At 42.1% G+C, this 67,213-nt stretch overlaps 1 protein-coding gene across 1 annotated transcript; it reads right to left on the reverse strand.

The window, feature by feature from the left end:
- Window positions 1-919: 919 nt before the first annotated feature.
- Window positions 920-49,634, reverse strand: IRS1 (insulin receptor substrate 1). The gene is made up of 2 exons (XM_084212189.1): window positions 45,095-49,634; window positions 920-2,024 (listed from the first exon to the last, which is right to left on the reverse strand). The coding sequence occupies exon 1, from the start codon at window positions 48,649-48,651 to the stop codon at window positions 45,118-45,120; it is 3,534 nt and encodes a 1,177-aa protein (XP_084068315.1). The 5' UTR covers window positions 48,652-49,634; the 3' UTR covers window positions 920-2,024; window positions 45,095-45,117.
- Window positions 49,635-67,213: the final 17,579 nt, after the last annotated feature.

The following is a 67,213-nucleotide window of genomic DNA, read 5'->3' on the forward strand; positions in this document are numbered from 1 at the left end:
GCCAGCATCACCACTGCTGCTGTTCTTCCCAGTGAATCTGGAATGATTTAAGCATTCCTTAGCTGCAAGTCCTTTCTTAAGTGAATATTCTGACTTGACAGGGTCAAAGTGGTTTTATATGTGCAGTAATACCAGCAGAGCAAAGGGACTGGTAAGCCTCCAGCAAAAGGAGAGGTGAAGAGCAGCTGTGCAATGGCCCCTTCATCTATACTGCAGTCAGAAGTGGACGCTGCACTAATCACAGCCTAATCCCAGACATCATAAACATCTCAAGGGGAAGAAACTCCTTCTTTGAGGGCTGACAGCCTTCCTGCAGGTAGAGCTGTTGCTGTGCCTGCCTGCTTTTTCCTGATAAGAAGAATTCTTTTGAATGTGCACTAGCCCATGGAGCTGCTTCATGGAAGCATGAGGGACCAATGGGGACCTGACATGGCTTCAAATTCAATTATCACTTCAACAACATTTTACTTGAAAATCCATGATCTCAGTATTTTTCCAGTCCCCAAAAGAGTTAAGACTCTGCAAGTGCTATGCACAGAAAAATTTTCATCTGCATAGAATCAGTGTAAAGCAGAGGAGAGTCACAGAAGAATTCTTCCTTGTCATGCCTCTTGCACTGATTTCCAGACAATCATCTGATTTGTGCTTTTTAAATTTTATGCTGAAGTCTTGCTATGGCTTCCAAGTGATTTTACATTCTGTGAACCCTTCCCCTGATTTCAGTGGAAGGAGAGCTGCATCTCCAGAAAACTGAAACAAGGGCTTTAGTGAAATAATGCAAGGAAAGATACTCCCTACTCCACCAAATTACACTTCACTTTGTTCTTAAGCTACAGTGGTCCACAGCCATTCTCAGTGGCAAACCATGGCAACATCACAAAAACCTGGTGGGACAATTTCAGATATTTGAGACAGCTTACCAAGAAAATAAAAAAGACCCAAAACCCACTACAGCAGATAAAACAGTATCTAGTTTATTACATATAGAAAGAGATTTCCAGAATTTACAAACACCCATATTTTCATTCCAGGGAAAGAGTCAATTTAAAAAGTTCACCCTTTTTTGTCTCCATTTTGCTTTGTGGCTTCCTGTTGGTTGGGGGTTTTTTGTTTGCTTGTTTTTCTTCTTTACAATATATACAATGGAAGACTTTGATTTCTTTTTTCTGATTTTTTGTCAGTTACTGTGCAATTGATGAATTCAAGTTGACACTTGTAAATAACCATGTACAGTAATGTTTGTCTTCATTGCAGTTAATACAGACTATTATTTTACAAGGAGTACAAAATTATTTTTCTTTTGGAAAGAATTCAGCTCAACATCAGGGTTATCTTACAACTGATAGTATCAGTAAATATGACTGTACAATCAAGGCCCAGGGACCAATGACTCGTATTATATTATTTTCTGAATTACAATCTTAAAACAAGAATAGTACCCTACTCTATTCTTAGAAGCCTTGTTTTAAGCAGGTTCCCCACTCTGTTTACAACAGAATATAGTATACCTCAGTTCCACATCAAAAAAGATGTGCTGTAGGAAAAGTTACATTTTAATTAAAAAAGTACATGTATAAATCAAAACCTATGTTAAATATTTAATACTCTTCAACCAACATTATGTCTTGTATGTAATAATTTACAATGATGATTTGTCATACAGGTTTTCAGCAGCAAATGAAGTTGTGTAAATGTGCTAGTAAAATACCCATTCTCACCATGATGTAGTGGTGGGCACATCAGTTCATGTGGCCAGCTAAGTCCTTATGGTAGAGGATGAAGTAAGAGAGACTTGTTGTCCAGGTGTCACAGTGCTTCTGCTTGGCACAACACAGGATGTGCAGCTCAGTCAACAACTCCTGAGGTTTGTGTAAAGTAAACAAACTGAACTGGATGCATCGTACCCATTTACAGAGGAAGAGGAGGAGGAGGTGAGGTCCTAGTTGTGATAGCATGAAACATTTATAGTCTTGATACCCATGAGTTTAAAAGAAGGATTTGTTGAGGTTGTGTAGGTCATCATTCTGGAATTGAAAGAGAAAGAAAATTAGCATCATGAGCACTTTAAAACTTTTCTGCAATTATTTCCCTGCCCCTCCTTTTTTTTTTCTTCTCTTTAAAAGAGTTATCATTCAAAGTGAAAGAGTTAGCACCTTGAAAAATTATGGCATACACAGTTGAATTGTACTCAAGCATGTGAATCCCAAAAGCATTTAAAACAGATGTTGGCAATAAAATTCAAAGCAGTCAGAAACACATTTAAAACTTGCAAGAGATTCACCTAAGCAGAAACAATTTAAGTGTCCATACTGATTAACTCTGACAAGCTCCTGTAACAAGAGAAAGGAAAGCTCCAAACACCGGCCTGCTGTTGGCATTTTTACCAGCTACAAGAAAGATTCACTGCATGTCAGGCTCTACAAGAGGCTTTCCTGGCCACCTGCAAACACCAGGCTAGCCTGGGAAGGACGACCAAGGAATGGAGCATTCAGGGTGCAGCATTACCACTCCCATTTGATATACAAGTTCTAAAAAAAAAATTGTATATAGAAAATCCTGGTAAAGCCAAAAATTATCTGCATTCTGCTTCCCTCTGAGAGAGGGCTAGGTGAATAACAAGGTCCTGCAGCCCTGATAATGCACAGCACAGGTTTAGAGGGGAATGAATACCAGAAGCTGCCTCTGACCCTGCCCCCCCAGTTCTCCTTGTCTGCTGCAGCCCCTGACCCAGTGCACAGTGCACCAGTCTGGGTCAGCAAGTCCTCTGGACTCTGCCTTTCTGCTGGTTCTCCCCAGGCAGGCTGTCAGTCCCAGCCCTGATGAGGAGCAAGGCAGTGCCCAGCAGGATGCACTCGGGGCTGGATGGCCTTGTGTCCTGCTGGCAGCTGCTCCAGCCCCTGTGGGGAGCACGGTCCCTGCTGGGGGACACAGAGCTGAGGTCACGTGCTGAGGCACCAGGGCATGTGGTGCCTCAGCATGTGACCAGCTCCTGAGGCCCCGTGGCACTGGCTGGCCACACACACAGCCCTGGTGTCCCCCACTGCCCAGCAGCCCTGGGCCTCCCACACCACAGTCCCAGTTCCTCTCTGCACACCACTGACATGCAAGCCAGACCCACTGGGAACCGAACCACGCAGCACTGAAATGAATACAACTTGTCTTTTAACTGGGGTCAGAGCACTACCAGCATTTACATTTCAATAGTTTTGCTAAAATCTGCTGAAGCAAGACTCATATTTTACATAAAAGTGTGTCTATTTCTTTGTTCAATATTAACTGTGTTCTTGAAAAGACAGGTAAACACTGCATTTTCCTCAGTACAAATAAAGGCTTCCCATAGACACGTTGAACTGAAAAAACTGAAAAAACCTCCTGTCCTATATTCTTTAATTGCACAAGAAACAAAATTTACTTTGTGTGGTCCTTCAAGTGAAAGGAAAGCCTATCCCTGCAAATGATGTGCGGTATGCTGTGAAAACTCCCTGGAGAATTATCTCACAGATCTCTTATTTACTTTCAACTTTCCTCTGCACTCACATTGCGATCTACTGGAATGTTCCTACCCAAATATCTATACACAGCTTCACATAGCTGTCAGCTTTCAAGTACATTTGACCTAAAATTAGCCAGTAATGCCATACTTTATTAATAAAGACAAGCAACAAAAGAGAAATTACTTGTTTAAATGGAGGGGCAAAGTGTGCGTGATGTGTGTGCTGCATATCCAAGGTGGGTGTTCCACGTCCAGCTCCCATCCAGCAGGGCCAGAGGAACTGCTGGGTGCCCCCAGCAAGGACCAAAGGTCCAACCTGCCCTGTACAAACAGGGCAAATGGAAAGACAGCAAGAAACAGCTTTTCTACATGGCCAAACTTGATTCTGCTAAGAGATTTTAAGAGCATAAATAATACATGATTTGCAGCATCAGGTCCAAGTTCTATGCCTCTTCACCAGTATTCATCTAAACGAGGTCATCTAAACTCAAATACATCATGTATTGAACAAAACTGCCTGTCCCATCCAATTCCTCACCAATTCCATCAATACAGCCAAGAAGTCATCTCAACCACTACTGGAGGGCATTTATTCCTGGATTCTGAAGTCAGAAGAGCAGAGGAAGAAAGAAAGTAACAAGTCTATTGGAAAAACAAAACACTTCCTAGAGGAATTCACTAAGAAAAGAAAACGGAAGAAGCCCACAGTTACAAACACTTGTATATTATAGTCATGCACATGTGTAAAAGGAGTGAAAAATCACAGAAGCCTGAAATATCCAAGAGTTGGAGACAGGATGAAGAGCCAGAATCATGTAGGACATGACCTGGTACAGGCTGAATTTCATACAATTCTTAGCTGCAGGCATGACAGGACACAGGAGCATGGAGCAGTTTCAAGCTTGTACTTACACTTCCAGATCCTCAGCAGCACAACATGCAAATCTGTCTGTCACCCTTTCCTAAAGATGTATTGGTAGCTTTTGTTTTCTTTTAATTTTGGGATGAAGAAGAAAAAAATCAGCTAGGATCTTTGCTAAGGACCATCTGAAACGACTGCAATTAGTGGCTTTCATACCTAACTCCTCTGAGTTGGTATGAGAATGACAACCAACACGAGAATGACAACCCACACTACTTGCTACAGTCCAGTGGTGCTTGTTCTGCCTGAATGCACAAAGATGTGTAGGAAACAGACAATCTGAGAGCAAAGCTGCTCCTCTGAAGTAACTGGAAATACACATCCTATAAACCTTGGATCCATTACTTGTGCTTCATGCACAGCCAAAAGCACTATCCACAGTTTTAGCACACAAATGTTCTTTGCTGGACTTCAAAAGAGTATTCCCTGAAATTTTGACAAAACAATCTGAATCTCCTCTCTCCTCAGTGAGCTATTGCAGTGTGCTTTAAGGTGAAAGAACCTTATTTGGAAATGAAGTAATCTGCTGGATACCTCCAGCCATCAGCATTTCCTTAACAACACACAAAACAGTGCAGAAGACAAGTGTTTTAATAGAGAGTGTGAGGACAGCAGCGAGCTGAGGTAAGGATCATTAAAACTACTGACATCACTGCTGGCAGCCAGAGAAAAGGGAAAACCTGTGTTTAATCTATTTCCTATTCACCACAAGTTTCAGCTGGAGTCCCCAATAATACAGTTTGTGGTTGACTTTATGGAAAAAGTTAGTGATGCAAAAAAAATGTACTGAAACAAAAAAGCATCTTTAAAAGTTCCTACAAGGTACCTCTGACAAGTAGTCTCTGCTCAACATCTGTTACAACACACATGCAGATAACACTGAGGTACGTTCCAGCTGGCAAAGCTTCCTTCTCAAATCTCTTAGTCCAGGATGGATACAGCACAGCTAGCCGCAGTTCCTATTACAGCTGAAATCCCATTCTTAAATCCAGTAACTAAAAATAAGGTGATATTTCATTTTATTTCCATTATTGGGAAACTGGAGAAGAAGAGCACTTAAATTTTGAACTAAGAGCAGAGTGTCTAGACAGTTTAATATATCTTTCCTGAAATTAAACAAAATTTTCATACATAACATAGATGTGTTGCTAAACTACACTTAAAGTGTAATCCTTACTCCTTCCTTACTCTCAATTTTCTTTGAAAGTAACCAAGGAGGAAAAAATAAAACTAACAAAAGTGAAAACTCAAGCAATGTTCCAGCAAAAGGCTTTCCAGTAGCCAACTTAAACTTCCATTTGCTATTAAGAGCCAATAATGTGTCTTGTCCCTAAAACGCCAATAGAAATGCCCTTCCAAAGAGTCATTTAATTTCTAAACAGTCCAATAACATGAAGCTGCTGTTGAAGTTCCACCATCATGTCAGCAAATAAATGCAACTACTTGGTCACTGATTAACACAGCAGGGCAAAACACAGCTCCCAAACATCAGACCTGCTCAGCACACTGTGACACCTTCCCCGCGTCAGCTGCCATCTGTTTAGGAAACAACTCCACAGGTGACAGAGCCAGGTCAATGAAAAGATAGTTCTTGACAGAAGAAAATGTAGATTTTTTTTCTCAATCTACCAAATGAGGATATTTTGCAGCTCTGCCATTAACCTTGTTAATCCAAACACATTTTCCAGAACTGTACCTATCACATCAACACCTCATTTGAAACCACGAGCAAGGACTAGTTGAAGACTTCCTGTCATAGTTCGAGTTATAAACAAAAGGTTTTAGAAGTTCATTAGTAGTTTAATTTAGGATCACATATATCACCTTATTCTGTGTGTCACGGCTTCCCACATAATGAACAGATCTAGTTCATAAAAAATAAAAAGCATGGAACAAACATACAAACACAAGCTCGGAACAAAAGGAGGGCCACTGTGAACATCCTCGGGAGGACTCTCACATAGGATTCCACCAGCCGAGCTCTCCGTGCAGCCTGCCGCACTCTTTGCCTGGTGTCTTTAAACATCCGATACAAAGTAAACACCTTAAAAAGTCTTGAAGAACTCTTATACAGCTCGTCTTGGTGACATCTCCCTGAGTCATCACTAATGATAAGCAAACGGTGCGCACCTACCCACGAACCGAATGCAGCCCCGTTGCCGCGCTCCCCACACGGATGAGCACAAGCAGCGCATATTTACATTTTTCCCGGCATTACTAAAGTGCACACATGCACGGGAAGCATCTCCTTCGGATAAATTAAAAACATCGACCAAAATTTAAGCTAGCTCAAGTAACTCCTTTTCAAAGAGATGCAAATAAGCTGCAGCGCTTCCCCACTCCCAGCGACGCGAAAGAGCCAAGGAATGCAGGCAGGAACAATGGCTCCTCCAGTGCGTTAATTGCAGCCCCGGTCGAACAAAAGCAATTCCAAACAGAACCAAACAAAGTAATTACAACATTGCTATTTAACTTGTCAGGCTGTAATCTTCATTTAATAGATTAGCTTTTCTTCCTTGTACCCCAAAATGCCTATTTCAGCTTTCCCGTGAACGTCTTAAATGGAGAATTACTGAAGATTGGGGATCACCAATTCCTTTCCTACAAGGCAGAATAACTGAATCTGGTGTTGCCACCCGGTTTTGTCTTTTATAGAGGTCATTCATGGCTGAAACAAGGAGCCCAAAGACCACTTACAGATGATACCAGCTTTCTGCTATTGGTTCAGACACAGTTCATGCACAGCCCTGGAAAAAAAACACTACAGAAAATTTTCCTCTTTTTCCCAGAAAGAGAAGGTGGGAAAAAACAACAACTATGAGACTTTAAAAATAAGATGATGAGCAGAACTACGTTTTTATATTTCCGAACCCATTTCCTGAGATGTAAGTACAGTGGGAAAGCGCAAACTAAACCACACACATTCTTTGGATGAGCTTCTGCCCAGCAAAGAATTCCTATGTTTGATTTTAACTTTACAGCATGTCAACCTGATTTAAACTCATTCAAGAGAAAACTCAACCCATCACTGAGGTCAGCAAGAAAGGCTGCTGCCACAGACACAAAGCCAAGGGCTGCCTGCCCCTAGCACCTGCCACGGGAGAGAGGGAAGCTGCTGGAGGTCAGGTTTGCCTGGTTCCACCAAAAAGAGGACACCAGCCAGCTCTCTGCATAAAACACACTGGAAAAAGGAAATCACAAAGTTTCTATGCAGAAAAAATACGGAAGGGATATCCCGCTCTATTAGACAAAATCAGTAGCAGTTTGGGGTTTGAACAAGACTAATGGCCCAAATACTGAATTTCTGATTAAATATTTCATCTTTTCATTTTTGGAAAAAGAAGTTATCAAATTTTTGGGGTTTTGGGAGACTAAAAGAAACAAAATACAATTAAGTTTAGAAAGAAAGAGCTTAAATTTGATAGCATGTTTTGTAAAGAAATTCTACAACTTTTCTTGCGGCGGCACAGCTAAGCAAGCCATAAAACAAAATAAGTGTCCAGCAGCTGCAAGTAACAAAAATCCAAGATGCAGCCTGTAGGTTTGTGGTTGGTTGGTTTCTATGAAATGAAAAATATGAGCAGAGTCTTTCTCATTAAAAGGTGTAATGCTATAAATGGGATTCTCATGTTTGTGTCTTCCAACTTTGTAAGGACTGAAGGTCTCAATCTTTCCCTTCCTTTAATAATAGTCTATTTGAGTAATCAGCTAAAGGTTGAGTCTGGCTTACAACAGAGAGAAAATCCTTTTGTTTCAGGACTGAAAATAACGATGTTACTACAAAGCCAGGGATCTCATGAGATCAATACTCCAAGTTCATCCCAAATCTTCTCATAAGGCTCCTCTAATACACTTGGCAGCACTGTTTGTGTTTGATATCCTTCAGATAAACCCACTGCTGGCCCAAGGTCTTCTCTCGTCCCCAGACTGCAATAATGAGAGCAATATCAAACCCTAAATGTGCACCACCTCATTAATAGCTTTAGTCCTCACAGGGCAACACTGCTTGTGTCTTTAAGATTCAAACAGAATTGCAAATTCTACAACTGGGATCATTCATTATTTTGGAATTTGTACTGTTCAGCTCTCGAATCTGCAGAGTCTAACCCTGAAGAATTTGTGGCATTCACACCTCTCATGATGACCAATAATCCACACCCAGTTCAAGTAAGCACTGGTGAACTACACTTTGTATGGCTGTATCCTTCAAGAGAAAACACTGCTCAGTTTCTACCTTTAGTAAACATACAACCAAATATCGACACTATTAATAAGGGAAACCCAGAAACAACATCATTATGCAATTTGTTCTTCAAAGGAGCTTTCTTAGGAGTTTTATTTTTCAAATTAAATTACTTTAATGGTAGCTTAGAATTCAAACAAACTCACCAATGCTGATAATAATTACAACTGCTCTGACTATAGGGAAGCAGATGACCTGGGTGCCTTTAGATGCACTCACACCCCTTCAGCTTGTCAGCAATTTAAATATACACAATTAATTTTGATCAAAATTGAGTGCACTGAAGCTGTGCTCATATTATATCAAGTAAATTACATCAGCAGTGGAGCTTAGCAACACATAACACCCAGTGTAGCTACCAAATAATCAGAATATATTTCAGCTGCTGAATATCCTTATCTTTCTGTGAATCTGTATTTCACATGCTCTTCTGGCACTCTGGGCTGGTTCCCCATTCCAGAAGCCAAACCTTACCACTTTCTCTTGTGCTTTTCTGACCCAACTTTATAATGCTCATTTACTGACAGATTTACTTCTCTCTGACATGTTAAAAAACCTAAATAAATAGTCTAAACTGCCTTGAAACTGTTTCCATGATACATGCTAAATTGTGAGAGTTACAGCTTAAGCAAGGAAGGAATCACACCATTCAACTTTTCTAGAGCCATTTTCCTCCCAATGGACAAATAAGGGGGAAACACAGAACAAACAGAAGAAAAATGGCCTTTAGGAAGGGATACAGAAGCCCCGTGGGGGGATAACCTGGCCAGCTGACCTTCACTTTGAAATTTTGCCAGTGCAAATTAAGCAGCTAGTCTGCAGCACGTCTGGGCAGCAGCGTGGGAAGGAAGTTCTGCAGTGATTTTGGATGAAACACTTCCTCAATTCAAAACAACAGCGCATTAAGTATCAAAAAAGGTTAATAAGGACATACTGGAAAACACATTGTGAAAAGCATGCCAAGAAAACAAAGCAGGGAAGGGATAAGAACAAATGAAATATCATAAAGTTGACAGAATTGTACCAAGAAGTTTGGAAAGCCAAGGTAGAAGGAAAGAATCCATTATTTTGAAACCGTCTGCTACTCTGTAGTATAAAAACTACCATACAGCAGAAACAGCTGGAAACAAATCAGAGGTAATGCTTTAATAAAGGGAAAGGAGAAGGCCTTTGGTAAAAAGCAAAAAGCAGCAGCCAAGCTTGTTACATCTTGAAGCTGGACTAGAAAACAATGGTTTAACCACAGATTTAGTTTTTCACTGAGGTACCACTGAGGTATCAGTCTGACATGAAATTAATTACATTAACTGCTTTGACACATTGTTTTCTGCTTTGTAGACCAAGACAAGAAATCCTAGAAAACTACTGACATACAAGATAATTTCTTTCTGTATGAATGCATTTTCATGTACATCCACAGACATTCACAATTTATTTCTAGTAATTTGCACTCATTTGACCTGACCTTTTTACCTTCCCTCTCTGCCGTAAATTGCAAAACTTCTCTAAGACTCACATGGCATCTTCCTCTTCCCAGCACTTCAAACCTGGTGTTCAGACTCCTTTGACACTTAAGCTGATAACTGAAATTCAAAGCATCAGCCATACTCAAAAGCTGCCAACAGTAAAGTGCTGTGGTTGGGGCATACAACCTACAGCCAGTTGGACAAGCACACAGCCACATGCAAGAAAGACCTGAAATCTAATTCTGCCCTTGGTTTGATTTGCTCTGTAGTTTTATTCAACTTACTTAGTCTCAAGGAAAAGATAAAGCCCCATCTATTTTCTACAAGAAATTTTATAGTGAGGAGGAGGACGTTGTGAAATCTCAAACATGCACAGTCACTATAATATCTAGGGCATAATTTTTCTGCCCTAACCTTCCTGCATCTCAGTGCCTTGCCCGTGAGCTGAGAACTGCTACCTGCCAGCAGAGTTCAGACTGTGCCAGGGGCACACAGCAGGGTGGTAATGTCTTGACAGTGCCCACATGAAGACAGACGCAGGGCAGCATCTGGACAAGGTGCTATAAATAAAACATTGGGCAGCCACACACTGCTGAGAATAAAAAGTACTGAAAAAATGCCTCATTCCTGGATCACTCCTACAAACTGAAGGATACATTCCATGTGGGAAATGTACGTTTTGTGCCGCATGGTCTGAAACTACAACAACCCATATGCACAAGGGTGGGAGGCAAAATTATCAATGCTTACAAAAATAAATAACATTTGAGTGTGACTACATACAGCAAGCATTATTCCCCATTAAAACAGATTTATAAAATTAAGTAAACTCTACATGCAATAGAATTTTTAGCTGGAGAAAAAAACCAAACAAGACAACGAAATTCCAACATCAGAATATAAGCCTTCACTGGTAAAGCAAGAGCTCTACCCTTCTCCTCCTACTGAATTAGCAATCAAAGTACCCCCAGACTGCTATGGGATTAACCTCAATAACCACGCTGAGCACTTTAATAAGCTCTGAGATAGTCCATGCTAAACTCTTCATTGCACTATTTCAACACTGAAAAACTTGTTTGTATATAGATTAGGTTTTTAAAACAACTGTCATCTAATTTATTTCCAGAAACCATAGTAACAAGAAACTAGTAAATATAGGGCACAAAGGAAATACAATCTCATTCAAAACAATGAAGCTATCTCAAGTTTGAAGAGCAGAGGAGGCAGCACCTGGCAGGCACTTGGGGAGGGGGGAGCCCTATTTGGATACAGCTGTGAATTAAATCCAAATTATAAAGACCAATTAGACAAATCAAGTATTTTACTGCTGCTTCTTTTGAGTTTCATTCAGCAAATCTTAAAAGCCTGAATGACTGCCAATATTATATTCTAAAGTTACTAACAGCCTAAATGGACTAACCTTCCCTTGTTCAGTTGCCATGATTTCAAAAGGGAAACTAATCAACAGTCACATTAGCTATTTAATTGCAACACCAATCTAGCATTGTGAAACTCTATAATTACATAAGCAAAAGTCAAACTAGGTGAAAGTTTTTCTCATCTCAGAATTCTCCGTCAGATATTTTAAACTTTTAAAAAACACATGGCACATGAAATTCTTTCCATATAATGAAAGTTGTTCACAAGAGTATCACTAAGAATCTCACTAGATGATAATAGACACTTATTGTCACACATAAATCTTCCATGAGTTGTCAACTCCAGCATTAAGGATAACCCTTTAGAAGCTATTAGTACAAGTCAATTGAAAATTAAAAGCATATAGCAGCACAGATTAAAGGCTTAGCATACACACTACAGGGTGTGCACACAATATCACATATTATTAAGATGTCTTGGTTAATCAGTGACTGGAAACATCCTCCAGACATTAACCTTGACAAAATATATGAAAATCCAGCCTTATCATGCTGTATCACTGCACTTCATAATCTCACAAAATGGAAAGTTCTCTGTTCTCATAACCTACCACACAAACTTGTACCACTGGCCACCCAGTCATCTCAACCAAGAGAAGAATCTGTACCTAACTTGGCCTGCTGATAGTCTCAGTGATTACAAAAGTACCTGATGATACATTTGAAGCTCTCCCCAAAAGGAAGTGGAGAGCAGGGTGGTCAGCACCCATGTTCAAGCCCTGCATCCATTCCCTCATCAGCCCCGCACTGCTGGTCAGATACTCCAGAGAAGCTGCAGAGGGGAAGGGGCCAGTTAATATATGGGAGAAATCTATAGGAAACACAGCTTCATTAGCTCCACTGCTCACAGATCAGCTGTTTGTATAAGCAGTTTTGCTTGGAGCAGTGTTTTGTCAGTATTATTACTGTTATGTTATGCAAAGAATGTATTAAATTCTTAAATATTACATGAGATTTAATGGATTGTGCATCGCATGTGGGAGGTCAAACAAGGAGGGTAATGTTCCATTCAGCCTTATAGATGTAAGTTAAAAAACAGAAGCTTGCATTATTCTTCAAGGAGCAAGTGCAGATCAAAGATATGCTTGAGATAGAAGAAGGCAGCCTGAAACATAGAGGGAAAATACAAAATAAAATTTTAAATATAATTTAAAAATAATCAGTGGTTGTGACAAGCAGCAGTGGCATTTTCAAGAAGTTTTACCGCTCAGTCCCTTTTAAAACAATTTCTGCTTTCAGAAGCTATCTCTAAATTCTTCCTGTGCTCTCCCCTTATCCAACAGAATATTGCACTGTTTTTTTAGGTTTTGTATCCATTTGGAAACTCCCTGTACCTCCAGTATTCTGAATGGCCAAGCTATAGTAAAGAGGACATATGAAGGGTGGAAGAGTATCCCAATTTCTACTTTCAATCTGTATCTTCATGCCAGACCCAAAAATATTCTAATTTAAATCCGGTTTTCTTAAATGAAGGTTTTAATTAAGATAAAGCTAGTATTTTTGCTATAAAACTTCAATTTTCATGGTCTTTTGGGGTAAAAAAAGTACACAGCACAGCAACTAAAGAGTCAATGTTAATTTGTACATCTGTTTTCCAGCAACAGCAGATTTTTCATATTATTAAAGCTTTTCTGAAGATATGTTTCACCATTTCAAATCACTTAAGGAACAAAAGAAAACTCTGCAAATGTGTTATCATACAAAAATATATATTTTTCAGTTTAGAATTTATCAGAAGGTGTATTGCCTATCACATTGCTCTGTAACACGCATTTTCTACTTATCGCATATACAACAGTTAAGAGTGTAATACCACTGCCTATAAGTGTGTGTATATACAAAAAGGACCTAAAATAGGCTATAGTAGCATGAAAAAAGTAGTTCAATTGCATTACTGGACAAAAAAGCTCTCCAAAACCAGGACAGTTCCCTGCCTCAAAAACAAACACCCTCCCCCCAAACCTCCATATTGTCAGACAAAATTTATGATTCCCAGTTCAAATTCTGAGGATTGTTAGAAATAAGAGTCATCATAGAAGGAGAAGGCGAAAACTAGCTACAGTTATTTTCTACAGATAAATACATCCTATATTAGTAATTACTGTTTTTCTATTATATGTACTCCAGTGTCAATAATTAAATATTCATCTCTCTCCACTTACCAGCTATGCATAAGGTTTAATGCAACATTTAATTTGAACTAAGAATCATGAAAACTGGAAGTCAGGAGTTTCTATAGCATCTGTAGGCATTTTGTTCTACAGAGACAATATGATGAAATACAAACACAGGAACTTTTTCTTTCAAAGTCCTGGTATTTCAGCAAGAAAAAACTGCCTCTCAGACTTTCATTTTTGTCTGTGATTCTCTCCCAGCTTGCAGTCCTGGTTGCTAAGAGAAAAGTGCCATCAGGGTCTGTGAAGCTCACACAGTGGGAGCCACAGCTTTTTCAAATAATACCTGAAGGTGTAGCAGGTTCTACTGTAAATGCAACTTGGCATTTCTCAGTTACTCAGAGTATTGACATAACAAAGTGTGGCTTTCAGGCAAATACACCCCCTGAAATGGAGCAATTGCTTCCTTCCAAACTTCAAGGTCACTTCAAAATCTGCAAAACACCAGCACTGTCTGAAGCTGTGCTTGGAAGAGATGAAAAAGGAATGGTGTTCTCATATCACTGAAGATGGTTAAATTCTTTCACCTAAAGTTTTCCAGTGAATTTCAACCGGAGGGAGACCGGTAACAAGCATGGGAAATTTCTGCCTTAAGCACTGAAAAGTTGTCAAAAATAGGAACAAATTAGATGTTTTGCTATTTTACCATGCAAAATATAGACAATACAGACATTCATATGACTTTTTAAGTGAAAAATCTTCTTGTAATATACATTTTCAAAAGAATAAGAAAGGTAGCTAAAATACCCTGAACTTCCTTATAGGGCAAATGAAACAATTATTTTAAATTTAACTCATCTTCAGATTCTTGCATAATTGTAATCACAAATTTTTAATAAAAAGACCCATGAATCTCTCATCTTTTTCTACTTTTTTATTTGCCAGGTTTCTTCTTCTGGGCTTAGGCATGTATCTACACATGCTTCCATACTCTTTATTTTCTCTTCTGTGCTCAGATGACTCCTTTACTGCTGCTTGAAGTGTACTGTAAGCTTAGCCATTCAAGAGAGGACTAAATAACCAAATTTTTCTACATTGTTCTTTCAGTCAGAGCAATCTTACATCAACAAACAGTAATAATACTGATGTGTAACATTTCAAAGCTGTGGAGTCTAAATGTTGAACTGGCCACTACAGTTACGTGATGTATTTGAGATTCAGAAAATAATAACCCAATTCATTCAACAAAGCCATGCTTCATTGAAAATTAATGGAAATGTAAGAAAGGAAAACAGGGGTTTGGAAATATCCCACAGCTGCAATTTAGATGTAGGGATTAAACCAAGGAAGTACACAGACGTCTACTGACATTTTGCTTTAAAACACTTAAAGAAAAAGACTTTCTCTTCCACTTAAGGGTTTACAAATCAGATTCAGTTACAGGAAAACAATGCTATAATCTTCATTTACAACAAATCCTAAATTTAGTAAGCAGAAGTCATTAGTAGTACCAAACAGATTTGAGCATAAAGAGAGGCAGTATTTGAGCTATGGGAAAGGCAGTGCAGAAAGCAGAAGCTTTTCATTCCCACCCTTAGATACCAGCTGCTTCTTTGGACTTCCAGGACTGTCTCAGTGCAAGCATTACCATAAGCCACGATTGCTTTTCTTTCTTTTATTTAGGAAACCAATATGCAACTATAAACTATGTTTATAAAATTATAAACTATATTCTGTAATATGTAAACAAGTTCCCATTACTTAGAAGCCACAGATGAGCATAATATTAGATTGTAATAGAAAACAGATGCATTTTCCTTTTCCAATTGTTTACATTGCCAAAGCATCCAGTCTTTAAGATATTCTCCATACAAATCAAAACATGTTGTGCCTTAATGAAGGACAAAACAACAGTAGCTTTAAAACACTACATTCCCTGTAATATTTTGCAAACTGAAGCCCAAGTGACAGGGTACTCCAAAGGGTGCAGCAACTACAGAGCTTCTGCTGCCAGGTAGCTGGGACAAAAAATGGACATTTTACTTTACTGCACACAACCCCTTACACCAGCCTTGATATTGCAATCATTCAGATGTGTTTTCATGTGACCTATCCCACTTTTTTGCCTCCATTTGTCACAAACGGGTTTTATCTCCCCCTCCCTTGACACACACAGGTACATACAGACTGCTACACACAAGTATATGCATATATGCACACAGCACATTCAGGCACCCTTAGTTTGTTGATACAGGCAGCCATAAAGCAAAATTTATTTCAGCATTTCCTTCAAATGTCTACAATATCTGCTATGGTCCAGCTCCAGGTAAAAATTATGTGCAGATTTATCAATTGCTAGAAAACTATGAGCTCAAAACATGACCCAGAAGCTTGCAAAGGTCACATCATTCTTTGTCCTGAAGCTGCCTGCAGGTTCAGCTTTTGAGAGGTAAAACAGGGACAGTGGACTCACTCAACACTTAAGGGACAGCCTTTGGGTGAGCAACAGCGTTTCAGTGCTTTGAGCTGGAAGTATTTTAAAGCACTACTTTTTGCCTTCACCTGCAACAAAGCAGTTCAAGTACCTTTGTAACCTGCATTATAGCTGTAACCAAAAGAAGCTAGGCTAGGCAAGGAGCTAAGAGGGGAAACAGCTTACAGAGAGGCTCAGGTGTCTTGAGAGAATACACCCTGACTTTTATTTTCGGTGATTTGAACATTTATCAGAAAAAAGCTTATAAGAGGCTCTGATATATACAGTACAGAAATCAAACTACCTTAACAAGCAATATTTAGCCTTCCTATCGTTTTAAACCACTCTCTGCACTTGGTGGTGGTTGTTTCTGTGAAAATCAAATAGAATATTAGCACCCATATATGCCCACATAAAATAAAACACAAATTAATCTAGTGTCTACACACCTAAATACCCCCCAAAGCTTTAAGCCCCTCCATCTTACAGGCTATAAAACCAACATGAAAACAGCAGTCACTTATAAATCAGTATATCACTGGTTCACCAAGAGGGAACTCTTTACTTGCTTGGACGTAGAAAATAATTTATCTGTTCTTCAGATTAAGTTACAGCAGAGAGGCCTCCCCCAGCCCCTCTTCACCTGTGGATTTGGCCCCTTTTCAGCTCAGGAAACTAACTGTGTGTTGCCTCACAACGTGCAGCTCCTTCTGCAGCTGATACTTCATTTTGAATCCTATCAGCTGGATGGCAGGAAGGCAAAAGCATAGGAATAGACTGTTTAATTTTGAGTTATATTATCATTTATGGAAAATACTATAATTTTGAAAAGCCATTACTAAGCACTTTCTATTCACAGTGCAGAGCATCTCTAACAGGCCCTGTATCTCACAGTTTTTTTCTGTCATTTCATACATACCTTTCTTTTAGCAAAAGCAGATCCTCAGGGTCAAGCCCCAGGCTACAATACCAGGCTGAAGGGGGTGGGTGTGCCTGGCACAGATTCCAGCAGCTGGGAAACAGCTAGACACTCCAACCCCTGCACAGCAGCTGCAGCACAGCCAATTCTCAAACCTTGCTGCACCTCCTGCATGGTTTGCTATGCACTAACAAGTATTTCTACACTCCAACTGAACAAATATCATGTAAGGGAGTGCAGCTAAGCCCGACAGCTTTTCCAAAGAAAGAATTACATCAATAATAGAAATCCATAGCACTGAGGTTTCTAATACAGTGTGTCATAATGAAATGTAGGTAGGTTCTTTTAAAAGTGAAAAGATGGTGTTCATTCTGTTTCATGTACTGTGAGATATTCATAGTACCCACATGTAATAAGAACAAGCAAGAGTATGTCATACAAGTCTCTAATATAATCACTATGCTGCAATTTTTCTGGTTACCACAAATATGCAAACATTTGCATGAAGTGCAATAAGAGCTCTGAGTTCCACTAAGAAAAAATGTTTACCTCACTATGAAACAAAGCATTAAGTAAGATCCACACCAGGTAAGTACCTGATACCCAGGTATGTTAACTCTCCTGAGGAGGCCCTTCTTCCCAGAATCCTCCTGCATCCATTAACTGTTCCATGATATACCTGCATGTGCCAAAGTCCTTGCATAAGTGTGCTTATAACCTGAATGCAACACTTCAGAGAGAATGCTATAATTACTTCAGATTTCAAAGCATATCTAACAGCCTGCTGGCTCTTCTGCATGCCCCTGCACATCAGTTGGGAACCATCAATCTAGATGGATTTACTTTTGTAATTTTGGAATGACTGCAGCTACCCTTGAGAGAATGCAACTGAACTGCAAATTAATAAAAAAACCCATTTGTTTGGGGGTAAAAAAGACAGATAATTCTGACTTACATAATATTTTGTTCACAGAATGTTTTGAAGGAATTCAACTTTACTTTTCTTTCTTTATCACCCAAGGGTTCTAGCAAGGCACTAAGAACAGCTATCAGTATAAAACATCACAGCCATAGAGATATATTTTCATTTTACTCAAAAAGTCCAAGGCAAGCAACTATGTCATTACAGTGCTTTCTTCTATAATGAGAAGGTACAATATATGGGGAGTAGATGACCCCAAGGCAGGCTGTGGCCACAGCACAGGAATGGGTGTGTTCTTCAGCACAGTTGTGTGAGTCCCTCTCAGCAGAACTCCCAGGGGAGCCACCACCTCCAGGTTTCACTGCTGCCTGGCTGTGTGAAACTAAAGTTAGAGCCAAGCTGAGCATCATCGAGGGTGGGCTGGGGTGTCAAGACAAGTCTGTGGCCAAGTGAGAAGATGCCAGAAGAAGCAGCTTCATACCATTCTCACAGAAATAAGGAAATAAAGGAAGTAAATTGAAGAGTTATGCCAAAAAATCTTACTCTGCAAAGCAGATTCTGAGATGACAAAAAGACAGACACATGTTTTTAAGTAACATGAAATGCAGGCATGCTTCCTGAGCAGTCAGCTACCCTTCTATAAGCAGCCTCAAAGCCAATTATAGCAGACAATTTGAGCTAAATATAAAACCCCACAAATTTCACAGTTTGAGATAACATCCAGGAAGGTGTTAAAGTTAACTTTGAAACTATGCAACAAGACTTCAGCCTTCTCATAACGAACATGGCAACCACGTCCGTCAGAGCAACCCGTGATTTGTGGGAACAGAGAGGCTGAAGAGATTATGTGGATACTTTGCATATTTCTCCAAGAGTAACAGATGGAATTTTTCTGCTCACAGAGCTTCAGAGATGAGAACTTGACTGTGCAAAATATCAATGGCCATACTTTCGTTTGTAGCTCCAGTAATCTCCACATGTGATCAGGCTACAGTCACTCCTAACAGCAGTAGCTAGATTAGTGAGGCTGTCATGGGAACACCACGATATTTGATATTCTGCAACAGGGAGAAAACAGGGATCCAGCCTAGATGAGGACCTGGAGCCTTCAGAACTTCATCTTTTTATTAAAATAATTCCTCCATTCTCACCTCCAATGTACAGGTAGGCTGCCATCCCTGCACTAGCCAGAACTCAGGGCCTGGCTTATTTGACAGCTTATCATATGTCTTCTCCCTTCTTCGGGAGGCTGCTCCTCCATTTGATACAACCAAACTGCATCTTTTCTGTTCATAGTAACACAGTGCAGCTGTCCCCTCTTTCCAGCTGATTTGGACCTGAGTGTTTTCCACTGCCTCTCCTCCATCTCTAGCTGCCCAGGAAGCTTTTCCCACATGCTGTGATATGGTCAGTTACCTCATCATCAGAGAAGAGTATTTCAGACAGCCTTTGTCAACCTCTCAAAGCTAAATAGCCAACAGCTGCCAAAAGAAATACATATATAATAGGAAGTTGGATTGAATTTCAGCTTCTGCTCTACAAGTATAGTTGTGGAAAAAAACAACTTCCATAGAAACAGAGAAATTGAACAAAGTTGTGACAGTTTTCTAGGCTGTGCTACATCTCTCCTCCTTCAATAGCCATCAGGCTGTGATGTTATCCCTACTCATCCATCTGCAGAACAGAACCATGTATACTTTAAGGAGCAAGGCCACTTAAATAGACACTGAGAGCATCAAATTTGCCACTGCTGGTATGCAGCTCACAGCTTTACTCAGCCACAGAGGGAACCTCAGCATCTCACAGCTCCTCTTATGCTGCATTTGTTAAATGCTCTCTCAGCAGACTCAGGCACACTTATCAAAAGAGATGTTGATGTTCATCCCTGAGTACTTGTACACAAATAGTGCATCAGGTGGCCCCTGCACACTTCCCTGTGCTAGAGGTGGCTCCATGCCTCCCTCAGAGTTTGGCCAGCTGGCATCAGTACCCCATCCTTGCATACACCAAGTTGCAGCAATTTAATATTTCAAGGAGTGGAGGACTACCAATGGATCAGCAAATGGAGCTTTTTACACTGTGACTTTTGCATGAAACAACCAAGCAGGTTTGAGGCAGACATCCTTATCTGCCACTTTCTTCAGTCTTTACAGCTGATGACTTATAGGAAGCAAAAGAAGTCACCATCTTCCTCCTCCTCCCCTACGATTAGAGCACTAAGATGGTTAGGAAGTGGGAAGATCAATTTCTACAGTGTCCTAGGGTGACTTTATGATGCTTGTATCCCCAATTTTCTGTTCTGTTCATGCTGGATATTAAGTTTTGCACCTTTAACACTGATTCCAAGAGTGAAGGGAGGGAAAAAGAAGTGCACAGTTTTTTATCAGAACCTGTACTTGCCCCCCGTATCCTTCTCACAGACTGTGCTGTCTGCAGCATGGATAGAAAGCTCTCCTTTGCTTTCACTAGTTTTTTTAGCTAGCTGAGGCAGAGAAGTTGCCCAGACTGTGGCTTTTATTTTTCTTGGAGCTGACTGGCCATGATCTGGAATGAAAACCCAGAAAAACACCAGGAGCTCACAGATGTGGCCCATCGGGGCCTGGGCTGCGACATTTCCAGCACAGGAGAGACTGATGAGAGACTGATAAGAGATTGAGCGAGCCAAGTTACACCCCAATGAAAAGGGCTTTCTGAACTTGCCATCTCTTCAGAACAGCAAGAGGTTCCATTGTTTAATATGATTCATTTTTCCATGTTTGTGAGTACTTTGACTGACATACAGTCACTCAGGCAGGTACAACCACGAAAGGGACAAAAAGCAAAGGAGGTTTTCTCCATTTGTTTTCCCCTGTTGCACAATGTGACTGGAACCAAACCAACCAAGATCCTAATGCTTCCAAGCTCGGGTCTGCAGTGTCAGTGCTCATCATGTAAACAACCACTCTTTCCATATTCTTCTAGTGCTTTTTTTCCACCCACCAAGAATGCCTTTTATATCACCTCACCAAACTCATTTAATTCAAATTAGAAGATTATTTTGATAACTAACTACAATGTTAACATCTAATATTTTCAGTGTATTGAGTAGAAACACTAGGCACTCTCAAAACTGGAAAAAAGGTACAGAGCTGCTTCAAATAGTAAATATTTAAGACTGTTCACGCAATAGTAAATATTGACACTTTTGATATATTTCATAACAGTGAGAAAGCATTCTCTTGGTCAAAGAAGAAAAGGGGGGAGATTTTTGGTTGGTTGGTTCTGAGGAAGCTTTACTTTATACACTTCTATTCAGTATTTATAAAAAAATATAAATAAGTCTCCTTCTTTCCATAAATGAGGCTCCTTCTCTGTGTTCTACAAAGTGTATTGCTGAGATTTACAGTCTCTTTCAAGGGAGGACTTCTATAGTTTAGGATTAATTTACACTTTGAGCTATCAAATTTTACTGCAATTGTGGAAAGACAAAGCAGGGACAAAGAAGAAAGGAGGAAGAAAGCAGGACAAGCTCTAAGACAAGCTTCTAAGACAACTGTGCCCCAGCAAGGAAAAGTCAGATGTATATATCCACATGAATAATAACTCCTGCTAGCTCAGCTTTCATAGTGAGGGATTCTACAGCAGCTTGACATTAGGCTATGATAAAGCTCAACAGTGTCCAAATTAGACATAACCTAGCCCTTTCCATTAATTAAGTTTTCCTCCAGGATAAAAATAATTGTAGAACATTACAATAAAAATGGGGCATTTATTTCCCTGTTGTAAGACACTGATGGTAAAAGTAAAACAAAATGTCACCACCTTTGAAAGGAATGCCCTCACTATTTTTCAGCTTTGCAGTCTCTCCTGTCTTAACATTATGCAAAAACCTCCAAATTCTCTTATTAACCTCTTTTATGTTAAGCGTTCCCCAATTAAATCTAAAAATATGGATAGTAAGCCCAGGCTCACTGTCTTTCCAGTTACCAATGGTTACTACCCTACAAGGCACTGCTATACTGAACTTAACTTTGTTAAGGAGGATTAAAAAAAAAATACTTGAAAATATTGTAATACTCTATCCTACTCTCTAGCAAAAGAATTACTCACATCCTTCAGATTCAATAACTTCTAGCTGTGGGTTTTACTCTTGCTCCTGAGCATTGGTAACTGTCAGACAAGGCAGGGGCTGAATAACTTCGAATTCTCTGAGCTCACTGGGACATAACCAAATACCAAGGAGTGTGTCCCACTGATGAAGTAATAATAAAAAGTGTGTTTGGAGTCTTGTTGCATAAACAACAGTGTAGCTGCTCACCACTACAACTGAAAGCTACATCTAAATAAAATCTTATCACTAGTATCTGAGCACTATCCCAAACCTCTCCTTGGAATCTGAGTGGAAAATTATGACTGTGACCTGAATGAATCACATTCCCAGATGGACTTCCCAGTACTTTTTCCTGGCTAGAAAGAAGGAAACTTCTTCCAGCTTATTAAGAAGTAATAGCCATATCAGCTTGCAGCACTGATGAATTTAATAATTAGATCCAAGAGGTGCAGCTTACTGAACATACAAAAAAAAAAAAGAAAAGAGAGGCTTCCTGCCTTCCATCTAACCCTGCCATAAAAAGCCCCGTAATTTTAAGTGAATGACAAAAAGATCCCACTAAGCCTGAGAGCTCAGGAATGTAAGAAACACCCAGCTGGGTCAGACTGATGGTTCATCTCATCCAGAATTCATCTCCAACAAGGCAGAAAAGGTGCTATTTAGAGAGAACCAATAGCCCATGTCCTGTGGTCCACTCCCCTCACATTCTCCCTGCTGACCATGAACTCTCCTAACCATGTTTTGAACCTGCCTACTCAGCCTGTTTTCAAAACATCCTCTGGCTGCAAGTTGCATAAATTCAGTACCTGCTATGTAAACAAACACTTTCTTCTTTCATCTGTCTTAAACTGATTCCCAACCAGTTTCACCAAGTGTCCTGGTGCTGCAGGGTTTCTGTCAACAAGAGCTTGGAGTTCACCCTTCCACCAGCTCATGATTTTGTAAACCTTGAACCCACTGCCCTTCTCAGTGGCCCACCTTCCAAATCAAACCTTTTAAATGATGCAACTCCACACAAGGCAGCAATACCACCCCCCTGGACTGAGGGCTGCCCTCCCCTGTACCTTCCCTAAGCTAAAGGCACTAACTCCACTTTCTTTAGATGTCAGCACAAAAACCAGACTCTGTGCTCAAAATGTGGTGAGCACACCAGTGTTTTAAATACCAACAAAAGATATTTTCCTGTCCTCAGTACCTTTTCCTGATGATACAAGAGGCACACACAGCTCAGGTTTTTCTCAATTTTTTTGGCTGCTGCTACTCCACGTTGCTGACAATAGTCCTGGAAAACTGTCAATGACAACCACAAAGCCTCTTTTCCAAGTTGCAACCATCAGTTCTTGGCTGAACCATGAGTTCAGCAATGCATGGCTTAGAATAATTTTTTCCTAACTGGAAAAAAATTCTGTTTAAAAACCTATGTTTACCTATGCTGACATTAGTCTACCACATTCTTGCCCACTGAAGTTATGTGATGGTCTTCTGGAATTCCTCTGCACTTAGACAGCATCTAGCTACCCAAAAGTAACAGTACTACTATTTTTCATCAAAACTGGAATTATTCTGGGGCTGGTGCAATGTAACAAATCGAGCTGTTGGTTTGAGTGATGTCTAGGAGCCACAGGGAAGGCAAGTGAGATCAATCAAGACCACCAGAGCTAGTTTTATCATTGTGGGAAAATTACCAGATACAGGAGATTTATTAAACAGGACAGAAATTGGGTGCAAAACAACAAAACTGAAAAAAACCTCAAACCCACACATCACACCTCCACAGCTGATGACAGCAAACAAAACCTGCAATGGATTGTCCATGAAATTGTAGACTATCCATGGATGGAGCTACTTGAACACTACTGTGGAAGAAATTAGATCTTGTAACAGCAATTCTGGTGATACTCTAGCATGACAGACAGACATCAGGCTTCCTAATGTCATTTTGTATCTGTCAGCTATCAGTCCTCACTTTTACCTTACAATGAAAAATGACTGTCAAGAAGAATCTTCAAAACTACTTTTTAAGGAGTTAATGTAAAATCCAAGTAACGTTGGAGGAAAAAAAAATCAAATTAAAAAACATACTGAAGAAAAATTCTTCTGCTAAAGCATTCTGGTTTTGGGCAGGATGGATCACCACAGCACCAACAGAAATTTTATAAAAACTTACCAAAATTAGAAGGCTACAGCAGCTTATCACACAAGAAAATTAACCAGCAACTGTAAACAAATGCCTTAAGAACTTTTCTGATTAATGCAAGATCTTAAGAAAATAAACATTTTGGCTCTCTGCTGCTTCCTGATCACTGTTAAAACACCACAGAAATCATCATTTATCATGTGCAGAATTGCCAAGGGCTATCCCCTAAAATGTACTACAGAAACTTCATGTGGTAAAAGTATTGGATCAAAAGTTTAAAAAAACCTGATAATTTCCATTTTTGGATATGATTGGAGTTTCCTCTGTGAAAGAAAAGGAAAAAAAGAAACGCACAATACCTTTATTTAAACTCAACAGTTAATTTAAATTAACTATCAAAGCTTCATTCCCCTTTTTGGCAGTCAAGGGATCAGCAAATTCTGTTCTCTTAAGTATCAAATAATTTCAGACAAAAAATCCCCAATTTTAAGTATTAGTTTCATTAGATTTTGTTGTCTAGACAGTAACTTTACAACAGAAAGCTAATTCTTTTAGCCATACCTACTAGATCTGGGACTCTGTTGCAGGTTTGTGGACACAGACTGCTCCTTAACAAATATAAATGTCACATTCATTTGGTATTTTTCATCTGCAAAGATGATTATATATTGCAAGTAACAATTAGCATATCATACTTATTGAAAAAATGCTGTAACTCACTGCCCCCCAAAAAAGAACTCTACTAACTCCCAGATTCCAGAGTGCAAATTAATTCAATTCTACTTGCACTGTCTTCCCCCTTAATGTGTGTCTAGTCAGACTAGTTTCAAATCACAGACCAAACATCAGAATGGAAGGTTTATTTACCCTCAGCTGACTAGTAGTGTTTATGTGTTTTCACTTTCATATGGGCTCTATTCCCTTTGACCAATTATTATTGAGGTTCCCTGGACTGGGACTTTCATCTAATAAGATATCCAGCTGAGGAAGATGAAGCACATGATGATGACAGGTTAGTGCATCTTAAAATGATTATCTGTTATCTTGCATCCTCTCTGAATTGGTCAGGCTTGACTACAAGGTAATGGACACAGTACAGAGGAAGAAACTTAAAAAGAGTTTCATTCAAGAATTTTTAGCAAGACCAAACTCCACCATTCTGCAAATCCTTTGGGAGTATCTCTTAGGTAATTGATAATGGTTTTACTGGTAGATCAATTCCTTTCTGAAATTCTATGCTAATTCTACTCTCTGAACTTCTTCCCCAAGGCAAAGACATGCGGCAAACTTCCACTGGAAAACTACCCTATCTCTTCTGCATGGCAGAGCACAGCTGTGGAATAAAAGGGTGTGCTCTCTTTGAAGTCTCATTATTAGCACTTGTATCTGGTAAATATAGCTCTCCCTCCTGCACAGCTCGAGTGATCACTGTGTGTTTCAATGCCTCTTGCTTGTCTGTACCGGTTGTCTGGCTGGTGCTTTCTCTCATGTGCCCCAAAGGAGGATCCTCCCAAGCTATCTGGTTTCATCATCCCTGAAATCACAGAAGATTTAAATTTAGATGACAGTGGTCATAAAATTAAAGAATTAGAAGCTGTTTCTCTCCTCTCCATAGTGCTCCAGTTCCAAGCTGTTTCACAGGGAGTGAACCTGTTGGTCTCACCTCTGCTGCACTGCAGCTCACTTCAGGTACACAGAGCCTTCCTCACAAGCTGCCCAACAACCGTGGGCAGGAAAAAAGACAGATCACCTGTCATTTGTTTTGTGACAAAGTATCACTTGATGCTAAAAAAGGATCCAATTCTTATTAAATAATACAAGATGTGCCTTTTAAGATTGCCATTATTCCTAAAAACCAATCAGCAAGACAGATTACAGAAAAATGAAAGCAATCACACACAAGACTTAATGTTAAAAACAGAGGAAAGGAAGCTGGTGTACACACCAAATTCAATAAGGTTGTAACCATTAAGGTTACAACCTTAATGAGACAGGCTTGAAAAACATCTTGCTGCACTTCTGGACAAGTTTTGGCAGAAACAGCTACCAGGACGGAGGCAGGGAGAAAGCTTAACAACTCAAGTTCTTTGAACAAGATGAGGATTATTGATTTGGGGTTTATGGAGACTTTGAATGTCGACACACATTCAGCCAGGGCTCAGCCAGTGCTGTAGAGAAGTGCAGGGATAAGGAGTGATAAGGAGTGCGAACCAGTGATAATGATCATGGGCATTGTTTGCACTGTGACAGCTCAAGGCCTGGCTGCTGCAAAAACAGGAAAATGACAGTCTCTGCCCCAACACACCTACAGGGAAGGAAAAAAGAGACCAGCAGATACATCAGAGCACAGGGAAATGACATCAGAGTGTTTCTCAACATGCTGTGAGACTCATGTACAACTCACCAAAGGCCACACACAGGCCACTTCTCATTAATTAATGAACATATGGCTGCAATTGCACTATTCACATCCTTCAACTATTCAACATCCTTCCAATGCCCACATCTGAGAACTTCCATCCAAAGGGTGAGACTTCTTACCTTTAGCAGTGCAGGACACTCAACATTAACAGAGAGAGTGTTTGGAGTTGTGCTTGGATATTTTCATTCCTGCTGTTCATCTCAAGCTTTAGAAATACATCCTCACTGCATTATCATTTGGATGGCGAGAAGATGAGCAGCAGGCTAGAGTGCTGTGGCTTCTATCAATTCCTTCATGGTCAGAGGCCTCAGATTACAAGTTTATTGTTTCCAAACTCAGCCCACTGAGCCCACAGCAAAGGCTACCCATCAGGTATTCCATGCATGAATTTTTAGGTTCCTTCTTTTTAATTAAAAATTTCCTTAACTAATTTTGGTCTTTGGGTTCTGCTTTTTATTTGGCATTTCATGAAAAGATCCAGAAAGATTTTTTTGAAGTTCATTATTTTCCCTCTCCTTTATCTTTCTAGTCCTAAAATATGACGGGAAAACAAAATATTTCTCCTTCTTTGGAAAAATGTCTTAAGCTTTAATCATTTAATCTTTGTTGCAAAAAAAAAAATTAAGCCTGCATCTGCTCCTAATTTTCAAATACACAGTAAGATGGCAAAGATTTCAAATCAAAATACTTGCTTGCAGATCTGAGGAACAAAACCTAGAATCTACCTTATGGCACAAATTGCATCCCCTTCTAGCACCTAACAGCTCAGTAAACTACTGATCTCTGGCCTGCACTTCCAAATCAAATAGCAGGTAAGGTAAACTATCAGTTCACCTGCTCTTGGTACTCTGACAAGCTTACACTATAAGCCTCATTCACTGGGGTTTTTCTCTTGCCTATCTGCTACAGAGAGCGCACAGTGACACATTTCCCAAGGAGCAAGAGCTTGTATGGTTCCTTAAGCACAGAGAGAACAGACAGAAAGCCTTTCAGGAAAGCTATTCAAGAGTAAACAAACCAAAACAACAACAATCCCCTCACCTTACTACACAATTCAAAAAATTCAGCACAATCACTCCCATTTCTATTAAGAACTGGAAATCTCTTTTTAAAAAACCCAGAGAACTCTCCATAGTTGAATGACAGAAAAATTATTGTTGTAATTATCACTCCTAAGAAGCAATTCAGACTTCTAACCAGAGGTGTTTAGTGCTGGTTTGGTATCCCTGACTTAGCAGGTAAGAGACAAGACCATGTAAGGAGATGTAGCCTTCTGGAGCTGGGGAAGTTAAACAAGAAGCACAGTAGCTTCTAAAAAACGCATTAGACCAACCATAAAGGATGAGATTTGGCTGCTTAACGTCAAATGGGTTTATACAAAAACAAAACAAAAGAACCTTTGTGCATAAGGCTCACTTCCAGCCATTAGAGTTAGAAAGTTTTTATGATCCTAATGCAGGAAAAAAACAAGCCCCTTCTGCTTCACACCATTATTACTGCTCTGGCCCAATGAAATAACCACTCTGGAAAATGAATGAAAATGTTGCAAGGAGATGATGATCACTGTTTCATGTCTACCTGAAGCCTGTACAAGCCTGTCTCCTTGTTGCTGTAAATGTTCCCACCACACACACCATCCCCTCCTTTGCCCTGGCACTAGGGTCTGTAGCAATGAAGTGAAATGAATCTGAGTTCTGATTTCTGCCCTCCCTAAGCCTGGTTACTTTTAGCCTGGATTAGTTCCTGAGGTAGCTGCCTGGCTCAGCTACAGGAATGCATATATTGAGGCAAAGGAGGAGTCAGCATGGGAGCTGAGGTAAGAATCCTTCTACAAAATGACAGTGTAAAAAGCAGCCGTGAAAGCATGCCCAGAGCTTCCCTCGTGCAGCTCCTCCTGTACAAGTCCCATTCATGCTCTGAACTGACAGAGCACAAACTCTCCCTTGTCCACAGGCTGTTCAGAGACAGGACTCTAACCACACCCACCCCAGTATCCCCCCCCTTCTTCTTCCAGGGAAGAGGAGGCCCAAATCAGACAGCAACTTCAGCTCAGCAAGCTGACTGAACACAGGAATACAGTGTCATACACGGCAACCAAAGGCACAGGGGCTCAGGGCAAGGGGGAATTCTGCTTTAATCAATTGGAAGTTGAGCTGATGACTGAACCTTGAATAGCCATGCATACCTGTGGTCCACATGAGCAAACAAAGTCACTGAACTTACCCTGGTTAAAATTATACCTAGTTGTAAAAAAAAAAAACAACCAAAACTCAAATAACCCTGATCTGGTATGAAATGTCTCTGTGTCTTCCCCAAAGGTCTAAATGAATCTTTCACTCTATGCTGTCCCTTTCATTTGCTCAGACAAGCCACTACTATGCATGGTATTGAAACACTTGTATAAAAATGCTATCTTCCTTAATTCACACTTTTTGTTTCTCTGTGTAAGCTTGTATGTAGGCCAGCCTTTAATATTTTTTTCATGTTTAATCAAAGCCTTGTGTGTGAGGACATTGCCACACAGTAACTTGGTACTATTCAGCCAAATCAGAACACCCCATGTTGAGCAAACAGAAGTATATGAAACAGATTTTACAAATCTATGACATACACGTCAGAAGTATTTCACAAGTGATTTTAATTTCAAATTTTTGATTATCCTTTTTCTCTGGAAAACAATGCTCTTGACCAGATTGCCTTCAACAGCCCAGAGCACACAACTCCCTCTAATGCACACATACACTTTGGCAGGAAAGAAAGAATTAGAGCAACTAAGAGTTCAATGGCATTCACTATCAGCTTTTACATACAGATAAAGAACCCTTGAAAAAGAGCATTTCTGCACATACAGCAGCTGTACACCACTGCAAACCCTACCTACACCCCTTGTAGTACTTACTTCACTCCAGTGAAGTCAATGGATGTTTTGTTACCTATTGTTAAATGATAAAATACCTCCAACAGGCACTGCTCGCTTACATGGGTTTCTTTTTTTTTTTTTGAAACACCCAAGATATACCTTTGTATTTGAAAAGAGGGGAAAGAATTAAAGTTCTCTCACTTCCTCACTCAGAAGATACTCACTGCTTGGATTAGCCACTAAATTAACTTCAGCTGTAGAGAAAATGACTCATTAAACAGAACAATCAAAAATTTCACTGGAGAGAAGGGGAAGAGGTAAAGAGAACTTTAATCTTCCTCCTCTCTTGCCAAATAAATGACACAGTAGTTTAAAAAAATAAGCAGAATGCAGTAACACTTATTAATAAATAAGGCTTAAAACAGAAAGTGTTAGAAAACTGAAGCAAAGGGAAAAACCAAAGCTTGGAGTACTTTAATGTTCTAACTGTACCCAAATACATCTGGAAACATTGCATAGAGCAGCAGAAAGGCAGAGTTGTCTTTAAGAGGTTACTTCTTAATGTAGATCATAATGCCAGAAGTTCAACAAATAGTTAAAAGAAAGTTTTGTTTGTACAATCACACATGTGCCAGACAACAGACATCCAGTTTTGTAATACACCACTGGGGACAAACATGCAAGAGATTTTTAAATAAAAGAACAAAAGTTTTCTTCCACAGACTCATCTGAATTGCTGTGAGACCAGTAGGAAATGTTTTAGGGAAACTGATGTTTCCTTCTATCACAGCCAGTTACTTATTGAATACTGGAGTCAGTTTCTAACTGAATCCTCCACGAATCACTAAATTTGATGGAGAATTGGGGACAGAAAGGTGGGAACCCTGCCTGTTTCTCATATGACATCTTGAGTAACTATAGCAGAAGGTCGGTAAGACAGCTGTCTGAAGCCATTACATATATGTTTTCATTTTCACCTGAAAATATTTTCCACATATATATGACCTTATCTAAACTAGAAAGGCTAATTTGTCAGTGTGGATTTGGGTTTCGGCAGAAAATATTTGCTTGAGAAGATGACTAACACAGACAGCTAAACTAGCATGAATACTAAAGCAGCAAGCACAAGTTTGGCAGTAAAAGATGTCTTCTCAGATACGGACCACCTAAACCAAAACAAGCCGTAATTGAGAAGTGGGGTTTTTTCTAATAGTATAAATACACTTACACTGCATTCCTACCTCAAAGTAGCACCTTCAGGGTGAGTGAAGAAGCAAACTCACTTTGATAAACCCTCTCAGATTCTCACCCAGCACACCTGCAAAGACTCCCTGGGCTGAGTGACTGGTGCTGAAGCTGGTCAGGATCACAATTCACTAATGGCACAGTTTCACAGCAACCCTGCAGACAATCTCAGACAGCTTCTGCAGAGGCAGAAGTAGCAGCAGTGTATGCCAAGACAAGTGTGGTTTCAAGGGCAGTGTAAGGCACTAATCACATCAGGTATTCCACTTGAAGATTTGCTGCCTGAAAGAATATAACAGATGGGGTTTCACAGTTGGTTTTAACCAAACTAGGAGCTAGCTGATGTCTAGAGAAATGGTTCCGGATTTCCTCCTAAATACATTCCCAAGTGCTCTTCAGGGGATGCCAAAAAACCCTCTAGAGGAATACATGTTCAAGAAGATAGAAACAACAGTGTGGCCTTCCACTTCTTTAGGCTGATGGTAAACCTGTGTCCTGCATTCTGCTTCTGAAGTGCAGTGATTGCCTGCACTTACTGGGGCTCTCCCTGGCTTAGTTCAGATGTACCTGCATGAACTGAGCCTAAGGAATCAGAACAGAGAAAGTCACAATGGTAAAAGCTGCAAGATTCAACCACGGATATGCAGATAAAGCCAGGGAAACAGATTCCAGACAGATTCAAGACTTATATCACTCTTGACTTTATAAAACCAAAGCAAAACCTTTCAAAAAGTTACAGTGAAGAACAGTAAGATGCTACTACAAGAGTTCATCAGTTAAAAGAACAAACAGATTGGAAAGTCCTACAAATAACAGGAGTCCTGTAAAGGCTACCATTACATGTTCTGTAGTCCTCTTTTCTTCTATATATAAAGCAATCCTGCTAATAATCTTCTGCTTTTACCGGTTCTTTCAACCCAAATGCAAATGCTGAAATGTGACCCAAATCTGTGATTAACATCACAGGAGTTATTTGATAAAGGAATAAAAGCTGACGAGCTACTCTAAGAAACAAAGAAGTAAACAAGCTTGAATCAAGACAGATCAAACACCTCACCAATCTTCAGGAGTAGTAGTTTTGGAAAAGATGAAATAACCAAGGTAGAAGATAAACTAGACATTGAATTACAAATAATTTTGTAGCCCTTTAGAGCTAACTCATTACTATAGCTAATTAAAATTAATAGGGACTCACTATTAATTCAAACAGAACAGTGTAGTAACACATTCCAGAAAAAGAAAGAAAAACTGTTAAAGGGACACATCCTAAATTGAGGCATGCTGCCCTAGTCCCACCAACCTCAAGTAGGTACAGTAATTTACATTAATTGGAGATTCTGCTCCTTCCACACCTAGGTGAAAAATAATTCATAGCCCATTCATGCAGAAGGATCATTCAAACCTTCCTCCAAAATATGCCTACACAAAATTTACGAACACATTGTATGTTAGAGGAATTTTCTTCCTCTAACAATTCTTGGCACATCAACGCTTTCCACTGCTGCAATCCCACAATGTTATCAGTACAAGGCTTCATTCATACCTATGTTTAAAATTTTATAACAGCCTATCAAGCTAAGAGATTATGAATCATTCAAGCCATTAAAGTCCAATTACATCAACTGAAATCTGAGCTTCCCAGCATTATTCCAATTTCTCTTTCTGCTCACTCAGCCCCTGTGCCCCTTCCTACACAACCTTCCCTTCTCTAACCTTGTGAAATTTCTCTTACAGAAGACCCAGGAGCTGGCCAATTTACACAGCATGTCTGTCACTCTTACCCTTCAATACATTTAACCACCACTTTTCTGTACTTGTGGTTTTGCCCTCACCTCTCCCCCACTCAGCTTCCTATCATTTCATGGATTGTCTGCTCCTGCTCCTCTGCATCCAGGCAACATCCTGTATCCAGGTCCTTTCTGCCTACCCTTCATTTCTGCATGATTATATTGGTTCAAATACATTTAATTATCATGTACATACTGACACTTAGCTTCACGGTGGATTAATTCAAATTAAAGTGATTAAAATAATCACATTTAGATTAGCAAATGAGAAAACTTATTTTTTTAATGTTCTTAATGGTCATTCTCAAACACCAATAACCACTAAATCATGATGATCTGCAATCTTACCTTTTTATTTAGCGTTTAATATAGTCCCTAGTTAGACAATACTATTAGTGTACATTTATGCAGATTCTTGACATGAAATTAACGACAACACAGGTCACTATTTAGCAGCTGTTTAAATTTTATATAATGACTTTTCAACCTCTGTTTGAATGAAAAACAGGATGAAAACTAACAAAATCCCTGAACACCTAATGAACTTACTTAACAAAATAAACGTTGCATTTAAAGACTTTTTTTTTTTTCTTATTTTTAAGCCTCATCTCTTTAGTAGGTGAAACTGAGTGACCCTGGCTACTGTGGAATTCAAAATTTCTGATTTTGCAGAGTTCTTAGGGCTTTTTTACTAAAAAACTTAAGAAAATAAAGCTATTTTCCCATCTTTTCTGTTGATCTCATTCAGTTTTGAATAAACATTAGGCTACTCACACTAAAATGAAAATAAATTTCTCTGGGTATCTACTCAAGCAGCTGCTGTTCTCAGAAATGAGGTAATGAGGTTTTAGCACTTCAAACTCCACTCATGTTCACTAGAGCAATGGGTTTATTTCCTCTAAACATTTGGTAGTTACACTGAGTGAAAGTTCTGTCTTAATTTAGGTAGTATTAATATATTAGAGCATATTTAGTCCTGAATACAGATTTATTTTGGAGAAAACAAGACAAAAATTACTTCAACCTGAACCACCCCACTTTCTCAACCTCAGCTTGCCTTCTCCAGGGATGTGCTACCACCACCTCAGGGTCAAAACAGAATTTAAAAGAAATGTAAATATTTGCTTTCTTCCTGGGAAAGCACTACATAGGGAAGAGGTGAAAAAGAAGGGATGTGCATATGGGGAATTGCATCAGTATAATTAGAGAGTTTTAGCAAGCTGGTAAACGTCTGTGTAGGCAATCCCTTCACTCTAAAGGGTATTTCCTAATTAAAAATATGCACCCCATTTTCGAGAGCCTTCCTACTGAAGAAGCATCTCACCATTGCCGCCCAATTAGATCAAATTGGGTGGCTGGCTCTTTTTGTTGTGTGCATGATAATACAAAGACTCTCCAAGTTCCCGCTCCACAAAGGCTTGTGTGAAACAGGCTTTGAAGACACAATAACATTCCTCTTGCGAGTTTCAAGCCCGGAGGCTAAAAGCACCAAGTAACTACTCATTCTTCCATCTTGAGACACATTCCTAACCTAGTTCAAAGGCCTGAAAAAACATGCCCTAGCTACATGCCTGCACACCTTCAGCAGGGCTTTCCCCTTCTAGCAGAGCTTGCTAGATAAAGAAGTTTCATACAGAAAAGAATTAAATACATTTGAGTTTTGTTTCACTTTTAAGAACTCCAGTGTTCATGCACAGCGCACCCTTCTTTAACTCCTGCTCCCAAGAAGCAGCTGTTGAGGAGGGAGTGGGCACAGCAGCTGGAAAAGGACAAGGGATGATCTGGAGCTGTTTGGCTTCCATCACTGCTCTTCTATTTAGTTTCATCTGCCTCCGTTTGGATCTCAAACTGGTAAGATAGATGTAAATCAGACATGGCTATCCACCCATATTAAGACATCCAAGGCATTCAAGAACATTATGCATCGTGTTCACAAGATGATGATAAAGGCAACAGAATACAAGACTATTTCCAAAACACTGACACGAGAACAAATATTAACTTTCAACAAGAAAAAAATGCTTACAGTTTTCAACATACAGCTTCCTAAATAGACTTAATTAATTGTTATTTTGCTGTTTCTCAGAAATCTGAATGCCATTATGCGTAAAATTAGGAAATATAAACAATTACTACAGAATAGGCTAGCCTAACTGCAGTTACCATTTCACGGAATGGAACCAGCCCACAGAAACAGTGGAGCAGGCAGATGGGAGTGAAGGCAGCCCAGGTGAGCAGGAAGGAAGCCCAGCTTGCAGGAAGGCAAGCTGGTAACACCTGCCTAAAGCTCCTGCAGGACCCTGCCCCAGATGTGCCAGCCAGCCTGCTTTTTGGGATTCCCGAACCACACATGGGAGATAAAAAGTTTCCTTTGTTTGCAATAATTTTCAGTACACCTAAACTAAGGTTTCCTTACCTGTATTTCATTTTTTATCTGCAATCAAGCAATTAATTATTTAGTACTCCTGAATTTCCCTTTCTTTTAAAGAGAAACATATATTTTTAAATTTTGTAGTTTAGTTGATGCTATTAAGAAAAAAAACATCAACTGTGATCTGCAACACAGAAAAATGGACCAAATGCTAAAAATACTGTAACATAGCAAAGTACAGTGTGCCTATGCTTTGCAAGCAAGGAAGTCAAAAAGAGAAACAGGGTAAATGTAACAGGTTAAAGAGAGGCAATTTTTTCAATTTTAACAATGCTGTTTCCACCTAAAATATATTTTTGTCCTCCTAAACATTTCAGTTAGTCACTTTCAATTCCCCAAATGCAAATGGTTCCGTTTGAATTTACCATCACTACAAAAAGCCAAGTACTGCTCATTTTTCCCTTCATGTAGCCATAGTACAGATCTTCATTCCCATCAAAATAAGGAATATATTACCTTACTGACATCTAAGAGCCATTCTGAATCCCGTGGCAAGCTGAGCTGCACTACCTCTTTCAAGGACTGCACTTTCAAGCTGAGCTACCTACTGTTGGTCATTTCCAGGAAATACAAGTGTACTCTGAAATGAAAATCTCTGTGGATAAATTCCAAAATGGGAAAAAAAGTAAGATAACATTGTCTTAGCCTCAACTAAGTAAACAGCTTGTTAGTTTATGCCTTCATTATTATATAACATTCTGCTCCATAAATGCACCATTTGCTATTTTGAAGTAACAAGTAATTCAGAAATTGTGATCAGGAATTGCAGGAGAGGAATCACTAATTACCACAGCACAAACTCTTCTGAGGAAATGAAAATTAATCCCATTTTTCAGAGACCACTCAGCCAACGTCACCATCACTTACCTACAGTGCCTGCATGAGTCAGAAACGGAACAGCCACCATCATTTCATCAAAGTACCCAACCTTTATTTCTCTGGGTATCACCACAGAGACCAAGTACCATGAAAAACCACACTGTACCACGCAGGGAAGGCTGCAGACTTTACCAGCCCTATGACACAGCAGGTTCAGCAAAGGACATTCTGTTACATCTGTGCCTTCTCCAGCAAAGAGAAGAGCTTCTGTTTTCCTCCTATGTTAATATCTATGTGAAGGCTCTAGCATCACAGCTGACAGTGACTCCCAAACACCCTGTCAATCACTTGCACAGGAACCTTCAAACCAAACTGGGAATTACTGGAAGACCAGTCTCCTTGCTCTAGCAGTTTCCAAGGTATTTCAGCAAAGTGCCTAAGCATCACTTACTGGGACACCAGCACTCCCCTGCAGCACATCCAGGAGGATTCCGAGCTCCGAGTCTGTCTCTAAAGCCAAAACGCCTCCCCTGTCACTCATTTCCTGCTCTCTAGGGGTTAAAATTCTCTTTTCCAACACAGCAATCTTCTCTTCAAAATGAAGACCAGCTGGCTGAAGATTAATTACCATCCAGTGTTTTAGTCTAAAAGATTCCCTCACTGGCACACATCAGCTGTCACTTGAGGTGTCTTTGCATCGCTCGCATAGCACAGGGCACGGGAAGTTCAGGTCAGACCTGCAACAAGTCACAGCTCCAGCCATGGTGTTTCAAGCTCCCCACCTCCCTTCCATTCCTTTGCAGTCATTTACAAACTGATAAACAGAAGACCCCAGCTGAGATGTGCTGTAAGAGGCGAGACAAACTCAATCTTCTACCTCCCGTGTACAGCTCTTCAGGTTCTTTTACTCTCTCAGTGAAGACAGACAACTCTCAGCACAGCATTTACATGAATGTTACTGGTGATGTACAGACATGCAGGATCTGGTTAGGAGAATGATGGGAGAGTTTGTTTTGGTTTGGTTTGAATCCCATAATTCAGTGAAGTAAGGGCAGACAGAACCCATACAATCAGACTGGCTTAGTTTCCTCCACTCCAGCTTCAAGGTCTTTATTCCTTCAGGGAACTGTGCCACTGAAGGAAGACTCCAGTGCACAAACTAGTTAAGTATTTTATTGACTGGCAAATCCAGCTTATGGAGTTTCTACCCTATAGTTATGTCTTAACAAATATTTGTGCACCACACTGAAAGCCAGACCGCTGAAACTAGACAGGAACCAAGGCTGCTAGTTAATTCCCACTTTTCCTATTCACACAGATTCTGTATTTCAAAGCAAGCATGTGCAATCCTTATGTGCCCTAGTGGTTAAAAATGTCTAAATCCTACACAGGCTGGAGGGGATGGGCTGAGGCAGAAGAAGAAGAAACACAGTCAATTAAAGCTGTAGATGTTCCCAGACTCTACATTCCTCCCTTATATAACACATATCATCAGAGAGTTCAAATGTGCAAGTACACTTCAACAGCTTCTAGCTGTGAGGTGCACAACATCCTCCTGAAGCATATCTTATTTGAAAATTTAACAGGTCATTTCTTCCACATTCCCAGCTTCCAAAACAATAGAATTTTACAACAATTGACAAAATGTACACAGGTAAATCTTCTGTGATAGACCACGGAACAGTACATTTCACCTTCCAGCTCAGGTGGCTGAAACCAGGTCTTCCAACTAGACTCCCAAATTATTACAAGCACTTGAACACACACAGACTTCCACTGTCTCATCGACCTGATCAAAAATTACTCTGAAGAAAATACACTTCACAATTACCCAAGGTTAAATCTCTAATAATAGTCTTCAGAGAACATGACCTAGATATGTCAAGCATGATCAGAGAGATATATATCAAGACATCCTTTAGTTAGTTAAGAGTGCCAGGCTTATTTAAATCTCCTTTATCTGTTCACACCTTGGCTTTTGTTAAATTTCACATCATTTCTGTAAGTGGAGAGTAAAGCTGTTAAACTTGTGAATCTTTTTTTTTCAAGTTACCAATGTCTCTCCTTCGCTATCTCTATTTCATGTAGTCAAAATAATAATCACCACTTATCAAAGCCTCAGAATTATGTAAAAATAGAATAATGCTACTCACTTTTATGAACTGGTACTGTAACACATCAGATCATGTACAGATGACCAAAAGCCAGCTTTTACCATTCTGACAAGTTGGGAATTCAGACACATTTGTCAGTATTAATATATTTGTGTTGCAGCTCTTACTACAAAATGAAAACCACATCTGCTGTAACAAGCCAGAATAGCTTTGTCATTTGAAGTTTTCTTTTACAATATATTATTTAAATTTTAAAAAGTAAGAGAATCTATACTTACTAATCCATAAGACAAATTATTAAACGAATGAACCCCAATCAAATTTGTAACTGTCCAAGTAGTAGACTGTAAAGAAGAAAATGCTGCAGTTAAAAAAACCTGTGTGAATATAGTCCTATAAAATACATCTCTACTGTATTTTATAAAATCAAGGAGTTTTAATGTTAAAATTCCCTCATTCTTATTTATCTTGTACTTTATTCAGATTTTTATCTGTGGTTTACTGCTGTGGTTGTGACAGGGATATTGCAAGACAAAGAATTCAGGAAAGGAGAGCTGGAGGTAAATTCTGCTTGCCTTACTAAGCAAATCATCCTGTTAAGGTCAGCAAGATAACCAAATACTAAAAAAAAAATTTAAAAATCCAATAACAAATAAGGACTACATGTGCTTCCTAAGCAGAGTGTTCATCCCTGCAATAAAGATATAGAAAAAAATACAGAAGGAAAAACACCTTCAGAAAAGTGAAGTACCATGCAAAATAAGCACCTCTAAAACAAACTCTTTGTGTATATCCAGGCTCTCCACATTTCTTTATACTCATCCTCCAACTTTCAAATATCACCATCCCAGTTCCCCTGAGATCACAAACACCTTGCAATTCTCTCTATCTACATCATCCTGCCATAGTTTGTGTGTCTCCCAAGTAATTTCTCTCTCATTTCCACCTCTTTCCCATACCAGTTTCTCTAAGTGCTCCCCAGCCTTCACCTCAAGTTCCCCATTATGTTATGCCAGAAACCCTCAGTCTCTCCTGGTCACAGCACAGGTCCCATGAACAGCTTTCCCCTCCTTTTTCCTCTTGTCTTTAAGAGTATTTCATAATTCTCAATCAAACACAATAATTAGTTTTCATTGAAACTTGGCACAGAAATTTAACCTAAAGTCAAATTAGTTTTTTAAAATAATATTTATTTCTCTCCCATATCATTGGACACCAAAATTATTTTTAAAGCTTATGTGACTTTACTCATGTAATAATCAGTACTGAACAGATTAACTTTCAGAGCTTCAACAAACTGGGAAAAAAAACCCCACTTTCTTTACAAACAAGCTATTATACACTTACTTGTTCAAAAGACTATTCAAGTAAATTTACTTTCAATACTTGCACTCATGTATTTAGAAAGTCATGAAAACTGTACAGTCACAATGAATATAAAATTTTAGCTATCATAAAGTTGTCCTGAGACGATGCACCATACTGAAGATATTGGTCAAATTACATTACCATTCCACAGTTGCTTGCTGCATTTTATTAACAAGCTGTAATTCTCTATTTACAAGTGTTATCTAAGAAAATTTATGATCTCCCTACAGTTGCTATTAAAAATCAGCATCATGCTCACCCTTCAATGTCCTGTTTCATTTTCAAATTTAAACCACATTCAAAAAACAGCTTAAATATTAACTAAAAGTGAAAACCATGTGCTAAAGATGTCCAGGTAGTACCTCATAATCATATGAATTTGTTTATAAATCATTCTGTTTCAGTTTTCAAGCCAGGAAAACAAAAGAGAAACACCTAAAGCCATTAATTATAAGCTTGTGGTCTTGTTAAACAGGAGAACTGCAAATATGCAAGTATGTTGAGACACAGGCTCAATTTTGGCAAATAATTAGGTGTGGGGAAAAACTGGTGTGTGCATACAGTAAGAAATGCACTGTTTTGTCTACAGTAATACCCAAAAAGCATGAAAAACTTTCATAACATGCTGATATTTACATTGGTGCTGACCCAAAACTACAGAAACTTCTGTTCTTCAGTTTGGGAAACAACGTGCCCCTAGAAATTTAATTCAACTGCACAAGTCTTGTTTTGGCACCCTTGTGGGTCTCTTCCAACCCAGGATATCCTATGATTTTATGAATTGCTGTTGTTCCACCTTAAGTTTTTAACTTGAGAAAAAGAACACAACTATTGAAAACTATGAAGGAATAAAAAAGCAAGCAGTCTCCCAAAAAAACCCCAAAAAACCCAAGTATATAGTAGAAGAATGACGAGCAATTTTCTATTTCCTATCATGTGTATTTTCATGAGAACCACATGAAAATTTAGTTCCACCCTTAGAAGCGTTTTGCTTGAAGTGGATACAGGCAAAAGTCTAACAACCCTATAGATGTCCTTGTGCTAAATTCCCATTGTACTGTTTTCCATTTTCTTACATCACCAAAAAATCCCAAACCACCCATGCAGTAGGTGAAACAGTCAGCATCAAAGCTAGAGTGAGCCAAGTTACCACTTGCTTACACTACACATATTCTGTTCTGTGTTATTAGCACTTACATTCAGGAGTTCTCAGAGTCATCAACAAAATGGAAATGAAGCTTTGAAGCTTGGGAGATCAAAGCAAGATACCTGAATTCATTCTACTGTCCTGCTACTGCATTTCCTGTTCCTCCAGAGCCAACATCTAATGGTTTCCTTTCTGGAATATTTTTTGACTATATACTCAGAACACAAGTCATCAGCAGTTCATCTTCAAAACCCCTGCTCATTTGAGGAGCCTTCTCACAGCCACTCCAAAAGCAGGATCCACAGCATATCCACAACATCTGCTCACCTCTTTTCTTGGGTTTGCGCGCAGGGTTTTGACAGCGGGGGGCTACAGGGGTGGTTCTTCCAAGAAGCTGCTGGAAGCTGCCCCCATGTGTGACAGAGCCATTGTCAGTCAGCTCCAAGATTCACCTGCTGCTGGTCAAGGCTAAGCAGTGCCACTGACAGTGGCAGTACCTCTGAGATTATGTACTTAGGAACAGGAAAAAACTGCACAACTGCAGCCAGAGAGAGGAGTGAGGACATCTGAGACCACTGTGGATACAGGAAACTGCTCTGCAGAGGAAGTAGCAGCAAAGACAACATGCAGTGAACTGGCCAAAATCCCCATTCTCATACCCTTGCGCTGCTGTGAGGAAGAGGCAGAGAAATGGGGAGTAAAGCTCCCTCCAGCTAGGAAGAAGGGAGGGATGGAGGACAAGTGTTTTAAGATTTAATTTTTATTTCCTATTATCCTACTCTGATTTGATTGGTAATAAATGAAACTAATTTGCCCAAGTTGAGCCTGTTTTGCCCAGGACAGTAACTGAGGAGTGATCTCTCCTTGCCCTTATCTCATGAGCCTTTTGTTGTATCTTTTTCTCACCCGTCCAGCTGAGGAGGAGAAGGATAGAGCGGCTCTGGTGGACACTTGGTGTCTAGCCAGGACCAGCCCACCACATCTGTGCATGCAAAACTCTAAGCAGGAGGAAAACGCCTTCGGGCTACACTGCTCTCTCCCCTCAATTTTTCCATGTCATGGGCTGGTGTTTCCCAGCACAACTTGGCAATTGCAGCAACGAAGCCTTCCAGCTACAGCATAAAAGGCCACTCATCAGAGGATCCAAGAGTCACCAGCTAGGCTAGACACACACAACAGTACCCAGTTCTCTAAAGCAGAGGTAAAGGTTTGGGCAGGAGAGCACACAGAACTGCACTGAAACTACAGCACTTCTAACAGGAAAAAAGAAGAGAGCTAGGGCAGGGCCAGCTGTTGGGAAACAGCCAAGAATATATGACAGGGAAGGCAATGGGATTGGAGAGTGCAGAGGAATTCTGTGGGTGAGAGAGAAATGTTTTTCAATGAAGTTTGGGAAACAACATGATTATTTCAGCCAGGATCCTTAATGTTAGGAGAAATAATTACACTTGAAAGAGACTAAAAATACTTCAGAATCTCATGCTGAACAACTTGGAGGCAGCTGGCAGAGAAAGACAGGGGAGCAGGGAAAAGGACAGGAGTCAGGTAGTTTGCATCAAAGCAGCAGCATCAGTCATTTTACTGTTAGGAGATGAATAGCCAACATTTGGGGTCATTGTCTTGTAGATGGCAACAACAGAAAATTCCAGAACAGATAAAACAAGCACTATCCAGATAGTTTTGGCCTTTGGGATGGGGTGGAAGATTGTTCTATGGAGGGAAAAAGAAAACCAACATGTACAGTCCCTTTGCCACTTCTAAGATTAAAAGTGTAAATAATAACCCATGAAAGAGAGGGAGAGGAAAGAGAAAGAGTAACTAAGAGTACTTTGTGCAGCCTTCCCCAGCGCTTGCCCTGAAACCTGCAGCTTCACCTTTCCCTTCCCAGCTCTAGATGTTTTCTCCTCTCTACTGTACCTGCAAACACACCAAGTAGCTTTTCCTTCTTTCACTTGCTCAGACACCAACAGGAGAAACCACAACCACAATCTCCCTGCTCTCAGCTGCAGCCTGAACAGCCTCAGCTGCCACAAGGAGCACAGGAGAAGCTGGCCAAGGAGGCACAGGCTGCTCTGCTGCTTGCTGGGAAAGGCAGGCAAAGCTTTGGGGAACTGTGGAGTTTTCAGGTGAATGGTTTGGCTGAAGGCGCTCAACAACTTTTTCAGGAATGTGCAAGTAGTCCCATAAATCATTCAGCTCCAGGCATGTTTTCTTAGGAATGGCATAAGGTACAACCTACCCAGAACAAGTCTCCTGCCAAACCTAAGTTTTACCTCCAAAGCAAAAAAGGTACAAGCACATGTCAAAAAATAACTATAAAAACGGTTTAGTGTGAAAAAAACATTGTTGGGTTTCTTTCCTTAGCACACTCAAGAGATGAGCTAGTCAGGCTGAATTTTACAAGAGCAGTTTCAGTCGACAGGAAGAAATCTAACCTGGGAAACAAGAGTCCTAACAGTTAATGTCTGAGAAGGCTACAAGCAACCAACAAAGCTTTACAGTGGGAAGGGAGAAGGAACAGCTATGGCTCAAACTCCCCATATAATTACAACCTGATTCTTCCCTTGCCTCACAGAAGCTGTGCCTCCTCAATCCAATCCAAATTTTGGGAAATAAGAACCAACTTCAAATAACAATTACTCTATTACACTCTATTTTACACAATGCTGCCCTTAAAAGCATCTGCATAGTATTTTTCAGTGAGTTCTTTTATCAGGTCTTCCACATCCTAATCTTTCACTGAACACCGTAATCACAACAGGTATCTACCTAACACCACCATGGAGAGCATTGCCACTGCTTTTATATTAAAGATGACACATAGTTCAATTAAACAAGTTATCCACAGCAAAAGGAAAGCAGTGCATTTGGAAAAAAACTGTGTAAGCAGTTATGACACTGCTCCCCCAGACCTGCCTTCTCATACCCTTCATATAGTCTTTATTTACCCACACACTGACCAAGGATCTTCTCTCACACTTACTCTCCAGTGTCAACACTGCACAGGTGGGAGGGAACAGTGATGCTCCCAGCAAAGTGACTTAAGTACAGAACATGCTGCATCCTCCGGCAAAAGTCCGCTCCTGAAGAATTCACAACACCAATGCTGTCCTAAGCAGATATGGATTCCCAGGGTAACAAGAGGCATCTTCAAAAAGAGGACTCTTGCAAGCACATGCCCGAACTGAGAAAAGGTGTGGCTGTGTAAATTTGAGTACATTTAGTCACAAATAATGTATGGCAACACTCAGCACAGTCCTGTCAGCCACAAAAGTTACCATTTCCTACCAGTTACCACTTGAACCAGACTGGCAATATTTGCACTGATCCTAAGTCCCACCTCAAACTTCCAAATTAACCTAATATTCATAGGTCATGTAAGACAAAGACTTAATATTACTTTGCTCTAATGGGCAACAGCAGCAATGCCAAGCAGCAAATGTGAAGAGACTGTTTTGCTTTTTTTCAGTTTATAAGGATGTAAAACATCTAGAAATGAAAAGTATGTGATCCCAGGCATCACACCAACACCAGCCCTCAATGTTCCCTTCAGCACAGCCAACAGGTGACAGAAATACTGAGATAATGTAAACAGTGGTATGAGATTCACCCCCTAATTCACCCCCCATTTAGTCATTATAACTGCTTTAAGCACTGTGATTGCTGCTGCTCAGGTATGTAGGAAACTATTAAAATTGAATGACAAAATTTACTAGATAACTATCTGCCAGTACTCTCCTGCACCAAAACAAAGCACTCTTCATCTTTCATGAAAGGACACAGGTGTGCTGTACTTTATAAGCTCTTAACAAGAGACATTGTTCTGTGCTGCATGAAGTTCCCACTCAACAGAAACATCACACTGCTTCCAACAATGCTCCTACTCATCTTACACGTCTGTAATGAACGTGCAACAACCTGGCAGAAGTTTTTCCCGAATTAAAAATTAAAAGCTTCAGGAAGAAGCAGAACACATTAGTCAATGCTAAAACCACAGTTCATAGGGCTCACTTCTCCTGCAGTTTGTAACACTGGCAGGTGAGGGACAGCCACACAGACATCAACCCTAACACAAGTGATAGATACAATGTTCTAAAGGCTTTGAAGTCTGTTTCCAAATTCACAACTCCTTCCAACGAAACTGAATGAACACTGGTCACAGCCCTGTGAGGTAGATGCCCTTAGCCATGCACGTGTTAGCAGGGCTTACTGCTCTACTCTGGGCCACAATCACTGACCAAAGGAGGATTAGACTGGGAGTTTCCTGCTTCCAGTCCAATACTAGAAGCAACTCGCTTTCACACCCCTCTCCCAGACTTTTGAAGCACTGCTAATTTCGAAAAGTAAAAAAACGTGGTAACACGGTAAGCAGAGTAGTGTACCCCCGGCTAAACAGGAGGGTCCAAAGCTGCTTTGGAAGCACTCCCCAGCCCTGCAGGTGCGGGCCAACGGCGAGACACCCGCAGGGATGCCGCACTCCGGGACACTTCTGCCACTAAACATGCTGCAGTGAGGCCAAAAGGCTCAACGAAACCAACCCAACCCATGGCTGCCCCGGGGGACGATGCCGGCCACTCCCAGCCCGCAGGAAGGCACCGCCACGAGCAGCCTCGACCCCCGCCCCAGCCCCCTCCCCGCGGTCGTTCCAGTCCCCGAGCGGAGCCGCGCCCCGTCCCGGCTCACCTTCCCCGGCGGGCGCCCGGCTCCTACATCTCCTCCCGCTTCTGGAAGCTGATGCTGGCGTACGCGCTCAGATCCTCGCCACAGTGGCTACTCCCGCGCTGCTGGCCCGGGGGCTTCGGAGGCAGCGGCTGCTTCGCCTCGGCGGAGGCGTGTGGGTGGTGGTGGCGGCGGTGGCCGCAGTCCCTCACCAAGTCCAGGTCGATGTAGTTGAGCCCGTTCTCCAGGGCGGGCGCGACCCCCGGGTCCCGGCGGGCGGCCGCCTCCCCCGCGCCGGGCCGCAGCCACACGTTCTCGAAGGAGGCCGAGCTGTGCCGCTTCACCTCCTCGGCGCCCCCCGCGCCGCCGCACGGGAAGGGTGCCCCGAGCCCGCCCGCCGCTCCCCGGGCGGCGCTCGGCGTGGAGGAGAAGGTTTCGGAGCTGTGCCGCCGCCGGCCGCCCTGCGGGTCGGCGCGGATCACCTTGGCGCTCTGGTTGCGGCCGGGGCTGAGGCTGACGCGGGTGAACGCGCTGCCCGCGCCCAGGCCCCCCAGCAGGGAGGAGGAGCGCGGCGGCGCCGCCGACAGCTCTGCCGGCGGCCGCGGCAGCTCCGGGGACGCAGCGGTGGCGGCCGCCGGCGGGGGCTTTTCGGGGCCGGCGCGGCCCCCCCGCACCTCGGCGTAGCTGATCAGGCGGGCGGGCGAGCCGGGGGACGGGCTGTCCGCGTAGTCCGAGCAGGAGCCCCCGGCGGCCGCGGCGCCCCCCCGCTGCATCGCCACGTAGTCCCGGCCGAGCCGGGCCGCCCGCGCGGTGGCGAAGCCGGGCGGGCAGGGGGCCCGCGGCGGCCCCGGCTCCATGTTCATGTACTCCTCGGCGGCCTCGCTGCCCGGCGGCGGCAGGGCCATGCTCAGGGCAGCCGAAGGGAAGGGTGGCTTCTCGCCGGCGATGAACTCGATGTTCACGTACTCGCCCGGGCTCTTGGGCTCCGGGGGCAGCAGCACCGGGGGCTGCTCCCGGGCCCGTGGCAGGGTGCTGGCCTTAGGGCCCCCCAGCGACAGCCGCGTGGGTCGCGCCAGGCGGCCCTTGGTCTGCACGGCCGTGTCCACCTTGCGCGGGGGCTGCGCTTGAGGCGGAGGGCCGCCCTCGGGGCCGCCACCGCCGCCCAGGCTGTCGCTGCTGGTGGAGGAGGACGAGTCCTCGGCCGCGTAAAGGAGGCGGCTGGAGCCGAGAGCGATGCGGGGCTGAGGGCTGCCCTCCTCGGCTGTCCCTGCCGGCCTGCTGCCGCCCCGCCGGTGCACGTGCTTGAAGGAGCGGGGCAGAGAGAAGTACGAGTAGATGGGTTTGTGGTGCTCGACGGTAGCCGCCTCCTCGACCCCCGGCTGCCCCGCAGCCCCGAAATAGCAGTCGGGCGGAGTGCTGGTGGTGGAGCCGCTGGCTGGGGACATGTTGATATAGTCGCTGCCGCCGCAGGGGAGCTTCCCTTCGTTGCTCTCCACTGAGAGTTTTGGGTGGGGGCCGGCACCATTTGTCCAGATCTTGCCGTAGCCCGCAGAGCTGCTGTCGGGGGAGTAGCTGCCACTGGGAGACATCATCATGTAGCCATTAGAGTCCACTGTGGCTGGAGGGTGGCGGCCACCCCTGCCAGGGTTGATGATCTGCTGCGGGGCTGACACACTCTTGGGACTCATGGGCATATAGTCACCACCCTTGGGAGGCCCCCCACCACTGGGCACAGGGGCTACACCAGGCGACATGGGCATGTAGCCGTCATCCGTGTGCGGGGCAGAGTTGGTCCGATGATGGCCACTGTCCATGTGGTGCATCTCCAGGCACTCCTCTGGGTAGGAGTGAGTGGGCACAAAGGCTGAGTGGCGGTAGGAGGGCAGCCTGCTGCTGCCACAGGGGTAAGAAGGCAGCATCTCCGTGTACTCCTCAATGGAGGCCACTGAAGACTGTGAGGGTGTTTTCTGGTGGGAGATGGTGGGCGAAGTGCCTGCAGAGTGAGTCCGCTTTCTGAATGCCTTCTCCAAGTCGGCAACCTCCTCACTACCACTTCGAGGACAGCAGGGTGTACTAGGATAGCGGGGCTGCTGCTGAGGGTGGCAGGTGCGTGGGATGAAATGGCCATTGGGCGCTGCCAGGCTGCAGCAAGAAGAGGTGGCCTTCCCTCCCATGCAGATGTAGTTGAGGTCTTCATCACCCCGGGCAGGGGGGGTGTGTCCCAATGAATCAGGGGTTACACTGCGAAAAGAGCTGCGAAAGTCACACGGGCTTGAACCATACTCATCAGAAGAAATAAATCCACCATCACTAGGAGAGCCAGAAACTGAAGCACTAGACCTTCGTGGGAAGAGGCAGTCTGAGGTGGAGCCGTGGCCACTAGTGCTGCTGGATGACAGGCTGACTGGACTGGTGGCTGAAGGAGAGCAGCGCGAGGAAGGCATTGGGATGGACCGGCTGTGGTTGAGTGGAGGATGGAGCCTGGAGTTGCCACGGTGTCTGTGTGAATGAGTCCGGTTAGCACTGGGACTAACTGGGCTACCATCCACAGAGGCAGGTCTTGACATTGTGCCTTCCCCATCACTCGATGCTCGAACCCGGAAAGAGCTGGGTTTGCCACCTGTACCTCCACCACCGGCAGGAGAAGTGGCCGTGACACTCTCAGTCCTGGACCGCCGACTGAGCCCCACTTGGCTCGGTGGAGGGTTGTTGACATGGTGCCTGCGAAGGGGCACAGAGATCGGGTTGGAACAGTTTGAGGAGGACTGGCTCTTGCTACGGGGCCGGAACTCCTCACTCATGGCTCGCATGGCCTCCAGGATAGTCTCATGCATGTTCTGTGCCACCACTGAGTCATCCACTTGCATCCAGAACTCACCAGGTCCAGTAACAGCTGAACGTCCCACCTCAATGAAGAAGAAGTTCTCAGAGTGGCCACAGCGGCGGATATTGAGCAGCTGCAGCACCACAGCAGCCGCATCTGAATTCAGCTTTACAAAGCTGATGGTCTTGTTAGTCAGGCACAGGCGGTAGATGCCAATCAGGTTCTTTGTCTGGCCTAGGCCCTTAGGCTTCAGAATTACTTGCCAAACTTCCTTAAAAGCTGGACCAGGGGCTATCTCACCATAGCTGTCCTCACCTGCTTCCCCCAGTCCTGTGCTGCTGCCTCCAAAAGTGACATCACTGTGGTGGTGGTGATGATGGTGATGGAGGTGATGGTGGCCCTTGGCCCTGTTGTGCAACTGCAGCAGTGCTTGGTACCAGCTCTCCTGCTCAGGTTCGCTGTCAGCTGCAATGGCAAAGTGCTCGTCCTTGGTGTAGAGGGCCACCAGGTGCTTGTTCTTGGAGTCAGCCCGTTTGTTGATGTTGAAGCAGCTTTCTAGTGGGATGGAGCGCTTGGGGGCCCCTGACTTGTGTCTCCATTTCTTCTCATTCTCATAATACTCCAGCCGGGCGGGTCCAGACTCACTGGCTGCCCTCAGCACGAAAAATCGTTTATGCATGCTCTTGGGTTTGCGCAAGTAACCCACCTTTCTGACATCTGAGAAGAAGCCCTCGTTATTATCCGTGGGGCTGGCCATGATGAGAGGTGGTGGAATTGTTACTGCAGCTCGCAGTCTGCAAGACCCCAAAACAGCCAAGCCAGCCAGGAAAGGCAACCACCTAAAATAAAATTCATGCAACAACAATTAAAAAAAAAAAGAAATAAAAAAAAAGAAAAAAGGCAAAATAGCTCAGGATCCTCTTTTGAGAACGGGACGGGGGAGGGACAGAAGCAGGGTGAGAGCAGCTGTTCAGTGGCAGAGGCAGCTTCCAGCACCAAATCAGAGTTTGTGTTGCTGTTTATGCCCAAATCGCGCTTAGACGCGTAAGCTCGTCCTTAAAAAGTCCAGTCCCGATCAGTCCAGACGAAAGTCTCGTCCCAAAATGAGCAGCCGGGAATGAAAAACGCATCTTCCCTTGCAAGGGTCGGGCTCCGGCGGGGCCGGTGGCGGGGCGCGGGTCCCTTTCCTCCGCTCCCTGCACCCCTTCCCCGGCTCAAGTTTGCCTCCGCGAGCAGCGATCTCTGTTGCAGATTAAATATCCTCTCGGGGGCGGAGATTGTTTTGCAAAGTCCGGGGTTTGCACCCAAAAATACACGCTGCTCTCCCCTCTCTCCTCTCCTCCCAAAAAAGAGCAAATTAAAAAAAAAATGCCGCCCACAATACAACCCCCCTTCCCCAAATATCAGCGCCGAGGCTGCTGCTCCCGCTCGTGAGTGCGGAGGAGGCTGGCGACCCCATTCAGTCCCATCTCGTTAGGCAGAGAAAGTGCCATTTCCACACGCGGCGCAGCCCGGCAGAGGCGGGAGGGGAGGCAAGCCCGAGTGCCGAAGGAACATCCTCTCTTCCTCCTCCTCTTCATTCCAGGCGGCAGCGCCTCAGCGGCCGGCGGCGCGGCCCCCTCCCGTGCCCCAGCCCGCCGGGGGAGCGAGCACCGCAGCGGCGGCTCCTTCTCCGCCGCCTTCTCCTCGGAGTTTCCCGGCGCCCCGCACCAAAACAGGCGGCGGGGGCCGCGCTCGGCAGTCCAGCCCCCTCCGCCCGCCGCCGCGGCTCAGGCTCACTCCAAGGAGAACAACACGTGACGGCGCCAGTGCGTGGACCATCCCCGGAGCCGCCGCCGGGCTCCCGGCCAGCGCCGCCGCTCCGCCCTCCGCCCTGCCCTCATTCAGCGCGGCCGCGGGGCCGCCGCCGCCGCGCCCCCATTGGTGCCGCCGCCCGTCCGTCACGGCTGCGGCGGCGCCCGGCCGGGCTGGGGCGCGGCGCGTAGTAAAGAGGCGTAGACGCCATTCAGCGCCGTGTTTTTTATACCAGCCGCCGGCGGCCTCTGCAGTGTGGCGGCTCCTGGGCCCGGCCGGGAGGGGAGATGCTCCCGCCCGCCCGCAGCCCTTGCCGCCGGCCTCGTAGGGAGGGGAGGGCAGCGGAGGCGCTGTGGCTGCGGCCGTGGGGCCGCGCCCGCCCTGCCCGGGGCTCGTTCCGCTCCTCGGGCTCAGACGCGGCCCCGGCGCTGCCAGCGCGGCCGGTCCCCTGCAGGCGCCTGGCGGGAGGGAGGACTCGGCACGGCGCTGCCTCCATGGCGGGCGAGGCCGGGCCCCAGCAGCGCTCCCGCCACCGGCTGTGCAGCGGGTCCCTTGTCTCCCCGCGTCGCTCCGTGCTAGATTAAACCGAGCGTGCAGCGGGAGCGGCCGTGCCGGGGCCGTGCCGCGCCCGCAACTCTGCCCCGGGAACAAGTGCGGGAGCGCTGCGGCCGCATCCGCTGCTCAATGCTGCCCTCTGCGGGACAGCGCCCGGGCGGGTTGCGGGCTGTGCCTTCGGCGGGCGGGCTGGGGCTTTGGGGTGCTTGTGGCGTTCCCTGGTGCCACTTAGGATGGGTCACCCTGGACAGCAGGGAGGGAAGCGGGGCTCTAATCGCCCTGAGCTGGCACTGCCCTACCCGAGCAGACTGACTGCAGCTGGTCGGAGGTGAAGGCGCCACAGCAGTGCTCTCATCTACTCTTCAGGTTAAAATTAAATACCAAAGTATACTCTCCTTTGGATTTGTGTAGGTCCAAATACGGGATAAATAAGTTGGAGGCTTTTCTAATGCATCTGCACTACAAAGTTTGCTGCTGCACCGATCGTGGCCGTACAATTATATGAGAGGAGCAGTTGCTTGGTCAAAAGGTGAAAAATCCCACTGAAACAGCTAAAACTCATGGACAACCCAGAAAGGACAACAGGCAGCAGCTCAAACCACCCTTGCATATCATCCTGTAGAAAACACCATAAAGCACAGAACTGTCTAAAGGTGTTTGCCAAACACAACATGACAATTTCTAATGCAAGAGGAGAGTCTAGCTGGTAAGGAATGAGGAAAAAAAGACAATTCATGCAGTAACAATAACCTATATCATCACCTCATTCTTTCCTCCACACCATAGCTCATCATGACAAACCCAGATATTTGTATTGAAAATAAATCTGTTACACATACCCAGAGATAAAGATTATTACAAACCAAGTGTATTTCTATCCTCCAACAAGTAGGACAGGAAGTTGCTCCCCCAGCCCACACCATGGAGCTGTGGGATAGAATTGCAGCCCCAAGGCATATTAAGATCAGCTATCGTGGCTGTCATTAATGACAAGGTATATTTGTGAGAAGAGGGCACCATCCCCATACATCCACAGCTAAAAGGTCCTGTGGCAGGAGAATAGCTCCTAAACCTCCTCTCCCTGTCCCTTCACAAGCATGTTTGTGCCCAGAATATATGGGCTACTTTTTTTAATTAAACAATTTGTACATAGTAGTCAGGTTATTAATATTATATAATAACTTTTATTTGCTCTGCCCCATTCTTTCTCTTGGCAGATGTTCCACTGATGTGCACATGTAAGTGGAATGATCTCTTGATGGAGAAAAACTACCAGCTGACTTGTATTGTGTCACACCAGGGAAAATGGATTTGAAAGTAAAAGGAGACAGTCCTATAATCATAGAATTTCTTGAGTTGGAAGATATTCATACAGATGATCAAGGCCAAGGCCCTGCTCTTCACAGGACTAGCCAAAACTAAACCATTTGACAAAGGGCATTGTCCAGACTCTCCTTGAACTCTGACAGACTTGGTGTTCTGACCACTTCCCTGGGGATCATGTTCCAGTGACTGATCACCTCTCAGTGAAGAACCTTTTCCTAATGTCCAATCAACTTCCCCTAACAGTTTCGTTCAGTTCATACCATGTCCTAGCCACAGCTTGTGTGCAGACAGTATATTTAAATGTGCTCCATTCATCCTGGGAACATTCTCTTGAATAATAGCTGGTTTTGCAGATAAAATAAAATCTGATAGTTCTTATCTGGTTATCAGATGAAATTTGCATAACTCCTCCTTCAAAAATAGTGTGGCCATCGCTAAACTAGTGAAATCATTACTTAAGTAAACAAGATGTTTAATTTCTCTGTTAAAGAAATGGCAGTAGTACCATGATTATATATTTTGTATCAATGACTTCTACCATCATCTCTTTGAATCAAATCAAGAACACACATGGAATGACTAATTAGAATCTTCAAGTATCTTTCAAGAATCTAGATTGTTATGCTGCCAGCTGTATCCCACTGCATCAGAATAACAAGGACTAGAAAAGTTCAAGGCATCTTTTCTATACTTCACTTATTAGGAATTTTTCTATCATATATTCTCTACTTCACATGTAAAACACTGTTACTCATAGCAGCATTTAGAGTACATTATTGATATGAAATATTTATGCTCTAGTGATCAAAATTAATTCATACAGATGATATTTTTTGTACATTAGTACCTCCCTATACAGCTTCATGTGTCTTTGTTTAGAGAAGGCAGAAAAGATAAAACATCATTCCTAGGTTTTCCATGGGGAATATGGATATCCCAACTGAAGTATCACTAAACTAACAGCAAGCTTAGTAAGACTTTTGGATAATTCCCAAGCTACACTGATCAAGCTTCAGCTCTGCATCTATTATCTTTATATTTCCTTGCTGTAATAAGTTCAAAAACTTATTACAGTAGTGATGCTTCACAGATTTTTTTTTTTTTTTTTGTGCTTTAATTCTGTCTCCTTCACCACAGACAAAATTGCCTGGAGCATGAATTTCAAAGGGCAAGTTACAGAATCTTCTATCTAATTTATAATAAGTTTTGTCTGTGCATAGCTTAAAGCAATGGTCTCAAGCAGTTTTTGACTGAGCAAAGGAGTTTCATAGGTCCACAGGGGCTTGGTTTGGGTTTTTTTACCACTGTGGCCAAGTCCACAGAGGTATGAAAATTAAAGCCAAATAGAAGGGTTTTTCCATGGTTACTTGGTGACAACAGCAGTCTCAGTCTTGCTCAGTCAGCTTTATTTCATCTTTGAGGTGTCAGTGTTTAACCCTGAATGCTAGATAAAGCAGAAGGTAATGTGCCTGCTGCTGCCCACGGTGCCATTTAACAGCTACAGGAGGAAAAGGAGAAAAGAGGTTCATCCCTGCAGGATCCTACAGGGGAGATCCCTCTGAGGCAAGAACCAGGAACCTTGCTTTGTTGGAGAGGAGTGAAGGGAGCAGGGCTGTGCTGAGCCCCTGCTCCAGCCCAGGCCATTGAGGTGGGTTAGCTGGGCTCAGAGCTCCCGTGGTCTGGAGCCAGAGCCCTGCCCTGGCCACCGGGACACTGCTGTCACCAGCTGCCTTTGCTGCTGGCCTTGCACTCAGCCTGGCCTCAGGGCTGGTTACTTCTAAGCAGGATGTGCTGTGGGTGTTTGAACATGAATGATTCCTCAGTTGTGTTTGTCAGGAACGGGGAGACTGAAAAATGGGATAACAGCAAAAGACTCAGCAATGGTTTCTAGAGAAAAAGGAGATTTACTCTGGTTTTCTTCAAGGAGTTTAACAGTTGAGCTTATCTAAAGACCTGACTTATGTCCAGTGATAGTGGGCAAAATTTATTGATTTTTATCAACCTGAGAAGACATGGACTCATTTTGCAGGCTCCAGCTGTGATTCAAAATTCCTTGAGCTTTCCCTTGTGTGATATCATCAAGCTTAATCATGACCTGCTGATTGTAAATGGAACCTACTTCCTTGGTCTCTGCTCTTTCAAAGAATTACTGAAGGTTCAAAGAGTTGCTCTATGTGGTATTGGGCAATAAAACAGTGAGCTTAAATGCATGCAGGTGAAAGCCATTCTGACTTTACATATTTAGTGACATGCTCCAAGTTAGTTACAGCTACTTTTGAGGATGGCCTTGGAATTGTAAGAGTTAGCTCTTTAAAAACATCAGCTCAACACTTTTGCAGTCAAAAAGCAAATAGAAGATGAGAAATTATCATGTAAAGGAGAGAAAAAAAATAGAGACTTTTTTTTTAACATGCGCTAACTATTGGGCATCTTGCCCTTGCCTACTGTGGAAAAATTCTACTTTCTGGACTTGAAAACAATAATAAAGAATTGGAAAAAGATAACAGTACATGATTAAAGATAGTAAAAACTGAGCTAGCAGACTGAGATTTTTCAGACTGGATAAAGAGTGTCTGAGAAGAGATGTGACAGATACGTAGAAATATCATTCCTGGCACAGAGAAGGTGAAAAGGATTGATTGTTCCAATACAAAAGATAAAGAACATGGACTAAAACTAGGAAGTTCAAAACAAAGTTACTTCTTTAATGTGAATGAACCTGTGAAATCATTGCCACAGAATGGTGTTACTTGACAAATCAGTGGATAGGTACTTGGGAAAGTCTGTCCATGCAATAGAAAGACACGACAGCCAGCTCCAGGACTGCAGCAGATACAGAAGCTGGGAGAATGCTTAGGGAAGGGCCACTGTTTATGGATCTTACTCCTGTACATGTCTTTGTCACCGAAGAGCACCTAGATGGACCTTAGTATGATGCAGCACACCATGCTTATGCTTTTAATTTTACTTGGTCCTGTAAGGGTTCTTTGATAACTGTCCACTCTTTCTGTGTTTGAATCCATAGCCTGGGCTATTCTATTTAAGAAACACTCAGGGTTTCCTAAATAGTGATGTTAATTCTGCATTATTTAAACAGGAACATTGAGGCACCTGCCAAATATCCTATTCAGTTACTGCAGTAAGAATTTCAATGATCTGTTTTAAAAAAAGGCTGTTGGACAGAGAAAGATTCAATGACTTGCTTAGAATCGCACACCTCTCCTAAACCATAATATCTCAACAGTTTCTGGGACAACACCCAGAAAATATCCATATGCTCATGTGATGCAAGCAGCACTGGGTAGTAATTTCACTATTTATACACTGGTTTTCATTACACCTTTCACACAAAATGCCTTTGCATATTGGAATAAATCTCCCAGAAAAGGTAATTGGCACATCTTGCGTAGCAAGAAGATGGTCTAAACTGGTCTCATCTTCAAATCACCTGAACTGGAAGTAGTTGTTACCAGTCTTCTTATGTCATCACTTACATTTTGCAGATTTCAGCTGAACATTTTTAACCACTACCCCCATGAGAAGGCCTTACATCAGGGATGAAGGTGTATGATAAAGTACTCAGGGGCAGGTTTTAGGCAAAGCCTGTTTTCCCTTGATTTCTAGATGCACCTGCAGCTGATTCAAGTGCAGGTCATCACATGGAGGTTTTCAGCAAGCCTTCCCTTGAATTTTAAATATAAAAATAGGGCATAAGCACACATATGCATGTTAATTACTGTGCTTTATGTCAGGAGGTTTTATCTGCATTTGGGGAGGATTTGCAGGGTGGATGGCAGGGCAGTGTATATAAAACACTAAAGATATTTATTTTCATATATGCCCACTGATGAATAAGTATACCTGCAAGTTTGTGCATTTGGACATGCAAAGGAAGGCACTAAAAGAATTTACACCCCATTTTCATTTTATTCAATTTTCTTCATACTTTCAGGACTCAAGATTTTCTTGACTGATGTCAGACAAAAAGCAAATTTATCAAATCTTAGACAAAATCCTATCAATTGTTTTGAGTTCTGTCTGCATGAAAGAGCAACCCAAACTACATTTCTTTTTTTAACACTATTCAATTTTTTCCTATTCTAGCCTGTTCTGAATAGTCTAGTCAAAATCCATTAATTTCTCTCAACTTCTGCCTCTACTTACTGCAGGTTTGCTATTCAAAATGAAAGGCACCCAATGCATTTAAAATGCTACCACAGTAATTACTACTCAAACAACACATGCCAAATTAGAACAGTCATTTTTAGGGACATTGCTGAAGAAATTGTTTTCAGCCTAATGGAAGTTAATAACTGCTACTTACCCAGAACATCATTAGTATTATTGCTTAAATAAGATGACATTTAATTAGTAAGTCATGAGCAAGAATATTCTTTAAAATGCCTGATCCTGGCTCCTGCAAATATTTTATAGATTCAGTTGAAGGTGCAAACCAGCAGAAGGAGGGAGGTCCTGCATGGACTGGGGATGCTTCCCACCAGTCCTGTGCAAACCCTTCAGGTGTGTGGGGTGCCTCAAAGGGCAGTAGCCACCCAGAAATGCCCACCTGCCCCATAACATTGGAATGTCTTGGTCACTCCAAAGAGCTGGTTAGAAAACACTGATTTCTCAGATTAGAAATACTAACTTGATTCAAGGAACAGAATAGGTGATTCTGTATTAAGCAATGGGGTTTAATGTTTTGAAGATCAGGAAGGCCAAACAACGTGGATCATATTTCCATAAACATATGCATCAGTGGGGCTGAAACCAATGGGGATCTGCTCTTTTCAATGGAGGATTTAGTAATGATAATAGCAACTTCAAAAAGCAATAAGGAAGAAAACACCACATGAAGAAATCTTAAGCTTTTTTGCCTCTTTAAAACATTATTGTCTATTTTTAATATGTTTGTTAGCTTAGAATTGAGCAAGACTCTGGTCCCAGAAAGCCAGTGGTTTTGCCCTGTAAGAAATAATTTGGTTATGGGGTTTGTTAGTTTGCAATTTTTTTTTTTTTCAATTAGTGTCAAATTTTACATAGATTAAATTACTGAAATACTCAGAGTTTGGTTTCTTATTATATGTCTAACATGTGCCAGGCTCAAAAAAAGACTGAGATAAAAATAATGGGGTTTGGTTTTCATCTTCTTTCCTCCATCTGATGTGGTTTGAATTAGAAATTACTTTAGGACTGCCATAAAAAGGTCCAATTTTTGTCTTTTAGGAGCAAAGCAAACAACTTGAATGTAAGCAACTAAAAGCTGTTTACCAAACCAGTATGTGTGTTTATCCCTAAATAAATCTGTCACAGGGCTGTTAGATAATTTGTTTCTAGTGAGTACTTTGAAAAAATGCTCTTTAACAGACACTGGACCTTCATTCCAAAAGTTTCCTGTTGAGATTTTTGTGAACTTAGTAGAGAAATATGTCCTTTCTTTATATGAGAAACAAGGAGATAGGAAACAGTCTATGATTTCAGTACAATGTTGATCTGGCCACAAAACAGTTATTTCAGCTAATTTTTAATTTTTTTTTTTAATAATATCAGTTAAAACTCTGTTTCATTAGGAAACTGAGGTCCAAGATACTGTTAATTCCAGGGCTAAGGTAAACTGTTCCTGTTTACAGTGAAAATATCCACCAGAAAGAAAAGGAAATAGTAATGTATGCACATATGTTTCTACAGAAAAGCTGCTTCAGTTGAATTAAGGAAAATCTCATTAAGCAAATGAGACAAAAGCCACTAACTGAGAATAAACATTACAAATGAAACATTCACCCAGGAGTTGAATTTTTTCGATTCTGATAGCTCCTTTAGAAGACATGGACCATGTCATGTCCAATTGACAGAGCCTCTGAAGTTACATAACACAGATCAAGGGCTCTGCTCTGTGGGGGAGTCCCCAGGCTCTTCTGCTCCTCAGCCAGGATCTGTACCCACCCCAAGACCTGCACCTTTACACACCCTACAGCTACAAATAAAAAAAAAAATCTAACTAGCTGTTAGCATTGTCAACTATACTGTAGCCACTTCTCTCTAAAATTAAGCCAAATTATGGAAACTACATGACATCTGGTCTCCTTCATGTGTATGCTAATATTAGAAAAAACTATTTGCTGCTCCAATACTGCACACAGCATGACACAGGTAATAGAAACAAAGCAGGATTACTACCTCTTTCAGACTGCTCCAATAAATTGAAATTTAAAAAATTATCTACCACAATTTCATTGTCTTAAAATAGCATTTTTTTGTCAATTTTGGAGATCAAAAGCCAGACTTTAAAAGAACTACAGATGTCTAATTCTCTTCAACTTCATAGAAAATAAAGTTTTTTTCCAGAAAGATTGCCCATGAAAATGCTAATATTCATTAATAAAATAATTTATTTTGCTATGTACTTACATGCCAGCACACACAAGTACTAATGATATTCATACTTTTGAATTAAATACAACATATTACTCGAGTTACTGCTATCAAGTGTTTTTCTAGTGCTGACAATTATTTTGTATCTACTTGGCATGCACAGAGCTACATCAGCTTCAGCCATTTCCCAGTCTCTGCTGACAAACAGGTCTCCACACCTATTATTCACTGCTGGCTTTCCTAACCACTTTAACACATTAATTCTTGAGGATGCTTTAGTTGATTTACATAAATACATCCTCCCCTCCTACATGCATTTTTTACAAAGCATTACTGGGGCATATTTGCAGCCGGCAGATTCAGTATGTCCTTGCCATAGAGTCCAGAAAAACAGAGTTGACAACCAGCCTGTTTCCATGGTCTCCCTGTACAACTGACATGCTGGTGTTCACACTCAAAGTACAGCAGGCAGCTGTTTTTACCCAAGACAGAGCCCAGCTGTGCAGAGGAGGACCTCACAATGGATAACATATACATTTGTTTTTCTGATATAGACTGGAAGAAAACATTTATCAATTGGTGGATTTAGGTAGACTGAAAAGAACCAATAAAGCCCAACTGTAAAATCTGGGAAAATCAGGATGGTCTTCCTGAAAGGGAAGAGAGAAAGTGGTAAAATAAATCACTTATATTTGTTTGAGTTTCAGGGTTTCCCTTCATGTAACCACAGTGTGATTAGGAGATGTGCTGCACAGCCTGCTGCACATACTGGCAGGGCCACACTCTTGACTTCCCATCCTGTACTTGCAGAAATCCAGACCTAAAGGCCCAAAACTCAAGGGCTGAGCCGCAGAGCACAAAGCTCATTTTCACACCCAAAATCTCCCCAGGTTTGCAGCAGTTAGGTTTATCCAGCTGTTTGGATCACTTCTGTATTTATTGCTTCGTGTCACAAGTACAAAACTAGTGTAAATAACATGAAGTAAAAAAATTTACTTTATTTGGTATGTTTTGCACTCTCTCATTTCCATGTTTCTCTCAGCATACAGGGACTGCTTCCAGAAACCCCTTCTGTGCCCATTTGCAACTCCTCTGCCTCTCAGAGAGAAATCATTAAGGATCACACAACTTTCCAATTTTAATATTTCCATCAAAAAGAAAATGTCAACATGCTACTAAGCATATTCTGGTTCCTACAGATTGCTACAATTACCTTACTTATCCCCCTTTCATAGGATTAAGCTATAAATATGAATATAGTTACTAGAATGATTTGTCTGGTTTTACTGCTATTTCCAAAAATAGCACCTGGGAGATAGGAACAAATGAATTTGGTATTTCATCCAGGGACAGGATACCTCTTGGGCTTTCTAAGCCTTTAAAAATTATTTAGCAGTGATGAGAGATGCAAGACTGACATCTCAATACAATGAAAACCTCAATTTATCCGTGCTACCAGCAAGGCTCCTGTTATTGGAGGATTCTATAGCTATGCAGTTTGTTACTGAATTAAATCCTTCCTATAGGATAGTGATTAATAATCCCTGCTTTTGTAGTTTAAAACAGATGTTTCAGGCCACAGAATGACAAAGATCAACTTAAATACATGAAGAGAGTATAAATGTCTTCCTGAGTCTGCAGAACAACCTGAAAAAATTTAATGGAGAGGTCTGCTCCCCCCTAATCACCTGAAAGGTCGCATCTGGAATGGAAAGATAAGTTACAGCACTGCCCTCAGTAATTATTTCTAGATGGAGAATTCCAGCAGAAGCATCCAGCTTTTGTTCTTAACCTCCAGTCCAAAGCTGGCCATGCAGTAGAAAAACTAATAAAAAATAGTGTCTCAAAGGAATTCATTCTCATTATGAAACAGTTTCATATTTAACTAACTTCAAATGTCTTAACATTAATTAAGCTACTGTAGAATACCCAATTTCTTCTGGTGCATTAGAGTTCTGTAGCAAATTTGGTTTAAAACATGGATCCAGTTTGCAAAATTGCATTAACATCCTAAACACACACTCACTAAGGTCCTGCAGGTGTGTGCTACAGCAGAGCACTGCATCACCAACCAGCACAGTCGTGCTCTGGGTTTGGCTGGAATTCCCCTCCCTTTCTTTTAGTGGCAGAAGGAACTTTAAAACCAAGGTGTGAAAAGGTACATCAGGCCCTCCTTCTCAGCTGAGCCTGCTGACTGATCCTGGCATCAGTCACTTCAGAAAATAAACCAGCAGTTACTTTTTTGGTGTCTTTTTCATGAGGAATACAGCTGATAGATTACAATGTCTCCCCCTTCTGAGCAGCTGGAGATTGATGCTGTGCTTCTTGTCCCAGCAGAGTAGTGGCACAATACAGATGCCTTTCCCATGGTTTCTAAATCCTGTATTTTATATCCATGACCTTTGCAAATCAAGCCTCAAAGAGAAAGCATATAAAGTTTATACTTTGAAGACTTAAGACTTGCAAGTGAAATATATCTGTTTAGAGGCAGAAGGTAGAGGCTTCTCAGGCAACTAGAAGCTGTCTCTGTGAAAGCAGCATTAAAGAGCCATTTTCTTTTAATCTGTGATGACAAACTTCCTCAACAGCTGCATTCCTCAGAAATGAAGTGACCAAACTCATGGGTGAAACTCCTGTGAAAAGACAAAATCACCCTACCCTACTTGCTTGAAACTCCTCATACACTAGAAATAAGGACCACAAACTCAGATAGAAGTGCTAAAGTAATTGAATTGTGTTTTCCCACAGCAACAGTTTATAGGAATAAAGGATAGAATATAAAAATAAGAGTGAAATAGGAGCTAAGAAATTCAGAAAGTAGCCTAAAAACAGGCATGGAAAAGTCTGGCCTATACATGTGCCTCCCCTTGCCTTGTGAGCAGGAGACATCAGATCATTGTGTGCTGCAGTTTCAGTATCTGAGTACTGGGATATTATCCTAATAGCTGAGATGATAATATTTTATGTGGATTTCCAGGTCATTAAGGATGCCATCAGAGTCATCCACTGAAGGAACACACAATTCCCACTGAAGACACCTCACCAGAAGGTCAGATATTATTCAGTGTAAGAAACAAGCCCTCTCTCTTGCATACTTGCCTTATTCAAGATGTGAGTTGCACATTGAGGACTACAAAGGTCATAAGCCCACTGGCCAGCTCCTGGCTAAATCCTTTCCCACAGCTGCATGAAAGGTAAGTAGCTTCAGGGGAATCAGCAATGAGTTTACTGGTGCAATATTCAGTAAATGTTGTCTCTAGTGCACAGTGTGAGAGACAGATCTGTTGCCATTGACCTTAATACTACCAATTACTGTGTGGTTTGTTGAGTAAGCACTGTGTAAGTGAGCAAGTCAGAAGCACAGCCTCTGAATAAAGATAACATTACATCAATATTGTGTTATTTTAAGCTTATATTAGCAACCCAAAAGTATTTGTTAAACTAGCAGGAACTGTGCCACGGGAAGCCCCCTTTCACTCCAGTTCTAATGCAGAAATACCCTGCAGAATAATCTCACGATCTAAGACTGCAGAACCATATAAAAGCAACATGGAACAGTTAGGGTTTGCATGCACATTTTTAACCTTGTTTTTTCCAGAACTTAATTTTATTTTTTAGTTCTTTAAAAATTTCTGACCATGTTTAGTTTTAGTCTACTAACACCTATGCCTTTACAGGAACTACTGTCTCTTAAGAACTCAACCTTTGCACAGCCAAAAATTTTGCACTGGCACAGAAGCAGGGAACTTTTGTGAGAGTGCTGAATTAAATAGTTTAAAGTAATTTTGCACGAAGGAAAAAAAAGATGTGACAGATTACTATTCCCAGTTTTAATTTGTATATGCAAAACTAATCATCCAACATGACCTAAATGGGGAGTGCCACTTTCTGTTCACCAAAAATGCAAATGGCTAAGGACCTTGAGAAGTGGCACTCCTTGCAGAGGTCACCTCACTGGTCTGTTATCAAAGCTTGCATAATGAAGTGGATGGCACAGCCATTAACTTGCATATGGGCTTGTATATGTCAAAGCAGACCAGCTTAATCTAAAGGTGAATTCAATAATGTTATGCTGAATTGCAGTACAAAAAAAGCCTGCAAAAGCCTATGATTAAGGGTCAGCACATCTGCCTTCTGATTTGATGTCAGCTGCTAACCCTTCTTTGACCTCATCCCCTGCAGACTTTCTAACTGCCTATTACTAAGGATATTTTACAATGTCATCTTGCCAACTCTCACTGTGCACTGAGAAATACCATGTATCTTCACCTTTGCTAAGTTATTTTCCAAATCTCTTCAGTACACACGGAAAACTAACATTTAATTTCCTAAAACTGCAGTAAATGGTATCTCACATTGGGAGATAGTGAATGAAAATTGTAGGAAAGCTTATTTTTCTTTCCAAAGTAACCATTCTGTCCATTAGCCAGTGTGATCTCTCAAATTTGCATGCTTTTCATAACAGCACTGGTGACAAAAATTTATTCATCCTTAGTGTAGCTGTGTGAAACCAACAGCAGAAAAAAGTTGCTTACGCTATATAGGAAATCATTCACACCACATGAGATTTCCTACTTTACTGACTTTTATTGTTCTTCCATTTATTCATTCCCCTATATTTGGCAGGTTGGTGTCCCATTTCTGTTGTTGATTGGCTGAGGCTTGTTTATACTTTTGAGTAGGGCAGTCATTCTGCCAAAAAATAAGGACAAAGCCTGTTGAGAGGCTGCATCCTTCTGCATAAAAAAGAGAAACCTCTCTCAACTTGGCTTTCCATTTGCATCAGAAAACAATCTGTTCATTAGAAACAGTTCATAATCTTAAATGTTTTTCTAAGCTCCATACCAACTGATTCTCATTTCAAAACAAACAAAAATTACAATTTACAAAAGTGAAAGGTAGATAATTACAGCAGAACACTCAGCTATTAGATCATTTTCAAGTACACAAAAGGAAGGAAATGAATGGTTTGTGAACACCCATATGCAATAGCAGACGTTTCTCAGTGAGAATAAAGGAAAAGTTTTTCAGTACAATGAATGCCCCACGGCACCACAAGAATTTACTTCATAGGTGTAAAAAAAGATACATTAATTTGATACCGAAATATTTTAGGAACACCAATCAGTTAGAAGACACCTTGCAATTATTTGCAACTTCATTTTGAGAAGAATATGCTATAAGCTGACATTTAGGAAAAAATAATTCCACTATTTCAAATGATACACAAGCATTCATACATATTTTTTAATCTATTCAGGTTTATAAAAGCTTCAAAAAAAGAAGCTATCCAATACTTGAGTTGTTACATGCATCAAGACGTATAAAAGATTTCCTTTAGAATTTTACCAGTGATCAGCATTTCTCACTTATTTTACCCTTTCCACCACATTTAGGGAAAATGGGGCTTAATTATGGAAGCCAGCAGCTGTTGTAGCTCCATAATGCATATAAATAAAACACCAAAAGACTGCAGGGCCTCCTTTTGGGGTTACTATTTTAATGAAGCAGTATCACAGTTCTAGCTCCTTCCACCCTTTCCAGGGTGCATATCAGCAGTAAATCTCATGGACTGCATGCTGCATCGCTGAATTAAAGACAGAACCTACTGGGATGGAGCTGAAGCCAATGGGAATTTAGAGCTACACCACACATAGCAGGGACTGGCTCATTGCCCACATCATGGCCTTATCAAAGTATCAGGAAAATAATAAACATAAAAAATAAAGTTCAATAACTTCGTTATCAGTATAACTAAACACAGCTTTCATAAACATATCAGGTCTATACCTGCAAAGCCTAATAGTCACCTTTTCCTTTATTCCTCGCAGCCAAAAAGCAAACTTTCATTATCACTTAGAGCCCACCTGGTTTTCCAAACAGCAATTACACCACCTGCACTGCCATTCCACTCTAGAGCAAATTTAGTCCCACTTCACTGGCATTTCTGCTAGGCTGTAGCTGCCACCCAGCCTAACTGCTCTCATTAGCAAGGCAGACCCTGGTAATAAGCAAAAGGACTCCTCATATATGCAAAGAGACAGGGAAGACATCTGATGGATGTCAGGCTGCCTCTGACTCCTGTGTCCATCTCAGCAATGCAAGCCCTCCATGAGCACCAGTAACTGTGCACGCACTGAACACACGTTTCCCCTGCTGCCCGAGCAGGCTGGGGTTGGCACATGCAGCAATCTCATTCTGTTTGTGTGAAAGTTTCATATTTTTCCCCATTATGAGTCCCCACAGCCCAGATTGATAGTAGACCCAGCTGTCCTTTATAATTACATTTTAATGACTTAGGATGGTTGTTTGCATTTTGGCAACTTGTTTAATAGTGATGACATTTAAATTGTCACAACTAGGCTTCAAAGTTATCAATTTATTAGATGATCAGGAAACTTCACACCTATGGTGGTGAGGTTATTTGGCTGCAAAATCAGTAATCCATCGGCATACTGATTTATATAATGAGGGTTATTTCATAGGGATAGGCTTTAGTTAATTCAGCCCTGAAAGGGATTCACTTGAACGAATTAAAAAGGTTCTGTTTACTTATTTATTATTTTAGATTGACAGATACTCTAAAAACACACATATTGTGTTTTGCCTTCTGTTGCTTTTTCATTTCAGTGCATTGACTTTTTTGCACATATCCATTTATTTCTTCTCCTTCTTTAAATGAACCTGGGATTTGCAGAATCACATATGATTCCTTCAGAGAAACACTTTGATACAGCAACAGAAGCACTCAAATATTGCATAGTTTATACTCTCGGTAGATTTTTTTGCTAAATATTTCAACACCCATCCCTCAATGGTGCATCAAAACAGTTGTCCAACTCCTTATAGACGTAGAAGTCGTGAATAGCAGAAAAATTAACCCAGATTCCCTGGTCTGAATGTCAGGTTTAATCACAGTACTGTCAGCTGCCTGGCACACTCCCTATACACTGCTTGTTTACCCCTCAGGTTCCCTGCTTCCCACTTTCAACCCAAGGGTTTCAAGTCTCCCTGAAGTCTCCCACCCAGCCCTATTTGACCTGCTGTTTAGAAAAGAACCAGCACATGGCAGGCCAGGTAAAGCTAATGAGTTTCCTCACAAACCCACTGCACGGGCCCAGCTGAAGAGGGGGCACAGCTACAGATGAGCAGTGCTGGCCAGGCCCTTTAGAACAAACTGGTATCCTGCCACGTCTCCAGAACTGGGGCTCAGCCCTGAGACTGGCAGGCACACCCTGGCCATTCCCATCAGTGGCAAAGAGCAGCTCCCCTCACCAGGCAGGGTGACCATGCATGGCAGCTGCAAGAGGTGTGGGGCTGCAGCCCACCAGCAACGCATACTTCTGGCAGAGGAGACTGAAACTGGTCAGTTGATTCCAAAGTTACTGGGAGAGCAGCATGCAGGTAGAATTGTCACCTGTTGGTTTTTAGGAAATGAACTAAAACATGCTAATACACCTGATTGTTGATTGGTATCAACAGGGACATGCCAGTCATCATGAAGGAAAGTAGCTCTGGGAGGGGCAGGAGGGGGATTACTGCTCAGTGCCAAGCCCCTGATGTACAAATGGCACTGCTGACAGGCACCATGCAGATGCAAGCGAACACCCTGTGAGCTCCCACCTATCTCAGGGACTTGGCCCAGCATAGGATGGGCCATTTAATCTTTCCTGCAAGAGGGAACTGGCTGTAATACACAAGTAGGAGGAAAAAAAAAAATCTAATGAATGTACTTCTCTTGACAATTTTGACTGCCTTTTCCTCTTTATCAGTGGTATTACCTTCATGCAAGCAATCATTAAGTAAACAGATCTCAACAAAAAGTCATTTCAAGTACAGATTTCTTCCACTAAACTCCCTGGAGAGCCCACTCTGTAGCCCTTGGGCAAAATCCAGCATGAATTTATCTCAAGAATAGGCCAGTGCTCATTAATCAAGCAAAGGCCTGGCTGAAATCCTCACAGGCGGCTGCGCAGAACGCCAAGTTACCTTGTTGTAACTGATCTAGGTACTCTGCAGTGCCAAAAGCCAGAAAGCTGCCAGGGACCATTATATTACAGATGGAAAGCCAGTAAAGAGAACAAGGAAAGTAATTTTAAAAAATACTTCTCAAGCTCATTGGACATGGACCAAATTCAAACACAGAATGAATAATCAAAATAAATGTGACAGATAGCAGAAATACACATTAGTGAGCCGCTGAAAGAAAAAGCTTCAAATAGACTCTCACAAGTTTTTAGAGGAGGAGAAAGAGGTCCCCAGGGCAATCCCCATGGGAATTCTTTGACTCTGGGAAGTGGGAGGGTTCATCTAACTAATGGTTGAAAAACTTGCCCTTCTACCTAGAAAGCTGGAACATCCCCAGAAACCTGAACAAGTCCTAGAAAGTTTGCATAAACACCCCTGCAGATGGCTGAGCGCTGTCTTTGTGCCCTTGCCGGGGCTCATTCCTTGCCTCAATCGCAAGCCCTCTGCCCTGACCTCTGCTCTGTTTCCAGGGGTGGCCTTCGAAGTGGGTGATTCCCGCACTGGAGATGGCTTGTGGGACAGGACAGCCCGGAGCTGTTACTTGTTCTAGCTGGGAGCTGTGCCGCCTCTCAGCACATGCAGAACGCGATGTGAGTCCAGCCTGCTCCAGCCCCACCCGAGCCCGGGATACAGCCTCAAGCCCATCCCAAGCACCTCGATTTTTTTTTTAAAGATTAGAGAGCACTATCAGCAGAGGACTGACAGGCAATCATCTTCAGCCGAGTGAAAAATAAACTGGAGTAGTAAGACAGCAACCTGTTGTAGCTGTTTGCTCAGCGAGTGCACCACCTGAGAGCATCACTCTGCTGCGTGTCACGACAAGCAGTCACGGGAGGACAGCACGGAGCCACCTCCTGCTGCTGCTCCAGGTCTGAAGGAAGGTTTCCACCTGCTTTTCTTGGTCTGACAAGAAACAGCACATCTGTCTGTGTCTTTAGGCAATCACTGTGGCCACAGCAGCACTACCACAAAAATGAGTGTGAAAGCTGCTATTTGAAACCAAGGTAAAGACTGAGGTTTATTTGCTCTACATGCACTGCAAGAAGCATCATCCCCAGCAGGCTCACCAGTGATTTCCACCAGCTGCTATCAGTAGTCTCCAGTGCACTGAAGGCAGTTTAAAAAAATACACATCAATTTTTATTGAGCTTTGAAGACCATTGTTTCTATTCAGATCTGAACAAAGCATTGTGCTCCTGAAAGCTTGTCTGCTTGTCCCATCTATACTAGCAAACCAAATACAA

Source organism: Fringilla coelebs (assembly GCF_963513975.1).
Source record: "Fringilla coelebs genome assembly, chromosome: 10".
Classification (NCBI taxonomy): domain Eukaryota; kingdom Metazoa; phylum Chordata; class Aves; order Passeriformes; family Fringillidae; genus Fringilla; species Fringilla coelebs.

Bases quoted from the DNA above. Each gene is read 5' to 3' on its own strand.
- IRS1 (XM_084212189.1), bottom strand. From the start codon at position 48,651: ATGGCCAGCCCCACGGATAATAACGAGGGCTTCTTCTCAGATGTCAGA.